This window comes from Myotis nattereri (assembly GCF_964212035.1).
Source record: "Myotis nattereri genome assembly, chromosome: 4".
Lineage (NCBI taxonomy): Eukaryota > Metazoa > Chordata > Mammalia > Chiroptera > Vespertilionidae > Myotis > Myotis nattereri.
This window is the reverse complement of record NC_138079.1, coordinates 79,464,751-79,536,839: the sequence shown is the minus strand read 5'-3', so window position 1 is coordinate 79,536,839 and position 72,089 is coordinate 79,464,751. Positions and strand designations below refer to the sequence as shown.

The following is a 72,089-nucleotide window of genomic DNA, read 5'->3' as shown; positions in this document are numbered from 1 at the left end:
AAGTATTTGTGGCTTTGTTATGTGTAAAACTGGCACTCATATGCATCTCTTTAAACCATACTTAATCTTGAAACAATGACAATACCAAGTTATCCTTCTATCTAACATGATACAACTATCCCATATACAGCCAACAACATGTTAACTTTTTCCCAAAAAGAGGAATAAAACACACCAACCCTTTCCCTATAAGAGGATATAAATCCTTTTTTTTTGGTCTTTTGGTGAAATTCATTCTATCTATTTCATACTCCCCCTTTTATATCCTGTGACCAAAAATACTGGGCTATGACATTAACTATATATATATATATATATATATATATATATATATATATATATATATAATATATTTTATTGGTTTTTTACAGAGAGGAAGGGAGAGGGATAGAGAGTAAGAAACATCGATGAGAGAGAAACATCAATCAGCTGCCTCCTGCATGCCTCCCACTGGGGATGTGCCCGCAACCAAGGTACATGCCCTTGACTGGAATCGAACCTGGGACCTTTCAGTCCTGCAGGTTGACGCTCTATCCACTGAGCCAAACCAGTTAGGGTGACATTAACTATATTTTAAAAATTAAATTTATTGGGGTGACCCAATTAAATTTATTGGGTAAGGTTATGTAGGTTTCAAATGTACACTTCTGTGATACATGATCTGAATATTCATTGGGTGCCCACCACCCAAAGTTAGATCATCTTCTGTCACCATGTATTTAACTCCCTTCACCCTTTACTATCCTCCACCCCCTCCCTCTGGTAACCACCATACTGTTGTGTCTATGAGTGGTGTTTTTTTTTCATATTTGTTATTTGTTTCTTTCAGTATTATATCCTACATATGAATGAAGTCATATAGTTCTTTTTTTTATTAGTTAAATCTTTATTGTTCAGATTATTACATTTGTTCCTCTCCCCCCCCCCATAACTCCCCTCCACCCAGTTCCCACCCCACCCTCCTCCCTCACTCCCCACCCACTGTCCTCATCCATAGGTGCACGATTTTTGTCCAGTCTCTTCCCGCATCCCCCTCAACCCTTTTCCCCCCAAGAATAGTCAGTCCATTCCCTTTCTATGTCCCTGATTCTATTATAATCACCAGTTCATTCTGTTCATCAGATTATTCACTTGATTTTCAGATTCACTTGTTAATAGATGTGTATTTGTTGTTCATAATTTGTATCTTTACCTTTTTCTTCTTCTTCCTCTTCTTAAAGGATACCTTTCAGCATTTCATATAATACTGGTTTGGTGGTGATGAACTCCTTTAGCTTTTTCTTATCTGTGAAGCTCTTTATCTGACCTTCAATTCTGAATGATAGCTTTGCTGGATAAAGTAATCTTGGTTGTAGGTTCTTAGCATTCATCACTTTGAATATTTCTTGCCACTCCCTTCTGGCCTGCAAAGTTTCTGTTGAGAAATCAGCTGACAGTTGTATGGGTACTCCCTTGTAGGTAACTGAGTTTCTTTCTCTTGCTGCTTTTAAGATTCTCTCTTTGTCTTTTGCTCTTGGCATTTTAATTATGATGTGTCTTGGTGTGGTCCTCTTTGGATTCCTTTTGTTTGGGGTTCTCTGCGCTTCCTGGACTTGTAAGTCTATTTCTTTCACCAGGTAGGGGAAGCTTTCTGTCCTTATTTCTTCAAATAGGTTTTCAATATCTTGCTCTCTCTCTTCTTCTGGCACCCCCATAATTTGGATGTTGGTACGCTTGAAGTTGTCCCAGAGGCTCCTTACACTATCTTCATATTTTTGGATTCTTTTTTCATTTTGCTTTACTGGTTGGGTGTCTTTGCTTCTTCGTATTTCAAATTTTTGACTTGATTCTTGTGATCCTCTGGTCTTCTGTTGGGAGTCTGTATAATATTCTTTATTTCAGTTAGTGTATGCTTAATTTCCAGTTGGTCCTTTATCACAACCTCGAGGGTCTCATTAGATTTCTTGTAGGTCTCATTAAGTTTATCGGCAGTTTCTAGAAAATTCTTGAAAAACCTTAAAAGTGTGGTTTTGAACTCTATATCCAGTAGTTTGCTTTCCTCCATTTCTGTCATTTGTGTCCTTTTACTTTGTCTCCGCATTTTTTATGCTTCCCTGTGTTGATAAAGTGGTTTTCTGTGCTAAGTGTCTACTAGGGCCCAGTGGTTCAGCCTCCCCAATTACCCGAGGAGGACACTCTTGGTGCACTCCCTTGTGGGATTTGTGCACAGTCTTGTTGTAGTTAAGCCTTGATTGTTGTTGGTATCACTGGGAGGAATTGACCTCTAGGCCAATTGGCTGTGAGAATCAGCTGTGTCTACAGTGGGAGAACTTCTGTGCTGGAGACACCCCTCTGGGGCAAGACTTGCTTCAATGGGGCTTTGGTGCTCACTGAGTCTGCCCCCTGAGTGTGTCCTTTATGGTTCCACGGAGCTGCAAACTGGATGGTCCCACTCTGACCTCTGGGTACATTGGCTCCTGGATCTCTAGGGAGGTTGCTAATCTAGCCTCTGCCTTAGGCTACCCAGCAAAAGCCTCCCTGCAGGGCTTGGGCGGGGCAGGTCCTACGGGATCAACAGGGCAGGGCTAGCAGTTATGGCTGCTCTCAGAGGCTCCGCTTCTCAATGTCCTGATAATCGTTGCAAGCCCCTCCGAGAGAAAGCTGCCCTCGAGTTCCGACTGATGGCAGACGGACCCGCTTCTCCCGTATGAGTTTGGGTCCCCAGAGACTCGCCCGGAACTGGAGCTCAGAGCCTGAGACTCCCTCCGGATTGAAAATGACAACCGTGCCCTCAGCTGCCAGCCCACTCCGCATGCACCTCCGCACCTTAGTATTTTACTTCCGCACTGCGCCTCCTCTAAGTCTTGGTATGCTTTTCTCTTTTCTTCTAGTTGTAGAATTTCCACTCAGCCAGCCTTCCTGTGGTTCTGGATGATGTCCGTTCCGTCTTTTAGTTGTATTTTTGAAGTGATTGTTCGAGGCAGCAAACTCCGGTGTTTACCTATGCCGCCATCTTGGTTTCTCTCTGAAGTCATATAGTTCTTAACTTTTTTTGTCTGATTTATTTTGCTTAGCATGATATTCTCAAGGTCCACCATGTTGTTACAAATGACAATATTTCATCTTTTCTATAGCTGAGTAGCATGCTATTGTATGTATGTATGTATATGCTACCTATTCTTTATCCAATCATCTATCAGAAGACACTTTGGTTGTTTCTGTGTCTTAGGCACTGTGAATAATGCTGCAATGAACATAGGGGTGCATAGATCTTTGCAAGTACATGTTTTCAATTTTTTTCAGGTAGATACCCAGAAGAGGGTTTGCTGGGTTACATGGTAACTCTATTATTAATTTTTTGAGGAACTTCCATGTTGTTATCCATAGTGGCTGTACCAGTTTACATTTCCACAGCAGTAAATGAGTGTTTCTTTTTCTCCACAACCTCTTCAACACTTGTTATTACATGTCTTACAGAAAATAGTCATTCTAACAGGTGTGAGGTGGATCTCATTGTAGTTTTGATTTGCATTTACCTAATAGCTAGTGAAGTTGAGCATCTTTTCACCTATTTCTTGGCCATTTGTATGCCTTTTTGAAATAAGTATCTGTTCAGGTCCTTTGCCCATTTTTTAACTGGATTGTCTCTTTGCTTGGTGTTGAGTTGTATGAGTTCTTTATGCTACATTTTGGACATTAATCCCTTGTCAGAGTTGTTGTTTGCGAATATCTTCTCCCATTAACCTTGGCTGGGTGGCTCAGTTAGTTGGAACATTGCCCTGTACACCAAAAGGTTGCGGGTTCAGTTCCCAGCCAGGGCACATACCTAGGTTGTAGGTTTCATCCCCAGTCGGGATGTTTACAGGAGGTAGCTGATCAATCTTTCTCTCTCTGTCTCTCCTCCCCCCTCTCTCTTCCTCTCAATAAGAACAAGAGAAATCGTGAACATGGATAACAGTATGGTGATTGTGGACATGGACAACAGTATGGGGGAGGAAAGGGGGGGTGGAGGTGGAAGAGGGCATAGAGAGGATAAATGGTAATGGAAAAATAAAATAAATTTTAAAAAATCACAAAATATATTCTCTAGTGAGGAATATATATGTAAAATCTTTTCCCATTCAGTTGGTTGCCTTTTTGTTTTGTTAGCAGTTTCTTTTGTTGTGCAGAAGCCTTTTAGTTTGATATAGATCCATTCATATACTTTTGCCTTTATTTTCATTTCCTTTGGGGTTAAATTCATAATATTCTCTAAGACCAAGGTCCGTAACTATAGTACCTATGTTTTCTTCTATGTAATTTATTGTTTCAGGTCTTATATTTAGGCCTTTGATCCATTTTGAATTAATTTTTTGTATATGCTAATGAACGGTAGTCTAGTTTCATTCTTTTTTATGTGGCTTTCCAGTTTTCCCAGCATCATTTGTTGAAGAGGCTTTCTTTTCTTCATTGTATGTTTTTGGTTCCATTGTTGAAAATTATTTCCCCATGTACATATGTGTTTATTTCTGGACTCTCAATTCTGTTCCACTGGTCTGTGTGTCTGTTTCACTACCAAATACCAAGCTATTCTTTTGTAATTTCTTTTAAAAATATTTTTATTGATTTCAGAGCGAGGAAGGGAGAATAGAGAGATAGAAACATCAATGATGAGAGAGAATCATTGATCGGCTGCCTCCTGCATGCCCCATACTGGGGATTGAGCCCCCAACCCAGGCATGTGCCCTTGACTGGAATCGAACTTGGGACCCTTCAGTCTGCAGGCCAATGCTCTATCCATTGAGCCAAACCAGCTAGGGGCTATTTTTTAATTTTTAAATTAAATTTATTTTTTAATTGAATGTATTAGGGTGACATTGGTTAATTACATTATATAGGTTTCAGGCATACAATTCTACAATACATCATCTGTATATTGTATTGTATGTTTACCACCCCAAGTCAAGTCTCCTTCCATCACCATTTATCCCTCCCATTACCCTCTTCTACCTTCTCCCACCATCCCTTCTCTCTGGCAATCACCATACTGTTGTCTGTGTTCATGAGTCTTTCTTTTTTCCCTTTGTTTAACTCCTTCACCCTTCTCACCCAGCACCAACCCCCTGTTATCTGTATCCATGAGTTTATCATTGTGTTGTAGTATAGTTTGAAGCCAGAGAATGTGATATCTCTTGCTTCATTCTTTTTGCTCAGATTGCTTTGACTAATCAGGATCTTTTGTAGTTCCATACAAATCTGATGATGTTCTATTTCTTTAAAAATGTTATTGGGATTTTGATGGGGATTGCATTAAATCTGTATATTGCTTTGGGTAATATGGTTATTTTTAACTATGTGATTCCTCCAATCCATGAACACAATATCTTTCCATTTCATTGTGTCTTTTTCAATCTCTCTTAATAATGCTTTGTAGTATATAGGTACTTTACATCCTTTGTTAAGTTTATTCCTAAGTATTTTATTCTTTTTGTTGTAATTTCAAAAGGAATTTTTTTTTCATTTCTTTTCCTGACTCTTTATTCTTAGTATACAGGAATGCAGTGCATTTTTGTACATTGATTTTGTATTTTGCAACTTTATTGTATTTGTTTATTGTTTCTAATAGTTGTTTTTTTTTTGGTGGAGTCTTTAGGGTTTCTACATACAGAATCATGTCATCTGCAAAAAGTGATACTCTTACTTCTTCGTTCCCAACTGACTTTTATATCTTTCTCTTGCATGATTGCTCTGGCTAGAACTTAAAGTACTGTGTTGAATTAAGAGTGGTAAGAGTGTATATCCTTGTCTTGTTCCTGATCCTAAAAATAAGCTTTCAGTTCTTTGCCATTGAGTATGATATTGGCTGAGGGTTTATCTTATATAACCTTTATTATGTTGTGGTAAATTCCTTCTATTCCTATATTATTGAGTGTTTTAATCATAAATGGATGTTGTATCTTATCAAATGTTTTTTCTACATATAGTGATAAGATCACACGATTTTTACCCTTTGTTTTATTAATGTGGTATATTACATTGATTGATTTGTATATTTGAACCCATCCTTCTGCCCCTGGAATAAACTCCACTTGATGTGATGTATTATTTTAAATGTATCATTGTATTTGATTTGCAAGCATTTTGTTTAGGATTTTTGTGTCTGTATTCATCAGAGATATTGCTCTGTAGTGTTCTTTATTTGTGTTATCCTCACCAGGTTTTGGTATCAGGGTTATTTTGGCCTCATAAACTGTGTTAGGAAGTATTGCCTCTTCAAATTTTTGGAAGAGTTTGAAAAGAATAGGTATCAAATCTTCTTTGAATGTTTGGTAGAATTCACTAGTGAGGTCATCTGGTCCTGGACTTCCACTTTTTGGAGGTTTTTGATGGTTGTTTCAATTTTCTCACTGTTGATTGGTCTATTTAGATTTTCCATTTCTTTGTGATTCAGTCTAGGAAGGCTATCTATTTTTAGGAATTTATCCACTTTTTCTAGGTTATTGAATTTGTTGGCATATAAGTCTTTCATAGTATTCTTTTAAAAAATACTTTTTTAAAATATGTTTTTTATTGATTTCAGAGAGAAAGGAAGAGAGAGAGAGAGAGAAACATCAATGATGAGAGAGAATTCTTGATCTCCTGCCTCCTGCACACACCACATTGGGATCAAACCTGCAACCCATGGCATATGTCCTGACCAGGAATTGAACCTTGACCTTCTGGTCCATACCAGTAGTTCAATGCTCAGCCACGCCGGCCAGCCTTTCATTGTATTCTTGTACGATTCTTTGTATTTCTGTGATGTTTGTAGTAATTTCTATACTTTCATTTCTGATTTTATTTATTCCTGTAGGAATGCTCACTGCATCTCTTTGTTCCTCCCAGTTGAAAAGAGTTCCAGTGGCAGCCTGATTCCTCCCCTCTGTAGTGAGCCCCAGGCTGTGAGAGCCAGGCTACATCTCTGGCACCCTCTCAGCTCTTCTTCCTTCCCAAATCCCCAGTTTGCTCCCATTTGCCTACCTTCGGATGTTTCAGTGCTCAGGTCTCTCGGATGTATTTGTGCACTGAGCAGGGAATTCCTTGTTGAATTGTAGCTGTTAAAATTGTTGAAACCTCAGTGGGAGAGACCAGAGAACCTATCAGGAGTTATTCCTCTGAAGTCACTCCAGAGTTGGTTATTTTCAATAGAAGCAATTAAGCCTTTACAATATTAAAGTTTCTCTCCCTTTACTGTGATTGAAAGAAGTAGGAGCCAAATGAATGGGGCATAATTACTATCTTAAAAGGTGAAATTTTATGAGCTCCAAAGGGGAATTTAAAAGGACCAACAGCAATGCTTTCAGCCAAGGTATTTGGAGTACCTCTACAAATTTTGCCAATTTAACCTTAATAATATCATTAGTACATTTGACTAAGCCTGAGGATGGTAAGCACAATGAAAATGTTGTAAGATTAGGCAAATAGCAGACACTTTTTGAAATACCTGACTAGTCAAATGTGTGCCCTGGTCAGCATGGTTCAGTGGTTAGAGAGTCAGCCTGTGCACCCAAGAGTCAGGGGTTCGATTCCCAGTCAAGGGCATGTACCTGTGTTGAATATTTGATCCCTGTGCAGGAGGCAACCAATCGATGTTTCTCTTTTGCTCTCCCTCTCTCCCCCTTCTATTCTTTCTAAAAATCAATGGAACAAATGTCCTTTGGTGAAGATTGACAAAAAAAATCTTATATGCAAAAAGTGTGATCCTCTGTCACTAAGTAGTTTGAGAGGAGTTCCCCAGGCAGAGATAATATTTTCTAATAGGGCTTTATCCACAGAAGAAGCAGTAGCTTGTCTACAAGAGAAAGCTTCAGTCCTTTGAGAAAACATACAGACTATGACTAAAACATACTTATATCCATGAAATGGGGGGAGCTGTTTGAAATCTATTGCAGAGGTGATACCTAGTTCTTCTCACTTTGTCATATCAGGTGATGCATGATCAATTCATCTCATTCTTGATGATGCTCACTCTGATCACTTGATTACGAGAGTGTCTACCAGTGTGTTCCACTGTGAAATTATACTTTCCATTTTGTAATTAATGGGTATTTTGAGCTGTAGTATTTGAAACCATAAATATCCTCATCCAGTTGCAATTTATCTATTTATTTATGTCTGTATGTACTCATCTTTTCCTACTTTATTATTTACTAGTAGCCCAGTGCACAAAAATTTGTGCACTCAGGGGTAAGGGTGAGGAGTGGGGCCAGACCCCTCAGCCCTACCTGCACCCTCTGTCATGTTCTGGGACCCCGGCCACTCCTGGCCGAGGCACAGGCCTACAGGCTTGGGGCAGCCTGGCTCCCAAGGCCCCAATTTATCAAGAGAACAAAGTCGGCATTAGTTACAGCCCTCACAGAACGCAGTACACTGCATCTGTGCATACAACTGCCTCGTTCATGTGCCTGCTTCGCCCTACTGAATTACTAACATCTTGAGGCCATAGCTCTGTCTTATCCTGCTTCAACTTCAGTGCCTGGCCTGGTGCTATGGACCTGAGTGGGTTTGCTGAGTGAGTGAATAATGAGTGAGTGAATGAGTGAATGAATGAGCGAGTAAGTGAATGAGCAAGCAGCTGCCAGCGGGGATAGTTCACACTCAGCTCTGAGCTGCCTGACTCAAACCCCGGGAAGTTCCCGCCCTGCTCCCAGCAGCCCCACTCCCCTCTCCGGGCTGCATAGTTCCTGCAGGGCAAAGGCTGCCTGGGTGTGCGTTTTGGCAAATCAGTGCATTAGCACCTGTCCACTGGGGATCCCCCTGGAGGGCCCTTTGTGGGCGTGGCCAGTGGAAATGGGTGCATTAGCACCAGTCAGCAGGAAATCCCTGTTGGAGGGCCGTTTGTGGGCGTGGCCAGTGGCAGATCGGTGCATTAGCACCAGTCAGCCTCAGATCCCTCAAGATGGAAGTTTGTGGATGTGGCTGGTGGCGGATCAGTGCCTTCAGCCAGGGATCCCGTTGGGAGGTCCGTTTGTGGGCGTGGCCAGTGGCCGATTGCTGGGGTCCCGCTGCCAGCCCTGGGTCTGTTCCCATAGGGGCCACCTGCCACCCGGGTTGCAAATAGCAGGCCCGGATGGCAGCGGGGCAGGCGGGATGGCGCTGTCCCGCCATGCCTGCAGTATGCAAATTAGCCACCATCTTGGCTGGTGATTAATTTGCATATCGCCCTGATTAGCCAATGGGAAGGGTAGCGGTTGTACACCAATTACCATCTTTCTCTTTTATTAGATAGGATTCTTACCATCATTATTTATTATGATGCTCGAATTGTCCCTGGTTTGGTCATTGAAAGCCCATCAGTCTGGCATCTTTGTCCTTTTGGCATGTCCCCCTCAGTGTCTAGCATTTTCTTGCTTTTTAGCACAACAAGATGTTCCAGGCTCATCTTGGAGTTTCTCAACCCTGGCCCCAAGTCAGCCATTTCTCTAAGGCAGTGGTTCTCAACCTTGGCTGCACATTAGAATCACCTGGGAATCTTTTTAAAATCCTGATTTCTGGGCCTCATCCTCCAGAAATTCTGTTTCTTTGTTATGGGGTGAGGCCACAACATTAGTAACAAAGAAACAGAATTTCCGGAGGATGAGGCCCGGAAATCAGGATTTTAAAAAGATTCCCAGGTGATTCTAATGTGCAGCCAAGGTTGAGAACCACTGCTCTAAGGAGCCTGGGTCCCTTGAGATGGAAAATTGTATTTATAAGTCAAGATCAGGGCACAAGGCGTGCTCATTACTATAAAGTTTCTAAACTCTGCCCGTGTGTTTTCTATACAAAACATATGAGCAAATATCTATCTATCTATCTATCTATCTATCTATCTATCTATCTATCATCTATCTCTTTGTATCTATTTATCTTCATAGCTATTCATCTATCATCTATCCTATATAATAAAAGCCTAATATGCTAAGTGTCCGGTCATCCATTAAACCAAACAAAGGAAATATGCTAATGATATGCTAAGGCCACTCAACCACTCGCTATGATGTGCACTGACCACCAGAGACCAGATGCTCTGACTGGTAGGTTAGCTTGCTGCTGGGGTCCAGCCAATCGAGACTGAACGATATGGGCTGGACATGCCCTGGATCCTTCCCACAGTCCCTCCCTGCTGGTCAACCTCCCGCATCCCTCGCCAGCCCCGATCCTGCACGGGTGGGGTACCTCAGCCTGGCCTACACACTTTCGCAATCTGGGACCCCTTGGGGGATGTCAGAGAGTTGGTTTCAGCCTGATTCCACAGGCCAGGCTGAGGGACCCCACTGGTGCACAAATTTGTGCACTGGGCCTCTAGTCTATATAGAAAAGTACACACTTACATAGTACATTCAGTTTCAATCTCTGAGTCCACAGGGTACATTCTGTTTTTCTCTCCTTCTGAATCAGTGACTCTCTTCTCTAACAGTGAGAAATGTGGATTTCATTATCTTTAATATGTTTATTTGTCTGATCAATCCTCCTTGATATAATAAATCCTTGCTCCATCCCTTTGCACTAATGGATACTTTCTTCATCCTACTCAGATTCTCCACACCGTATATAGGCTCTGGATGCTTTTGCCAGGGTACCTCTCTGCATGGACACATTTCCCACCTTGTTTGGGTTCCCACACCCATACCAGGATTCCCTCCATGTGGATACCCTTCCACCCTACTCAGTCTCCTAGTTAGAGCCACTGTGACTCCCTTCCCTGCCCCTGCCCCTTCCCCTGCCCTATAATGTGTGTCTGCCAATAACGCTATGCTGAACCTTTTGGCTTTCGGACCGAATTATCCAGAAAGGAAAAAAGTAAAGGGAAGGGGAGGCAGGGGAAGGAAACGGAAAAGAAGGAAGTAAAGTGAGGGGAAGGAAACGGCAGGAGAGATATAGAGATAGAAAAGGAAGAAACCTGTGCACTTCTGAAACTGACGAATGCTTGTAGCCTTTCTACCCAATCAATTGACCAATCAACTATCTTTTATTCAATATTCATTGTGTTAAGAGGGTTGGGACTTGAGGATAACATTCAAAGAATATAAGAAAACATGTTTTCTTACTTCTAGAGTTATCAGGGGAGATGAGATAAAACATTAAATCAAAACTAATAATAAAATAATAAGTGCCTCAGCTGAGTCTTACAAAAAATATGTGCTCCAAAAAAGGTGGAATTAAATTATGAATGTACTTTCTAAATAATGGGGGAAATCACAATGGATTTATTCTCATCTATCTTAATATATCAAATTGGAATTCTGAAAAGGTTCCATCCAACCAGTGATTGTGATGGTTAAAAACATTTAGTCACTGGCTGTGCATGAAAGCATTAGATAATACTATTGTGAAGAGATGTTTATTGAGTTGCTCAATATAATATACAATATAGAATATTCAAAATAAAACGTGACATAAATGTCATTATTGCCATTTCCATAATGATTCTTGTTTTCATTAGGTTTGTTGAGAAAATTATAGAGAAATTTGTATTCATGGTTAGTACTAAGTAAGTAGATGATACTAAGTGGGAATAGATGGAGATAGTATTATAAGAACCCAATAAATTCAGTCTACTTATTTAGTCACCTCTCTTATATTACACAATATGTAATACTCTGTATAGACACTGAGAAGATAAGTGAATGTACAGACTCCCTAGTCATCCATCAAGTGCAGTAGGTTAAGCCCATCTTCATTTCTGTTTTTTTTATTTACAAAGTACACTGAGATCTCTGGTGTCAGGGGATATGACTTCCTTGAAGAACAAAGTGTAAGTCCTTAGGGAAAGTCAGGCTCCACTTACAGTTCCATCTCTCAACTCAGCCTTTAGAACAATGGGTTTTTTTGGTTGAATAATTCCTTGAAAATCTAGTTCCACAGGGATCTGCAAATGTTAAACAGCATGTGAGAACTAGTTAACGAAGCACTGTCAACACCAAAAGCAAAGCAGATGAGATACATTGAGGACAATAATGCTTTACAATATATAGAAATTACTTTTCACATAATATATCTTTGTTTCTTTATACTTATTCAGTAAGCTGTCTCAAGACTAGTCAGTGAAAGCATTCATCAATACATTCATTCAAGAAAATGTCAATTACAGCATCTATTCTGTCCCAGGCCAGAGACAAAATCATATTGGTTTGTGCTTGTTTTTGGCTTGAATTTTAAGCAAATGAATGAATTTTTAAAATGTAAACCAGATTCTTAGGCATTATGAAAAACTATTTAGAAAAGCCATACAGAATTAATTTTGTACGTATTGGAAATTGCAAGGTAACCTGAGTACATATTATATATTTTAATTATTTGAATTATCCATCACTTCTAAGGAGTCCAGTCACTTCTCCCAGTGGAAGCCTTTTAGTTTCATGATGGGAAAAGGTATTTGTCAAGCATTGTGCCTATTTTCTAACATCTCCTGGTTCCCAGTGTAAATAGTGAACTTCTGAATAGCGTTTTGACCTAAATAGTGTTTTGAATAATTTTTTAGCTCTAATCCCACTGAGTTACACTAAAAGTGTTGGAGGAGCCACCAACACAGTAACCTTCATATCTCAGTTGACTGAAGGGCAAGAAAATTGCAATGGAGGGTGAAAAGCACAAGCCAGAGATGACTGGGAGCTTTCAGGGAGTGTCTGCAAGCCCCCCCACAAGGTGTGCAGAGGCCCATTTCCTCTCAGGGCTAAGACCCCCTTTATATGCACTTACAGGACTGCTACATAGCTGCCTAAAGCCACAAATAAGATGGAAACCATCTTCATCCTCCTCCTCTTCTCTGAGAAAGCCTACTTAAGGAAAGGAGCTGCATAATAAATATACAAGTCCTAGAAATAAGCCTTATTATAGGGCCTTGCTTGCTATCACTCAATGACAACTATTGCTTATGTTCTTCAGAGGAGAGATTCCAGATCTTCCTATTAATGTAAAACCTTCCTATTTTATAATTTCAAATGGCATGTATATATTTCCCCTGTACACAGACCAACACACGTAGAAAATGTACATTACAAATGTTATTTGTTAATTTTTTCAAATTAAATCATTTAAAATGTGGATTCATGGTCTCCAAATCAACTGCAAAATACTCTTTAAGCATTTCCTGAATGACCGCAAGGCACTATTGGGAATTTATGAAAGGAATAAAATGAGGTGCTAGACTTAAGGATATTCTTACATACAAAGAAAACACAGAGTACCAAACTGGATGGTTTAATGATAAAGTTTTCGGTTAGGAAGGATAGTGATGATACCAGCCTGCAGTAGCAATAACATGGCAGAGGAAAAATGGGCGGGAAGCCTCCTGGAAGGGCTTTGGGAGTGAACTAGGACTTGAAAGATGAGAACAGAATGGGGAAGAGAGTGAGAAAAACATCACAGAGTTCATATTAGGATCTAAAGAATCCAACTTGATTGCATCAGGTTTCAAGTAGCCAGGATGGCCATGGACTGTAGGAGTTCTTATGTCAGGCAGAAATGCTTTAATCAACCTTGGCTGCATATGAAAACCAAACCGGGTGCTTTTAAAGCCACACAGGATAGATTATTTTAGAATCTGAGATGACCTCAGCATAGGATTTTTAAAAGATCCCTGCTGATTTCATTGTATAACCAGTGGTTGAGAACCCTATCACAAGAGCTTCTGTAAGTTCTGGTGGAAAAGAGCAGTGTTCAAAAGTCATGACCCAGTTATCATTGTACTTCAGGACTGTGCACAGCACTTTCCCTTCCTTCCAGTGGACTTGAAACCAAATTTAAACTTTTCTCAAATGACTCTACCTGATCATGTCACACTAACTATATTGGCTCTAGATGGCCTTTATAGTTGGATATTTATAAAAACACAGGCTTAGCACTCCAGACTACCAGGATGTTAAAGGTTACATTTGACTCCAGATAGACTCTCTGTCCAACAGAACAAAGTATTAAACAATGAATGAGCACACTCATGCATATGTACCTCAGTTTAAGAAAAACTCTCAATCAAGTATCATTCACACAGAGTGGTAACAGGTTAAGTATCTGACCTGTGTTTCTTTGCAGGGTTTGAAGGAGAAGTTCTGCAGAACTCTGACGAGAGCAATTTTCATGTTCATGAGAGCGAACCTCATTCCCATGCAGTTTCTGGGTCCACTTCCAAAGGGTGTGTATATGTAAGGATTTATCCTGTCCTTGTTCTCCTTGCTAAACCTGGTTATATAACAGTAGATGCAAACAATTAATGAAACATAAACACCACAAGAGCTACATGTTTGGGCTTCTTAGGCTCCCGTACAAGTAGTGTACAGAATACTCCTCTGGGCTAGTCAGTGAGATCCTGCTATAGTTATGTGGCTGTAAGAATGGTAAGCTACAGATTCTTTCCATTCCCCATACCCTATATGAGCTAACAGTATCATTGAAGAGATGACATGAATGCTGTTTACAGGAAAATTTATCTTTAAACACTAAATTACATTCAGGGTATTGAGATGTTCACACTCTGAAAGGCAAGTAGGAAATGAGACTAATTGAAGAAAAAGTAGGTCCCTGCCTCCATCAAACTCATGTTGGTCACATGCTCATGGAGGAAGGAAGTAGGAATCATATCTCTCATTAGTTGCATTGTTATTTTTTCCTTCCCTTCCCTTTCCTTCCGCCCCTCCCCCCTTTCCTCTCCTCCCTTCCTCTCACCTCTTCTGTCCCTCTCCCATTGAATAGCTTAAATCAGATGACTCATATGGGCATATGATGCTGCTCTGCTCTAATATAATTTGTGATTTCCTTGTCTATCTGTTACACTAGGCTATAAATTCCTTGAAGGTTAGACTTATGTTTTATTCAAATTTGATCCCTCAATATTTGATTATATTAAGGGAAAATGCGGATTTGGGAAAGTGATCATGGCATTGTGGTTATGTATTTTTAAAAGGTTCTCGAACATTGGAATATTTAGAGATGGTATGCCTTAAAATAATATGGGAATTAGGAGGATGGTAGTAATGGTGTGTGAGTTGGGCAGCAGACATAGTTTGATGGCTGTAAACATGTGATGGGCACACATAGATGAATTAAAAGTAGACTCGTATCTGTAGAAAATGATTTTGTATATTTGTGTAAGTGTCAAGTTCTCCATAATAGGCATTTTTTAACATGGATTTCTCACTGCCTTGCCCACCTCCTGACATGGTAAGCAGTTACTCTCTGTGGAAGACTTAATGATCAAAAGAGCAGTACAGTCAGTGGTCTCTGGATTCATGTTCATGAAGCTACGGGCTGTGGGGGTGAGGGGAGAAAAAACGGTTGAGCTTGGAGGAAACACAGAGGCCCCTTGGTCCAGAAAACAGAGGATTTGGTCACGTCTAACTTCTTCTTTCACCAAATACTATGTGCAGACAATAAGCTAGAACTAAGCACACCATGGCAGATGAGAGAAGGTCCCTGCCATTAGGGATCTTATAGTTATGCTAATGAAAGCCTAGGTCCCAGCTAGTGCCCTCAATAGTTAATTCCAATTTTGCTCATCAATGCAACAAATGGGAAACATCAGCTCTTTCTAGAGTTCAAGCTGTGCCTAAAGCTAGACCTTGGCTCTGAATTTTTAGAAGAACATGCTAAAGATCCTCCTAGGGGGCGTGTCTCGGGTGTCTGGAGAGCAGGTGACTTTTCTTTGGAAGTCGCCACTTTCTTTGAGAGTAGAAGGAAGCTGACACAGGACTGTAGCCAAAGACAGACCAGTGACTTGTGTTCTCCTCTGTCCTTCAGGGGCCACTTAAATCATCAGGAATGAGGACCTCTCAGGTTCCCATAATACACTCTCCCAATAATGATAAAGATGTGGCCACCAATGTGAAAAAAAAAACCAAAAACAGAATGTGGGAACGTTGGTGGTAAATTCAGAGAGCTAATGAGAACAACACAGAAAAATTTAAAGAAGTAAAAAAGCCTACATTCCTAAAATCAGATAATGATTAAGTAATTTATGGCATAAGCATATAGTCACATCTGCATCAATATTTATATGTATGCATACCTACATATGATGGTTATATATAAAAGGACACTGTTTATAGTTTACTGGTAAATAAAGTAAGCAGTTCAAAATAAAAAATATATTACTATTTTAATTTTAAATATCTATATATGTTTAGAAAAATGTCAATAATGGCATACATTGTATTACTAATGAGGCCTATCTTAATATATTAGTACTATGGACAGATACAATTTTCTTTTAGCTAGTCTAGAGTTTGTAAAATTTTGTCAACAAACAATGATTACTCTTGTAATAAGAAAAAACAAACTTGTAAAAACAGAAAAATGTACATATAAATGATTGTACAACCACACATTCATCATCTATACTAAAAGACATCAGCTTATGTCCAACCAGCCTGGATGAGGGTGGGTTCCCTTTCCCAGGGGTCCAGTACCTTTCAGGACGGAACTCCTCCGGCTCTGGCCAGTACGTCGGGTCTAGGTGAAGAACATAGCTTGGCACCATCACCACTGTTCCTTTGGGAATGAACACCCCATTGATTTCCACATCCTTCTTACAGAGCCTCTCAAGTCTACCAGCAATTGGGAATAGTCTGAGGGATTCATTCATCACCATGTCAAGATACTCCATCTGTGCCAGGGCATCATAGGTGGGAGTTGCCTGGGAAGAAAGAAACAGATTTTGATAAACTGAGATTTGAGATCAACATTCAATTCAGTCTATGGAGTTCTATAGAAATGTTAGGAGCTCCAAAGAATAACTTATTTGGGTAAAGGACCTTAGGATTTATAGGCATTTTAATATCTGTCGTGTCCGTTGGCCTGCTTAATGCCCCATTGAGATGTGTGGACTAGTTATGACTACGGGAGGATGTTGGGGACAACTCCTTAAGCACGACCCAAAATCCCTCACATTACCATGTAGTGATTTTTTTTTAACTCATGTGAGTAATAGACTATGACCCATATTCTTAACTGAAATACGGTAAGGTCACTGTTTTCAAAAGAGAGGCCACACCTCTGTACAAAGGAAAGAGAATGTGTAAAAGAGCAAAATTCCAACTTGACAGTGTTTAGTTGAAAAATCCTGCTTACTAATCCTTTAGATTATATATATAATTTGGAGAGAAACACCATATAAGTAGAAACTCTATAAATAACAAAACTCTGTAAGTATAGCAAAAGAAGGGCGTGACTGAAAAGAATGAAATCAGGGCACACAATTTCATTCTAGCAGAAGCTATGAAGAGGTGGAACCCCACTCAGCCTCATGCTGCCTTGCTGGGACAGTCTCCTAGTTGTTGTTCAGGGTTTGACTGTAAGCTGTGAAGATCTCATACAAGCCTCGCCAGCCCCAGAGGCCAGTCTCTTCCTACCACAAAGAGTTCCAGTTTTGTCAGATATCTGAAAACAGTGTGTGCAATATGTGGGTATCACTTGGTGTTATATTGAATAGACAATACTGTAGAGGTTAAGGCTTCTTCACCACTAGCTATATGACTAGTGTATAAAAATTATTTCACCTCTCAGTTTTCTGATATGTTACATGGAGATATTTAGAGTTGACACTTCATAGGGTTGCTTGGTAGAGACATCACTGCTCACCCAATATCCATGTAGTCTTCACATCTCCCAGCCCACTTAAAGCTAGGGCAGTGGTCGGCAAACTCATTAGTCAACAGAGCCAAATATCAACAGTACAACGGTTGTAATTTTTTTTTAGAGCCAAATTTTTTTAACTTAAACTATATAGGTAGGTACATTGTTATTAACTTAATTAGGGTACTCCTAAGGCTTAGGAAGAGCCACACTCAAGGGGCCATAAAGCTGCATGTGGCTCCAGAGCAGCAGTTTGCCAACCACAGAGCTAGGGGGAACCAGCTTTGAGAATGGGCTCCAAGCTGAGGTGACATATGTCAGTTCAGAGTCAAAACACTTGAAAATCCAGTGAGCAACACCCTACTTCTTTATTCCCCAACCAACATGAAGGCCTTGTGCTTCAGAAAGTGCAGCTACAAGAAAATGGGTCCTTTTTAGCTTATATTTCCGAGTAGCTATGGAGCACAAAGTCCCATTCCCATCCTTCATTAACAATCCATGTTGGACATGTTAATGTGAGTTGGAAATAATCCTTTGTATTGTAAATCCACTGAGAATAGAGGGCTAATCTGTAGTTGTGGCAAATTTAGCCTATTCTGACTAATGTATCACTTTTTTAAATTGAATTTATCGGGGTGACATTGGTTAATAAAATTATATAGGTTTCAGTTACAATACTATAATATTCCATCTGTATATTGTATTGTATGATCACCACCCCAAGTCAAGTCTCCTTTCATCACCATTTATCCCCCCTTTCTCCCCCCATACTCTCTTCTATTTCTGCCAACGCCTATTCTCCTCTGGTAATCATCATGCTGTTGTCTGTGTCTATGAATTTCTTGTTTTTTGTTAATCCTCACCCGAGGATATTTTTCCATTGATTTTTAGAGAGAGTGGAAGGGAGGGGGAAAGACACACAGAGAGAAACATCAATGTGAGAGAGACACATGGATTGGTTGCTTCCACATCATGGCAATGGTCTAGCCTGCAACCAAGGTATGTGCCCTTGACAGGAATCAAACCCAGAACCCTTTAGTCTGAGGGCCAAATCTCTATCCACTGAGCCAAAGTGGCTAGGGCTGTGTGAATTAGGTTTTTTTGCTTAACCTCTTCACCTTTTTCACCCAGCCTCCCAAAGCCCCCTTCCCCTCTGATAGTCTGTTCTCTATCTATGAGTCTGTTTCTATTTTTAATACATAATTTTTTAAAAATTCATTTATAAATATAAGGCATTTAGCACAAATATAGTGAGAAGTATATATTAGCTATTAGTGTTGTTGTCATTGTTACTTTTATTAAGAGGGGAGGACAAAATGCTTTAGCTAGTCTGTTTCTTAGTGACCTTTCCATCTTATTGCAATAAAATGATCTTCAATATAGGCTTACCCAGAGAAGAAAAATAATCTTTAATTTAGTTGGACCCTAAAATGTATCTTTATTTTATATTTGAAGGACCTATGACACGGAGAGTTCTTAAGACCTGTCCAAAACCACAGTCTGGACTCAAACTCATGTCTTTTATTTCCTACACTATGTTCTTTTCTGTATACCAGGCTTCTCCTAGATTGCACAGTTTACCCAAGGTGGTAGATTCCAGTAATAGTGCCAGTTTTCCACACCTTCCTGTGTCCATGCCCGTAGTCATCTAACTTTGTGCCCTCCTATTATGATCCTAGGGTTGGCCATGGTGCATGCTTTAAATCAATGAAATGTTGGTTAAGTGTGATGCAAGCAGAGTTCTGAAAGGCACCCATATGTTTGGGCTTATTGGTCATTCCCTCTGTCATTGCCTGAGAAGAACATACCCAGGCTAGTTGTCTGGAGTATGGGAGATATGCGGATCCTGTGTGGAGCTGATTCACCCAGCCGCTTAGCCAAGACCAGCCTAGATCAGCCAAGAGCCAGACTAAAACAAGTCTAGTCAATAGCAGCACAGGTAATTATCTAGACACTTGAGCAATAAATTCCTATTGTTAATTGCCACTGAGGTTTTAAAATTTTTTTTCATTTGACATTATTGTGATAACAGATAACTGACACAACAGGACCAACACTTTTTCAAAGATCTTATATACCTCTAATAACGAAAATTACCTATATTCTTTTATTGTTTTTGTCTTTTTACATCCTTCCTAAATAGCACAAGTAAAATAATTGATGCTTACATTCTTTGTAAAAATTCTCCTAGGAAGTGGTGAGGAGGCATTCTTGATAAGGCTTTACTTTCTCCCTCGCTCTCCAAGTATCACCCACTCACCTTATTGGGAAACGTTGCATCAATCTCCTTGTGCAATTTCTGCTGCACATCGGGGTGAGTGGCCAGCAAATACATAAGGAAAGAAAGAGAACTGCTAGTGGTCTCATAGCCGGCAAACAGAAAGATAATAGATTGGGCAACAAGCTCCAGATCAGTCAGAGCTAAAAGGAGAAGAAAGATACTTTATAAAGCAGGTCAATGAACAACATCACAATTTAGATTATGAGGAATCCAAATGAAACTCCCAAACCCTTATAGGAAAAATTGAAAAAACAATTCAGCTCAATTGGGAGTGTTTTGCACTCTGATGTGTATGTTACAGAGCCAGAAAAAGGCAAAAATGTCTTAATTTGTCCCCCCCCCCCCAAAGTCTATTCTATTCTTCACCATCTGCTTCTGGTTGTGTCACTCTCTCCACAACATAGCTGTGCAATTTTAAGACATAGCGTTTTGTGTTACATGCACAGTGTTATCAGTCTGTCCCTTGGAGAATCCTGAAAGTACTTTAGCTACAAGTAATATGGGATAGATTTCTCCCCCAGGAAAAATTTAAATTATTCTAGATAAAATATATCTGAATAATTTTTTTTTTAAAAAAAATATATTAAAAATATATCTTCTTATTGATTTCAGAGAGGAAGGGAGAGGGAGATAGAAACATTAATGATGAGAGAATAACCAATCCACTACCTCCTGCATGCCCCGCACTGGGGATCAAGCCCGCAACCCAGGCACACACCCTTGACCAGAATCACACCCGGGACTCTTCCAGTCTACAAGCTGACACTCTATCCACTGAGCCAAACCGGCCAGGGCCCTGGATAATTTTTAAGAGACTTTGCACTAAGGCTTATGCAGGGAAAATTAAAGGATCTTCATTCAAAAATGTTTGCAGAAACTTAAGAGAATGATACTGGCTACAGATAAAATATGGTTACTCTAAGAATTGTCCATAGACCAGCATTATCAGCAGTATCTGGAAGGTTATTAGAAATGCAGAATCTTAAATCCCATACAAAAACTACTGAATCGCAGTATGAACTGTCAACAGATGAGATGATTTTCATAACTAGAACAAAAAAACCCAAAATTTATATGAAACCACAAAAGATAGCAATCTTGGGAAAGAACAAAGTTGGAGGTATCACACTACCTAATATCAAATTATACTACAGGACTATAGTGATCAAAGCAGCATAGTATTGGCATAAAAACAGATATAGATCAATAGAACAGAATAGGGAACCCAGACCGATATGGTCAATTTATATTTGACAAAGGAGACAAGAAAATACAAGGAAGTAAAAATAGTCTATTCAATAAATGTCTGAAAAATTGGGCAGATATGAGCCAAAAAAAAATGAAACTAGACCATCTTTTAAAAATATATATTTTATTGATTTTTTTACAGAGAGGAAGGGAGAGCGATAGAGAGTTAGAAACACTGATGAGAGAGAAACATCGATCAGCTGCCTCCTGCACACTCCCTACTGGGTATGTGCCCACAACTAAGGTACATGCCCTTGACCGGAATTGAACCTGGGACCTTTGAGTCTGCAGGCAGACACTCTATCCACTGAACCAAACGGGTTAGGGTGAGACCATCTACTTTTAAATCCTCATCCGAGGACATGTTTAGAGAGAGAGAGAGAGAGAGAGAGAGAGAGAGAGAGAGAGAGAGAGAGAGAGAAAGAAATAGCAATATGAAAAACATTGATCAATCCTCCCCTCCCCCTGCCTGTATGTGCCCTGAGAGGGGGCTGTGTCTGGGGATCAAACTTGCTGCCCAGACATATGCCCTACTTGGAGATTGAACCCATAACCTTTCATTGTACGGGAGGATGCTCCAACCAACTGAGCCATACTGGTCAGGGCCTAGACTATCTTTTTACACCATATATAAGAATAAACTCAAAATGAATTAAAGACTTAAATGTAAGACTTGAACCATAAAAACCCTAGAAGAAAACAGAGGCAGTAAAATCTCTGACATTTTTCTTGGCAATATTTTTTCCTGACATTACTGCTTGGGCAAGGGAAACTATAAATAAATGGGACTACATCAAACTAAAAAGTTTACACAGCAAAGGAAACCATCAACAAAACAACCTACTGAATGGGAGACAATATTCACCAATGATACATTCCATGAGGTGTTAATACTCCAAATTTACAAAGAACTTATGCAACTCAAACCAACCCCAGCCCCCCAATAATCCAATTAAAAAGTGGACAAAGGTTCTGCATAGACACTTCTTTAAAGAGGACATACAGATGACCAATAGACATATGAAAAGATGCTCAACATCACTAATTGTCAGAGAAATGTAAATTAAAATCACAATGATATATTACCTCACACTTGTCAGAATGGCTAACATCAATAAATCAACAAACAACAAGTGGTGGCAAGGATGTGGAGAAAAGGAAACACTCTTGCACTGTTGGTGGGAATGCAGATTCGGGCAACCACTGTGGAAAGCAGTATGGAGGGTCCTCAAAAAATTAAAAATGGAACTGCCTTATGACCCCATGTTCCACTTGTGGGTGTATATCCAGAGAATCCCAAAACAGTAATTTGAAAGACTATATGCACCCCTATGTTCATTGTAATGTCATTTATGATAGCCAAGGTTTGGAAGCAACCCAAGTGCCTGTCAAATGGATTATTACTTAGCCACTAAAAAGAATAAAATCTTATAATTTGCAACAGTATGAATGGACTAGAGGGTATTATGCTAAGAGAAATAAGTCAGACAGAGAAAGACAGTTACTGTATGATTTTACTTATAGGTGGAATCTAAACACCAAAATAAATGAACAAACAAAATAGAAACAGACTCATAGATACAAATAAAAGACTGATGGTTGCCAGAGGGAGTGGAGTAGTGGGACTGGATGAAAAAGGTAAAGGGATTAAGAGGTACAAATTGGTAGTTACAAAATCATGTGGATATAAAGGACAACATAAGAAATAAAGACAAGCTCTAGCTGGTTTGGCTCAGTGGAAAGTTTTGGCCTGAGGACTAAAGGGTCCCAAGTTTGATTCCAGTCAAGGGTACATGCCTGAGTTGCGGGCTCGATCCCCAGTGGGGGGTGTGCAGGAGGCAGCCAATCCATGATTCTCTCTCATCATTGATGTTTCTATATCTTTCTCCCTCTCCCTTCCTCTCTGAAATCAATAAAATAATCCTATATAATAAAGAGGTAATATGCAAATTGACCATCACTCTAACACACAAAATGGCCGCCCCCTTGTGGTCAAAGATGCCGCCCCCATGTGGACACAAGATAGCCACCACAAGATGGCTGGCAGGGGAGGGCAGTTGTGGGTGATCAGGCCAGCAGGGGAGGGCATTTAGGAGGGACCAGGCCTGAAAGGGAGGGCAATTTGGGGCAATCAGGCCCACAAGGGAGGACAGTTGGGGGGACCCAGGTCTGCAGGGGAGGGCAGATGAGGGGGACCAGGCCTGAAGGGGAGGGCAGTTGGAGGTGACCAGGCCTGCAGGGGAGGGCAGTTGGGAGGGACCAGGCCTGAAAGGGAGGGCAGTTGGAGGCAATCAGGCCTACAAGGGAGGACAGTTTTGGGGACCCAGGCCTGCTGGGGAGGGCAGTTGGGGGTGATCAGGCTGGCAGGTGAGGGCAGTTAGGGGCAATCAAGCCAGCAGGGGAGGGCAGTTAGGGGAAACCAGGCTGGCAAGGGAGGGAAGTTAGGGGTGACTGGGCCAGCAGTGGAGGGCGGTTGGGGGCAACCAGGTAGGCAGGGGAGGACAGTTAGAGGTTATCAGGCCTGCAGGGGAGGGTGGTTGGGGGCGACCAGGCTGGCAAGGGAGGGCAGTTAGGGGTGACCAGGCTGACAGGGGAGGGCAGTTAGGGGCAATCGGGCCGGCAGTGGAGCAGTTAGGCATCAATCAGTCTGGCAGGGGAGTGGTTAGAGGGTGATCAGGCTGGCAGGCAGGTAAGCGGTTGGGAGCCAGCAGTCCCTGATTGTGAGAGGGATGTCCGACTGCCCATTTAGACCCAATCCCAGTGGGCCTAAATTGGGATCAGGTGGGGATCCAGTGGGATCGGGCCTAAATGGGCAGTCAGACATCCCTCAAGGGGTCCCAGATTGGAGAGGGTGCAGGCTGGACTGAGGGATACACACCCCGGCCCCCGTGCACCAATTTCGTGCACCAGGCCTCTAGTACATATATAAAAGAAATACAGTCAATAATGTAATAACTCTGTATGGTATCAGATGGGTGCTTGAAATATTAGGAGGATCACTTTGTAAAATATGTGATTGTCTAACCACTAAAATGTACATCTGAAACTAATACAAAATAATATTGAATGAAAACTCTAATTTAAAAATAGTATTTATTTATTTTTATTATTATTTTGGGGGGTTTACAGTCATTGATGAACTTTATTTCAACCTACTGCCTGAATACCCTTTTCAGGATTATCCATTTTATCTAGTGTTTTGATTTTTTTTTAAAATAACACCAATGATGGAAAGCTCACTACCTCTTCAGGGAAATCATTCCACTTTTATACAATGTTAATAGTTGTAAATATCTTCCTTATATTGGGCCCAAATAGGCCTTCCTGACAATTATTGCTGCATTAGTTCTGCCCTTGGAAGTCACCTAATATAAAGAAAGCACTCTTTTGTAAGATGGCCCTTGAAAAATGAAAAGACTGCATCATATTATTGCAAAAGAGAGATGTAATTTGTGTGCACAACCCAGCTTGGGAAGCACGGATTAAACCTTTAAGAGGTATTAGGTAATAAAAGACTTGGGACACATGCCTTCAAAATTGATGATCTGAGATATGGACAAAAACTGCAGAGATTTAAAAAAAGGTGGAAGATTGGTGATTGATCTTAGTCTAATCAATGGCATTAAAATAGCAGAAAAAAGAATGTGCCAATAGAAGGGCATTGGACAGCATGAAATACAGAAATGTAGGGTCCAGTAAGTGGAATTAGCAATGTTCATTCAATCATGACCTGAATGTCATCTTTCTCAGCACCTGCCCCCTCTCTTTGCTCTATTTTATGCTCAGCAAATAGCCCTTGTGATCAAATTGGTCTCTTTTTATATTTTCTCCTGAGAGAAACTAAGCATGGTCAGGCTCTAATCTATTTGTTTGAAGTATACTATAACTTTTAGATACTTAGAGCATGAAATAAATATGGGCTTACCCCAACCATGTAATTGACAACTAAAAACAATTAAAAAAAGTGTACAAAAGCTCTACAGAGTTCTGACTTTTCAATGAGGATTTGAAAATGACTTTTCAATGAGGATTTTTGTGATGCTTTTGGAGGATAAATTCAGCTATGAAATTCTTTCCCCCAGTTAGCATATACCACATAATATTCAAAGTTTAGAACTGTGCTGTCCAATATGGTAGTCACAAGCCACAAGTGATAATTTAACTTTAGATCTTAATTAATTAAAATTAAATACAATTTAAGATTGTTTTCAGTTGCACTGGCCACAACACAAATGTTCAATAGTCACATGTGTCTAGTAATTACTGTATTGAATAATGAATATCTATACTAATAAAAGGGTAATGTGCTAATTAGACTGGGTGGACCGGACATCTTCCAGATGTTCGACTTCCTTCTGGACAAAGCCACAGTGGTGGGGGCTGAGGCAGAGGCGATTAGGGGCGATCAGGCCAGCAAGGGAGCAAGCAGTTTAGGGGCCATCAGGCTGGCAGGGGAGGACAGTTGGGGGCAATCAGTCCAGAGGGGAGGGCAGTTAGGGGGATCAGGCCAGCAGGGGAGTGCATTTGGGGGTGATCAGGCCTGCAGGGGAGTGGTTAGGCCAGCAGGCAGGGAGCCATCAGGCCAGCAGGCAGGGGAGCAGTTAGGGGCTGTCAGGCTGGCAGGCAGAGGTCTTTAGGGGCGATAAGGCAGGCAGGCAGAGGCGGTTAGGGGCATCAGGCCAGCAGTCAGAGGCAGTTAGGGGCAATCAAGCAGGCAAGCGGTTAGGAGCCAGTGATCCCAGATTGCCAGAGGGATGTCTGACTGCCAGCTTAGGATATCCCCTGAGGGGTCCCAGATTGGAAAGGGTGCAGGCCGGGCTGAGGGACCCCCCCCCCCCCCGCAAGAATTTCATGCACTGGACCTCTAGTGTATTTATAATGGTGTATTAGAGTCATCTCATCCCTGCTCTGTAGAACTGAACGTTAAATATTCAGACATTTTGTAAGATGGTTGTCAGACTATTGGTAGTTTAAAATTAACCATAATGGGATTATTTATATTATGGAAATAAGTTATTAATCAGATTTTTGAGAGAGAGATGGGGAATCCTTTGTCTAGTTACGAGTATATATAGGAATACTTACATTTATCAGATCTGTATAGATATATTTGATATTACTAGGTTTGTCCACTAAGGAGATCTAGAAGAAAAAAAGCCCTAGTAGGAATGAGCGTTCCCAGATCGTAGATATTGGTTTCTAAATATCACTTCTTACTAAAGTGACCAAAGCTCCTTGAGAAATGACTGATTCAAGCCTTGATCAGGGTAAATAAGGAGAAACCTAGAATTTTCTCATGCCAGGAAGCAAGGAAGTGCACACAAAAGCAATGATAGGCAAAGCCCAGCTGGTGTGGCTCAATGGTTGAGTATTGACCTGTGAACCAGGAGATCATGGTTCAATTTTTGGTCAGGGCACATGCCTGGGTTGCAACCTTGATCCCCAGTAGGGGGTGTGCAGGAAGCAGCCAATAGATGATTCTCATCATTGATGTTTTTATTTCTCTCTCCCTCTCCCTTCTCTCTGAAATCAATAAGAACATATTTTTTAAAAATGATAGGTAAAAATGATACTGGACACTCTGTATACTAGTATATGCCATTATACATTTGTCAAAACCCTAGAATGTATAATACCAAGAGTGACTCCTTATGTAAACTATGAAATTTGTGTGGTAATCATGTTTTATTATATGTTCACTAGTTATAACAAATGATCCACACCTGTGTGGGATTTTGATAGTTGAGGAATCTGTGTATAGGTAGAGGGAGGTGGCATATTAAGTCTCTGTACCTTCTGTAGAATTTTGATGTGAATCTAAAATTACCCTAAAAAACTATATTGGAAAAATAAAATATTAAAATGAAAGAGGGAAGAAACCCAGAGCCCACTTAAAGGAACTCCAGTGAACAAACCTAAAAGAATTTGATCACCAAAAAAAAGATGTAAGAGAGTAAATTTATAATATATAAGCTCATATTGACATAAATAAATAAATAAATAATAAATGAGAGAGAACAGAACACTTTACAATGAAACATCTTATATAATAAAAGGCTAGGAGAAACCAAGATGGCGGCATAGGTAAACAGCGGAAATTGCTGCCTCCCACAACAAATTCAAAAATACAACTAAAAGACAAAACGGACATCATCCAGAACCACAGGAAGGCTGGCTGAGTGGAAATTCTACAACTAGAAGGAAAGAGAAAAGCACACTGAGACTCAGATGAGGTGCGGAAGTGCAGAGGTATGGAGGCGCACACGGCAAGGGCTGGCAACTGAGGACGCGGCTGTCTTTCTGAATCGGGAGGGAGTCACAAGCCCCCGACTGCTCTGAACTCCAGTTCCAGGTGAGTCTCTGGGGACCCAGACTCATACAGGGAGAAACTGGACTATCTGGCAGTGGGCAGAACTCGGAACTCAAGGGCAGCTTTCTTTCAAAGGTGCTTGCAGCGATTACTGGGACACTGAGATGCGGGGCCCCTTAGGGCAGGGCTGAGGATCAGCCATAGCTGTTTGCTCCACCCTGTTGACTCCCTGAGACCCCGCCCCACCCAAGCTGCAGCAAAGGCTTTTGCATATGAATGCCCTGGCCCTTTGCAATCTGAAAATTACCCAACAAACTGCAGCTGGGCCAGACAGACCCAGAACTTCCAAGAGAAGGCCCAAGGCCCCACAGCAGCTTGCATTGCTTCACAGCTGGGCCTCATTTGGGCACCTCCAAACCCCAAACAAGAAAGGGGGATCTGCAGATCTCTTCGTAGCTCCTGCTGGGTAGCCTCAGGAAGAGGCTAAATTAGCACCTCCTTAGATCCAAGAGCCAGTGTACCCAGTGGTCAGAGTGGGACCATCCAACTACAACTCCTCAGATCCATAAGGGACACACTCAGGGTGCAGTCTCAGTGAGCACCAAAGCCCCACTAAAGCAAGTCTTGCCTCATAAGGGTGTCTTCAGCATGGAAGTTCTCCCACTGTAGACACAGCTGATTCTCACAGCCAATTGGCCTGGAGGTCAATTCCTCCCAGTGTTACCTACAACAATCAAGGCTTAACTACAGTAAGACTGTGCACAAAGCCCACAAAGGGGGTGCACCAAGAGTGTCCACCTCAAGTAATTGGGGAGGCTGAACCACTGGGCCCTATAGGACACCTAGCACACAAAGCCACTCTACAACACAAGGAACCATAAAAAATGCGGAGACAAAGAAACAGGACACAAATGACAGAAATGGAGGAAAGCAAATGACTGGATATAGAGTTCAAAACCACACTAGTAAGGTTTTTCAAGAACTTTCTAGAAACCGCCGATAAATTTAGTAAGACCCTCAAAAAGTCTGGTGAGACCACCGATAAATGTAGTGAGACCCTCAAGAAATCTAGTGAGACCCTCGAGGTTATGAAAAAAGACCAACTAGAAATTAAGCATACACTGACTGAAATAAAGGATATTATGCAGAGTTCCAACAGCAGACTAGAGGATCACAAGAATCAAGTCAAAAATTTGAAATACGAAGAAGCAAAAAACACCCAACTGGAAAAGCAAAATGAAAAAAGAATCCAAAAATACGAAGATAGTGTAAGGAGCCTCTGGGACAACTTCAAGCGTACCAACATCCGAATTATAGGGGTGCCAGAAGAAGAGAGAGAGCAAGATATTGAAAACCTATTTGAAGAAATAAGGGCAGAAAACTTCCCCTACCTGGTGAAAGAAATAGACTTACAAGTCCAGGAAGCGCAGAGAACCCCAAACAAAAGGAATCCAAAGAGGACCACACCAAGACACCTCATAATTAAAATGCCAAGAGCAAAAGACAAAGAGAGAATCTTAAAAGCAGCAAGAGAAAGAAACTCAGTTACCTACAAGGGAGTACCCATACAACTGTCAGCTGATTTCTCAACAGAAACTTTGCAGGCCAGAAGGGAGTGGCAAGAAATATTCAAAGTGATGAATGCCAAGAACCTACAACCAAGATTACTTTATCCAGCAAAGCTATCATTCAGAATTGAAGGTCAGATAAAGAGCTTCACAGATAAGGAAAAGCTAAAGGAGTTCATCACCACCAAACCAGTATTACATGAAATGCTGAAGGTATCCTTTAAGAAGAGGAAGAAGAAGAAAAAGGTAAAGATACAAATTATGAACAACAAATACACATCTATCAACAAGTGAATCTGAAAATCAAGTGAATAAAGAATCTGATGAACAGAATGAACTGGTGATTATAATAGAATCAGGGGCATAGAAAGGGAGTGGACTGACTATTCTTGGGGGGGAAAGGGGTGTTGGAGATGCAGGAAGAGACTGGACAAAAATCGTGCACCTATGGATAAGGACAGTGGGGGGGTGAGGGTATAGGGGGGGTGGGAACCAGGTAGAGGGGAGCTATGGGGGGGGGGGGGGGAAGAGGAACAACGGTAATAATCTGAACAATAAAGATTTAAAAAAAATATAATAAAAGGCTAAAATGCAAATTGTCCCCTCGGGAATTCGACTGACCCGGAGTTCACCCTCTTGCTATGATATGCTGACCACCAGGGGGCAGCGTGGAACGAAGGAATGTCCTGGCCAACAGCCGGGAAAGTAAGGCCCCAATCTGCCCTGATCACTGGCCAGGCCTAGGGACCCTACCCATGCATGAATTTTGTGCACCAGGCCTCTAGTCAATTCATAAATGTAGAAGAAATGATAGAATTAGAAAGTCATAATTTTGCAACCATCATAGTAATAATGACTAGTCAAAAACCATCCATAGATGATAAAACTAGTAGGTGAAAGTTTGAAGAGGAACAGAATATTTACTTAGTCTCAAAGGTTTCCCCACAAGTTCCTTATTAATTACAAATGAAAAATAAAACTTTATAGTAGATTAAGCTAGTGAACACAATTTTAACCAAGTGTTCCAAGTTAAGGTCATCAACTACCTCTGAGCCTCCCATCACTGGCTCACTGAAGCATGCCTTGTTTACCTTTATGGGAGTCTGTTTCTTTGGAATTCTGAGAGTTAATCATCAGCTGAAGTAAATCCACTCGGTGCTGGAAGCAGAAGGAAAAAATTCAATGTTAGAAATAAATCATGAGTGCAATACTAGCCCTAGCCGGTTTGGCTCAGTACATGGAGTGTCGGCCTGCAGATCAAAGGGTCCTGAGTTTGATTCTGGCCAAGGGCACATAACTTGGTTGCAGGCTCTACCCCGGCTCAGGCCCTGGTCCAGGCTTGTGCAAGAGGCAACCAATCAATGTGTTTTTCTCACATCGAATGTTTCTCTGTCTTTCCCTCTCCTTTCCTTTCTCCCTAAAAATCAATGGAAAAATATCCTCAGGTGAGGATTAACAACAACAAAAAAGTGCAATACTAAATTTCTTTCCTGATAAGATGGCCCCTTTAAATCCAGAAGGGTGCCTAGTGTTGCTTGAGTTATCAATGAATAAAAACATCCAGCTATAAATCTTGGAGAGCACGGTGTTTGCCTGAGAAAGATCCAGCCATCATGCCCAGCTGCTCTTTGGTCCTCACTCTCTCTGATCTTCAGCTTCTCTTACTCTTGAACATAGCCAAAGAATTGCCTGCTCCCTCTCCTGTCATGCTTACATGCTCACAAAAATGTCCCTGACCTCAAACCTTTCTTTCTCTCTAGACTTAATTCTTAATGAATGGCCACATAGATGAATCTCCTGATATTTCAAGAGTTCATTGGCAGTTTTTCTGTGAGCAGCTTCAAGTGCCACCATCTCAGAACTCTCCACAACGTTCAGTACCATTCCGGGGTACCTAATCGTATCCCCATGGCCTGTAGACACATTCTTGTGCTGGCCTCCAGGCCCATGAAGGCAAAGCTGGGTTAGCTAGCTTGCAACCTCAATGCCCAGAGAAGACTACTGCCCTCTCCAGTCCCTGAGCAGGCTTCAGTTTAACATAGAGCCCTCCGCCAGGGGCCTGCTGGGAACTCCCACTGCAGAATGTGTAAAATAAGAGGCTTGGAATTGATGTGATTCTTTGCCAATTTTAACTCTGGGGAATTATACCAGGAAAACAAATTTTAAACAGCAACTTTTATACTTTGATAATTTACTGAAGGGAAGTGGAAAACTTTTCATCTCAATAATATTCATGCAGTGATATACTGACCTTTGTGCCTATTATTATATTACATTTTAGACAAGTCTCTCTGACTCATTTTTTATTTCCTTTCCTAACCTCCACCTTCTTCATTCCCCACAAAATGTTAGAACTTTCCTCCTGTAAACCTAGAGTTCTCTATCTACCTAAAAGAGAGGTGCACAAATCATAAGTATCCAGCTCAATAAATTTACAAAGCGTAAACGCACTCACGTAACCACCACCAGATTTTACCTTTTGTTTATCTTGGAGGCGATTTTCTTTCATTCTTTTTACAGATTTTTTGAAAAAATCAGTCACACTTTTTGGGAACATGAAAATATTAAATGCTTCAAAAACTGGGCCAAGGAATGGAAAGAGTGCTGCAAGAAAAAAGAAAGCACAATGAAAATATGAAATGTACCAGGAGCACTTAAAATTTTCTCTACCAATGAGGAGAGTAAAAGACACCAGGCTTCTCAACCAGGAGCCAGTCCCTCTCTGCCCTGTGCTCAGACTTCCAAGCCCGTGGCTGTGCAACGGCAAGTCCACACAGACGGGCCATCACTATAGCAGTGAGATCATGGCCCCTTCCCCATCTTCTGGATGACTAAAGAAACAGGATTACATCCCTGAATGGCTTTGTCTTTTATCTAAATCGGAGCAGAGTCTGATTTATTTAATTAATCACCCTGTTCTTGAAATAGTAGTCAGATACACATGCATGGACACAGTGGAACACTAGACACTAAAATGTCAACAATGATTGTATCTGAGAGTTTAATTATAGGTGATTCTTGTTCCTTCTTTGTCTTTTAAAACAATTCTGAAAATTCTATGGGAAATGTGCATTGTATAATAATATAAATATTAACAAAAGTATATTTTGAAAAAATGAATTTGTAGCTAGGATAGAAATAATACAGTGTATGTCATTCAACCATAATGGAATGAAATTAGAAATTAATAATAAAGAAAATTGGGAAACTCACTGCTATGTGGAAATTTAAAAATACCCTTCTAAATAATCCATGGGTCCTACAAAAATCAAAGGGGCAATTAGGAAATACTTTGAGATAAATAAAAATTAAGAGAAAGCATGCCAAAATTTATGGATGCAGCAAAAGCAGCACTCAGAGAGAAATTTATGGCTATAAATGTCTACATTTAAAGAGAACAATGATCTCAAATCAATAATCAAACTTTTCTCCTTAACACACTGAAAAAAAGAGCAAACAAAACCAAAAGCAAGCAGGAGGAAGCAATGATACAGATAAGAAAGAAACTAATACAATAAAGAATAAAAAACAATAGGGAAGATTAATGAAATCAAAAGATTCTTTGAACACATTTAGGTAAATTGACCAAGAAAAAAAAAAGATCCAAACTTCTGGCATCAGAAATGAAAAAGGGGAGATTATTACTGACATTAAAAAATTAAAAAACTATAAGGGGATATTATTAACAACTGTATGCCAATAAATAAGTTAAATAAAATGGACAAATTTCTAGAAAGACACAACTACAGAAACTGACACAAAAAGAAATAGATATGCCCTGGCCAGTTTTTCTCAGTGGTTAGTGCGTGGGCCCTTGGACCAAAGGCTTATGGGTTTGATTCCTGGTCAAGGGCATGTACCTCGATTGCAGGTTCAATCCTTGGCCCAAGTGATAACTATTTATGACATATTTCATAATGGATCTTTTTTTTTGACAATGGATTTTATACATGACACCCAAACCTCAGGCAATAAAAGAAAAAATACATAAATTATAGATCAGCAAAATGAAAAATGTTGTGCTTCAAAGGCACAAAGAAAAAGAAAAGACATCTACAGAATAGGAGAAAAATTCTGAACTCATATCTGATAAGGAATTTTTATCTAGAATATATAAAGAATTCTCACAGCTCAACAACAAAAAGACAAACAACTCAAATGTAAATGCTCAAAGCATTTGAATAGAAATTTATCTAAAGAAGATACAAAGATGGCCAACAAATACATCAAAAGTTGCTCAACATCGTTAGTCATTAGAGAAATGTAAATAAAAACCACAATGATATACTACTTCATATCTACTAGAATGGTCATAATAAAAAAGATAGAAAAATGTCAACCAAGTATTGGTGAGGGTGTGGAGAAATTCAAACCTTCATACATTACTGATGGGGATGTAAAATGGTGTCACTACTGTAGAATAAAGTTTAGCAGGTCCTTGATAAGGTAAACACAGATTAATATAGTATTTAGCAATTCCACCCCTGAATTAAAACCAAATGAAACCCCCCAAAATTGAAATAGGTAATCACAAAAAAGTGTATAGAATGTTTACAGCAACATTATTCACAAGAGCCAAAAGGTAGAAACAACCAAAATGCTCATTAACTGATGAATGAATAAACATAATGTTCATACAATGGAATATTATTGGGTCATAATAAATATAAAATACTGATACATACTACAACATGGATGAACCTTGAAGACATTATACTAAATTTTTAAAAGCCAGCAACAAAAATACACTTATGTGATTTTATTTATATGAAGTGTCCAGCATAGGCAAATTTACAGAGACAGAAAGTAGGTTAGAGGTTGCTTAGAGCTAAAGGGAGTGGAATGTTAATGTTAAAAAGTACCATATATCTAAGTTGACAAAAATCCTATATAATAAAACCCTAATGCAGACAGTCCTTGGGTTATGTTGGACTAGACATATGTTGTTTTGTGGTTACATTGCCCTCTCCCATTTATTTACTTTAAAAGAAGTTCCATCATTTTGACATATGTGCATATGTGCTTTATGTTTTTTTATTATTTATTTACCACAAGTAAAGGTCAGGAATTGTTATCTTTCTTTTAAATTTTTTTTACTGTTTCACTTCATTACTGCTGGGTATGTGAGTGACATAGGTGCTTATGTAGGTGGGTTCCAACTTAGAGCAAAAATCACGTTACTTCACGCCGTTGGAACAGATCTCCGATGTAACCCAAGGACCTACTGTATGCAAATTGACTGAATGGTGGAATGACCAGTCACTATGACGTGCACTGACCACCAAGGGGCAGACACTCAATGCAGGAGCTGCCCCCCTGGTGGTCAGTGTGCTCCCACAGGGGGAGCACCGTTCAGCCAGAAGCCGGGCTCACGGCTGGCGAGTGCAGCGGTGGTGGTGGGAGCCTCTCCCACCTCTGTGGCAGCATACATCTCCCTAGGGGTCCCGGACTGTGAGAGGGCACAGGCCGGGCTGAGGGACTCCCCCCAGTGCACAAACGTCGTGCACTGGGCCTCTATTGTTCTAGGTAATATAATGATGGCTGCACATATCTCTGAATGTACTAAAAACAATTTTTCCACTTCATTGAGTTATAATTGACATAGTTTAAGGTATACAGCATAATGACTAGATATACATATATTGTGGAATAATGACCATAATAAGTTTAGTTAACATAAATCACTGTACATAGTTAAAAATATTTTTCTTTCTGTGTGATTAGAACGTTAAGAATCTAGACTCTTGTTTATCTTATAACTGAGAGTTAGTATCTTTTGAGCACTTTCAACTAAAACTCCCACCCTCAAACTCTGCCTCTGATAAACACAAATCATTTCTTATTTTTCTATGAGTTTGGGTATTTTTTTAGATCCCACATATAAGTGAGATCCTACAGTATTTGTCTTTCTCTGTCTGACTTATTTCACTTAGCATAATGCCCTCAAAGTCCATCCATCTTGTTGCATATGGCAAGATTTTCTTCCTTTTTATGACTGAATAATATCCATTCTATCTATTATCTATCTATCTATCTATCTATCTATCTATCTATCTATCTATCTATCTATCATTTATGTATATATGCCAGATTTTGTATTCATTTATCTGTTGACAGACACTAGGTTGTAAAAATGATAGAATTGTACATTTTAACTGGCTGAATTATATAGTATGTGAATGATATCTCAAATGAGCTGAGAGGGAGGGAGAGAGAGAGAGAGAGAGAGAGAGAGAGAGAGAGAGAGAGAGAAGAGGTGGTGGAAAGAGGGAGGACATGAGGGAGAAAGAAAAAAAATACAGTAGTCCACATACTTAGGCAGAAAAAGAATGGGTCGAGGAAATCAAATTTTAAGAGCCTCTTGATATTTTCCACAAAGGGATCTTGTGGGTTGTTCAGGGAATCGATGTTCACTCCAAATGATGTGCCAGTAATCACATCCATGCTGTAGGCCCCAAACATGCTGAGTAGAGAAATAAAGACATACAAAATTAAAGTCAGCATCTCTTTACTATCCTTACCAACACATACAATAGGAAGGACACGTAAATTCATATGCCCAGGCAAAGACAGGTAAAGAGCCACACAACTGTCAAAACCATCGGCTGGATCACCTAAAGAATCTATGCTCCTGTCACAGTCCATCATGAGGTGTTTATCAGATGCCAGTGATACAGCTGGCCCTGTGCTGGGTTATGGGGACACCAAGGCAAGTTAGACCCACCTGTGAGCAATAGGAGGTCAGTCAGAGGGAAGGAGACCCATAATCAGGCAAAGTACAGTAGTGTGTTTTGAGTCTGGACAATAGTAGCCATACTGTGCTTGAGCAGGACCAAGGGTAGGTAATGACTCCTCCCAGTGGCGTCAAGAAAGGTGACATTGACAAGGGTCTTGCCTCACCCCAGTGTCTATACTCAGAGCTGATTCCGCTTCAGCACCTGACAGAACAGCAGCACCCTGGTCTGAGTGGCCAGGAATGCCATCGCTCCTTCTCTGCACTCCTGCTAAAGCTCCTGAAAGACCCACTGTCTTCAAGTCCAGTGATCTCAGGGGCACATTCATTTCTGTAAAATGTAAGAACTAAGAATGTTTCTGGTTTAAGAAATAATTTTAAAAATCACCCCAAAATCAATTTGGGGGAATCCCATAGGTAACTGATCAGATGTCCCCAGTTTCCCCAGATGAGTCCCACTTTACCTGTGCTGTTCCTGCATAGTTAAACATATCTTAATTTAGACAATAAATGACATGCTCACCCTACCAATAGTCTATACAGGACATTCTTTAATTTGAGACTAAAGAAAGGAGAAGTGGTGGGAAGGTTTAATATTTCATATTTTGCTGGTATCCTCACCAAAATCATGAAGTTATTCCAAGTTCTCCATTGTAACTTCCCTGCTCCACCCACTGCTCACTAATACATACCAGTGCCTTCCCCTGCCAGTATTTCACATCCTCTATACTGAAAACTTTGGTACAATCATGTTTCTACTTTCTAAACTATGTATTTTTGTCTTCAAGAATATCCAGGGTGACAACTAAGCAGACAAATTATTCCTGGTTCATGTACACAGCAGAAGATCTTTCTTTCCTGGCTGCCCTGCTTCTTGGAGGAGCCACATCCTCTTGGATAGCCCATTGGAGTTCTAACACCACACACCTCTTTCTGGTCATTACAGTAATTCAGTGGGAATTGGGTTCTGTCAGGCGGCTGGGGGGGGGGGGGCAGGGCGGGGAGGGGGTGTCTTGGAGCAGAGCTCCAAATTCCAGCAGCTGGCCTCCTACTTACTCTTTCAAGGTGATGGGCTTGCCTTTCTCTGCTTCCTTCCTCAGGTTGCTGACCAACCCATCTGCATACTGGCCAATGATGGGGAACATCTAGACACAAAATACAACAACACCCGCAGTTAGTGGGAAGACTCGAGTACTAGAAGACCTGGCTTTCTCAAGCATGGAGCAGTAAGTGTTATCTTATAATGAATCTTATATTGTCACTTCTAGGATATAAAGATGAAAGACCATTATTAGAAAGTTCAAATTCAGCAGGCTACCCTGGGAAAGAAACAATCTTACTTTCTACCTGTCCCCAGATGCATTCTTTAAATATCAAATTAAATATCCTCTTATACCCTTACCTCCTTGAGCTTTCCACTGGTGAAGGTTGGAGATAGCAATGTTCGGATTCTCTTCCAAGTTTCATCCTCAGATATAGAGATGGCACTTTTCATAAATCCCACTGCAGGCATAGGCTAGAGTTAAAATAAAAAGACATTTTGCCCTGCATAAGTTTTGAAGTTCTCAGCAGTTGAAGAAAATTTGTTAAATGGGCATCAATTATTCAACAAATATTTAGTGACGGTCTACTTAGTAGCAAGCCCTGTGCTAGATACTCAGTGCATACTTCTCCCAAATGTCTAGCATCTCATGAAGGTGCAGGAGACATCCAGCCACCTGATGTGGTTTCCAGCCTTTATTTTAATCATGTTTTTCAGTGCAAATGACCCATGTGTTAGGGAAACTGCTTTTTCAGGGGAATACATAGGAATAAGTCCTAGTATATCCTCCAGGGCTGTGCAGAATAGAAAGGGATTCTTGACTGATAGCCAGATAGCTTTGGTAAATTGTATATTGCCTCAGACCAGTTGTTTTTTTTACTTATATATACAACATAAGCAACCTGAAAAAAAGAATGTCTTGATATGGTGATTTTTTTTTACAAAAAAGTAGTTACTACTTAAAAGATTAGGAATCTATTTGTTATCATTAAAAAATAACAAAATCACGTGGAAATTTGTATATTTTTCCACCAGTGATAGAAGGACAAGGAAGAGATAATTCTATTTCTCAGGCTGGGACTGGCCTATCAAGCCACCCTACTTGAGACTTATTTTCATCTTTTAACACTATGTTTTGTTTTAAAATGTATATCTCCATTATGCATTCATGATAAAAAAAAACAAAACAAAACACAAAACACCTCACCAACTAGGAAGAGAGAGAGAGTTTCTAAGTTGATAAAGAGCATCTACAGCTAACATCACATTTACTAATGAAAGCTTGGAGTAACATCACTAAGATGGCAACGTCAGAGACTCCAGCTTCTGTTGCCCCACAAAGAACAATTGGACAGCTATCCACACACAAAAATAGGTCTAGGAGAGTTCAGTAGTTCACTCAAGAATCTTCAGCCACAGAGTGGAGAAAAAAACACACAAACAACCCTGAGAATAACTGAACAGAATGGGTAGGGAGAATAGTTTCCTTTTGCCTGCATCATGTCACCCCCCAGGCCAGCACCGCTCGGTGCCAGGAGGGACTCCGCAGCCTGAGAGACTTGCTCTTGCTGCAGAAGGAACAACAGGGTAAGTGCCAATTTTCTCTACCCTTTCAGGGCGCTGTACAAATGGCCTGCTTCAGTTTCACTATGCCCACTCTGCTGGCTTAGATGAACAATCTAGTGACAGCAAAGAACAAAGAAGAAGAGAAGGAACTGCTAGTCATGATTTCCCACGTCCTGCTCTGCAGAAGACCCCACCAGCCCTCAACAGCTGCTGAGGAAACCAAGAGCCAGCACAGCCTCTGTGAACACCCTGCTGGTTTTGCTGCTGATAGTTCCACAGGTTTTCACACTTGCAGATTCTAGCATCCTGAGCCCTGCCTTCCCGCCCTCCACGCTCACTAGAGCTGCCCCGAGTTGTGCTACCACCCTGAGTCCTGGGATCCACTCCAGCAGCCAACACCGGCGTATGTGGCTGGGCTTGTGCATAGTACCAGCCCAGTTCCCTGCAGCTGTTCGGTGAGTGCTTAGTATCAGGGTGGCTGCCTGAAGGTCCAAACCATGCACCTTTGGAGAGATGAACAAACCCAAACTCCCTTGTAATCTGCTCCAGCCCAGCGCCTCCTAAATAGGACCTGCCCTTGTTTCCAACAAGTCCTACAGTCCACTTCTTCTCAAGATAAATATTGCTAGGGGACTTGGCAGGTCAGAACCTGTCCCTCCCACCTGCTAGCACATGACACCAAGCTCAGACAACAGTCTTTTTGGCCAGTTCAAGCCTCCACCAGAAACATTAACCTTGTTCCACAGATAAACGAGCCTCATAAGCAAGTGAGGTATGTGCCCGAGGATCTGGAGTCCAGGTGGGTGTACAGGTGGGGCTGCTTTAGTCTAACTGTAATGAGACATGCACAGATATAATGGTTTAGGAAGACAAGACGAGGGCCATTCAGAGAGGAGGCCTGTATTTTTGTGCTGGCCTTCTCTCCCTGCTTTCCTTCCCGCTGTGCCGGGGTCCAACCCCAGCAGGTCCAGGGGTTCCCAAAGGCGTAGACGGAGTCGGTGAAGAAGGAAGGACATGGAGACAGTGTTCAGTTGATCAGCAGCCTAGCCAGGATCTTCAGCCAAGTTCTGGTCTGGATCTCCAGAGAGGTTCTGTGTCCATGTTCCCTCGCTAGGTTCTCCAGCCAGGTTCTGTCCAGGTTCTCCAGCCAGGTTCAGTCACCAGGTTCTAGTCAGGTTCTCTTGCCAATTTCTGTAGTCAGGTTCAGTCCAGGATCTTTTGCCATGTTCTCTCGCTAGGTTCTGTCTCTAGGTTCTGAGGCCAGTTTCTGTCCAGGATCTTTTGCCATGTTCTCTCCAGCGAAGTTCTTCTGTCCCTAGAGAACGTTCTGTGTAGGTTCTGTGCCTAGGTTCTGTCTCCTTAGTTCTGTCTCCTGCTGTCTTGTTACATCTGTATTTATACCAGTTGATTCAATCCTATCAATCTCTATTACAAAGGTTAGGGCGTTTCTTATCTCCATTCCAGGGAGTAAAGATTATGTAGCTTAGGCATGATTGTTCGTAGTTAAAGTGATTAATTACCCGCCTGGCACTTAGTTGAGGGGTTTTATTCCCTCCCTAACTTCAGGGGAAAATCCCTACCTGGGGAAACAATCTTTCTCAGAGAGGAGACCTTGGTTAAAACACATAGTGCCAAGAAGGTGAGCAAACATTTTAAGAACAGTATGCCATATATGCCAGGTCCTTTGAAACAGCAAGGATGGACCGGCTCCCGGCACCGCTGCCATTTCCCGCTCTGCAGCCCAAGACAGTCATCTTCTAGGCAAGTCTGCCACACACTCCCCCAAGCTGGGCATGAGCTGGTTCGTGGATCCTTCCCTTAGGAGGAGTTGTGTGCGTGTGTGTGTGTGTGTGTGTGTGTGTGTGTGTGTGTGTGTGAGGGCGGGGGTGATGGATGAAGGATAGCCTTTTCACAAATGGTGTTGCAGCAAATAGACATTCATAGGGAAAAAAAGAACCTCGACCTACAGTTCACACCTTATGCAAAAATTAGAAAAAGATGGATCATATACTTAAATGTACAACATAAACCTACATAATATTTAGAGAAATAGAAGAAAATCTTTGGGGCCTAGGTCTATGAGAAGAGTTTTTGGACTTGGGCACAAAAAGCCCAACTCATAAAAGGAAAAATTGATAAATTGGCTTCATCAATTTAAAAAACTGTTTGCACTGCTAAGGACTCTCATAAAGGAAAAGGCAAGCTACACACTGTGACGATAAAAGAATAAGAAGAAGACTTATGGTGATGGAACAGTTCTGTCTTCATTGTGGTGGTAGTTACACAAATCTATATGTATGATAAAATTTTATAAGCAACACACACACAAATGAGTGCAGATAAAACTATCGAAATCTGAATAAGCTCTGGATAGCACCAATGTGAAATATCTGCTCTGATGTTGTACTATAGTTATATAGGACATCACTATTGGGAGAAACAGAATGAAGGGTACATGACATGGGACCTACATGGATATATTTTCTGACAACTTCCTGTTTATTATTTTTTCTTTTTTTAAAATTAAATCTTTATTGTTCAGATTATTACATTTGTTCCTCTTTTTTCCCCCCATAACTCCCCTCTACCCAGTTCCCACCCACCCTCTGCCCTCACTCCCCACCCACTGTCCTCTTCCATAGATGCACGGTTTTTGTCCAGTCTCTTCCCACATCCCCCACCCCAAGAATAGTCAGTCCACTCCCTTTCTATGCCCCTGATTCTATTATAATCACCAGTTCATTCTGTTCATCAGATTCTTTATTCACTTGATTTTTAGATTCACTTGTTGATAGATGTGTATTTGTTGTTCATAATTTGTATCTTTACCTTTTTCTTCTTCTTCCTCTTCTTAAAGGATACCTTTCAGCATTTCATATAATACTGGTTTGGTGGTGATGAACTCCTTTAGCTTTTTCTTATCTGTGAAGCTCTTTATCTGACCTTCAATTCTGAATGATAGCTTTGCTGGATAAAGTAATCTTGGTTGTAGGTTCTTGGCTTTCATCACTTTGAATATTTCTTGCCACTCCCTTCTGGCCTGCAAAGTTTCTGTTGAGAAATCAGCTGACAGTTGTATGGGTACTCCCTTGTAGGTAACTGAGTTTCTTTCTCTTGCTGCTTTTAAGATTCTCTCTTTGTCTTTTGCTCTTGGCATTTTAATTATGATGTGTCTTGGTGTGGTCCTCTTTGGGTTCCTTTTGTTTGGGGTTCTCTGCGCTTCCTGGACTTGTAAGTCTATTTCTTTCACCAGGTAGGGGAAGTTTTCTGTCCTTATTTCTTCAAATAGGTTTTCAATATCTTGCTCTCTCTCTTCTTCTGGCATCCCTATAATTCAGATGTTGGTACACTTGAAGCTGTCCCAGAGGCTTCTTACACTATCTTCATATTTTTGATTCTTTTTTCATTTTGCTTTTCCAGTTGGGTGTTTTTTGCTTCTTTGTATTTAACATCTTTGACTTGATTCTTGCGATCCTCTAGTCTGCTGTTGGGAGTCTGCATAATATCCGTTATTTCAGTTAGTGTATGCTTAATTTCCAGTTTGTCCTTTATCATAACCTCGAGGGTTTGACTAGATTTCTCGAGGATCTCACTACATTTATCAGTGGTCTCACCAGTCTTTTCGAGTGTCTTACTAAATTTATTGGTGGCTTCAAGAAAGTTCTTGAAAAAACTTACTAGTGTGGTTTTGAACTCTATATCCAGTCGTTTGCTTTCCTCCATTTCTGTCATTTGTGTCCTTTTTCTTTGTCTCCACATTTTTTTATGCTTCCCTGTGTTGATAAAGTGGTTTTCTGTGCTAAGTGTCCTCTAGGGCCCAGTGGTTCAGCCTCCCCAATTACCTGAGGAGCACACTCGTGGTGCACCACCTTGTGGTCTTTGTGCACAGTCTTGTTGTAGTTAAGCCTTGATTGTTGTAGGTATCACTGGGAGGAATTGACCTCCAGGCAAATTGGCTGTGAGAATCAGCTGTGTCTGCAGTGGGAGAACTTCTGTGCTGGAGACACCCCTCTGGGGCAAGACTTGCTTCAATGAGGCTTTGGTGCTCCCTGAGTCTGCCCCCTGAGTGTGTCCTTTATGGGTTTGAGGAGGTGAAAACTGGATGGTCCCATTCTGAACATTGGGCACACCTGCTCCTGGTTCTCTAGGGAGGTGCTAATCTAGCCTTTGCCTGAGGCTACCCAGCAAAAGCCTCCCTGCAGGGATTGGGCTGTGTGGGTCTCTCGGGATCAACAGGGCGGGGCTAGCAGTTATGGCTGCTCTCAGTCCTGCCCTCAGAGGCTCCACTTCTCAATGTCCTGGTAATTGCTGCAAGCACCTCTGAGAGATTGCTGCCCTAGAGTTTGGACCGATGCCAGACAGTCCAGTTTCTCCCGTATGGGTCTGGGGCCCCAAAGACTCACCCAGAACTGGAGCTCAGAGCCTGAGACTCCCTCCCAATTGCAAAAGACAACCGCACCCTCAGCCGACAGCCCGCTCCCCGTGCACCTCTGTACCTTAGTATTTTACTTCCGCAACGCTCCTCCTCTGAGTCTCCATAAGCTTTTCTCTTTCCTTCTAGTTGTCGAATTTCCATTCAGCCAGCCTTCCTGTGGTTCTGGATGATGTCTGTTCCATCTTTTAGTTGTATTTTTGAGTTGTTTTGCGAGGCAGCAAACTCTGGTGTTTACCTATGCCGCCATCTTGGTTTCTTATTTTTTCAATATTAAATATAAATAACAATTTAGTTTTAAAAGGAATGAATACCTACCCGCCGATTTGTGAAGACTGAATAACATTCTTTCACTAGGATTGCTTTGATCATGTCTGGATCCGTGATCGCCAACACAGGCTGCCGACCATCATAGAACCTAAATTGGGGAAAAAGAGCTGATTAAAATGAACAGGACAGCCCAGGTGGTGTGGCTCAGTGGTTGAGCGTCAACCTCTGATTCATGAGGTCACTGTTCAATTCCTGGTTAGAGCACATGCCCGGGTTGCGGACTCAATACCCAGAAGGGTGTGTGCAGGGGCCTATGTTCAATGATTCTCATCATTGATATTTCTACCTCTCTCTCCCTCCAACTTTGTTCTTCTTTCTCAGGATTGCTGTGGCTCTTTGGTGTCTTTTTTTAGATGAATTTTTGGAGAGTTTGTTCTAGGTCTTTGAAATATACTGTTGGTATTTTAATGGGGATTGCATTGAATCTGTTGATTGCCTTCGGTAGTATGGACATTTTAATGATGTTGATTCTGCCAATCCATGAATATGGTATGTTCTTCCAGTTGTTTATGTCTTCTTCTATCTCTTTTTTCAATGTCCTGTAGTTTTCCAAGTACAAGTATTTTACCTACTTAGTTAAGTTTATTCCTAGATATCTTAATTTTTATGGTGTAATGGTAAATGGGATTGTTTTTTTAGTTTCTCTTTGAGTTCATTATTGGTTTATAAAAAGGTCATAGATTTTTGGATATTAATTTTGTATCCTGCTTCATTGCCGAATTTATTTATTCAGATGGTGTTTTTGTGGGAATTTCCTATACCAATCTTTATAAGTTTTTGTATGTTTCAAATATTTCATTATCAAGTTATCAAAAAGAAAGTTAAGTTAGTAAATAGAAGAAGGCCAGTAAATTATCTGAGAACAGAAAAAAAGAACATACACACCCACCCACTTACTTAAAAAAATACTTTTAAAGATATATAAAAACATTAAAAATGCATATGACATAGTATTAGATGAAAAGTGTAGACATAGTGATCACAAATACATGAAAATATGTCTGTAAATACAAAAGACTTGGGATGTAAAAAAAAAATAGAGTAGAAATATGAGTGATTTCTTTGCCCTATTTTCTAAAGTGTGTTTACTGGTTTACAATTGCTTAAAGGAAGTATTTTAACTATTAGAGAGAAGTCCTTGGTTGGTAGAATCAAGTTTAGAAATATTTAAAACAAAGGACAAAGAGAATAAAACATACAAAGGAGCGTGCACTATTCATTTAAAAATCTTTTCTTTTCATTATATTTATTCTATCTGTGGGTCCTAAGTGGACCTCGGGCCCCATGTAGGAGACATCAGCCAGCAGCCGGGCCACTTTTAACACACACACCACACAAGCTGACTCTTTCTGGGATACATCCCAACCTGGCCATCTCCTGGCTGGTTTACTATAAGTTGAATTACATGAGGTTTGCTATAAGTTTAGTAACACTGTCCTCTAGCATTTTATTTTTTACTATAAATCATTTCATTAACTAGAATATAATGGGAAATTTTCCACAAGTCTTATCTATTCTTTCTTTGGCTCCTCAGAGGACTTTCTAATCGTTTTGTGATCCATATAAAAATGGATGAGGACCCCTGCACTTAATGCTGCCCATTTCCAAAAAATCTTCTGAAGCTCAGAAGGTGTAAGGGGGTGTCAAGTACATTTAGGGTTGAAGCAGTGATATAAGTAATTGCGGTGGCACTTAGATTGGTCAGACTGATTGACTATATTTCTTGGATGATTCCCTTCTCCCCATTGTGTTTTTCAAAAACACCTGGGTGGAGAGACACACGGTTTTGGGTAACCCACTACATTAATGACCTCACACCAGCCTTAGAGTTTGTTACAATACCAGGCAACATTCATATTCTTGGGCCCCAGCCCTGATACTATGGATTCGGTGCTGCTGGGGACTAAACCCCAAGAATCTGCATGTTTAACACACTCTCCAAGCTGGTGCTTATACACACCCAAGCGCGAGAACCACTTTCTAAAGAATGAAAGTGACTCCATGCTGAGCTCACAAGTGGTCAATGTTGGGAGGGCAGTTGGAGCTGGGCCAGTGGTGACCCAGTGCTGTGTGTTCCCTCTACTCCATCACGTAGCCTTTCTGGACCCTGCCAGCTCAGTAGAACCTTATGGTTTCTGAGGATTTGAAGAGTATGAGAAAGTACTGAGAAGCAAAGCCTTTCCCCCTTTGCTTCTAGGACAGAACACCACGTTACACCCCTCCTGCGGCTCTCACCACACCTCCAGCAGCTCCGAGTGGGAACAGCCGCTGCAACTGGCCAAGGCCACTTTGCAAAATCCTACATCTCTTCAAAGTCAGTAGAATAGGGTAGGTAACGCAATACTTGTATAAACTAAACCTCTATTGAGAAGTCTTGGCTTAAACATTTTTTAAAACCCAAACTCCACATGTGTGGAGGAGGTAAAAACAAAGCCAAGCAGACATGGTTTCCCATTCTGTTTACCTAGACCCATGGTCAGAAAACCGCGGCTCGCGAGCCACATGCGGCTCTTTGGCCCCTTGAGTGTGGCCACGAAGTTTCAATCCCACTTTACGTGCAGGCCCACACGTGGTATTTTGTGGAAGAGCCACACTCAGGGGGCTGCAGTTTGCCGACCACTGACCTAGACCCACAGCCTGTTTTCAAAAGGATATAACAAATCAAATTTAAAATGAAGAATTTTGGATTTTAATTAATAGTCAATCATGTGGGTAAGAGATTATGATAGACATTTATGAGGATAGTTCAGGGGTGGGCAAACTTTTTGACTCGAGGGCCACAGTGGGTTCTTAAACTGGACCGGAGGGCCGGAACAAAAGCATGGATGGAGTGTTTGTGTGAACTAATATAAATTCAAAGTAAACATCATTACATAAAAGGGTACGGTCTTTTTTTCCAATAGTTTTATTCATTTCAAACGGGCCTGATCCGGCCCGCGGGACGTAGTTTGCCCACGGCTGGTTTAGAAGGATCTGCCCTGGCCAGGTGGCTCAGTTGGTTGGAGTGTTGTCCTCTACAACAAAAGGTTGTGGGTTTGATTTCTGGTCAGGACATGTGCAGGAGACAACCAATCAATGTTTCTCTCTAACATTTCTCTCTCTCTCTCTCTCTCTCTCTCTCTCTCTCTCTCTCTCTCTCTCTGCCTCCCTCTTTCCCTTTCTCCTTTAAAATCAATAAAAACATAGCCTCAGGTTAGGATTTTATTAAAAGTTTGAAAGAAGAAGGGTCTGAAATAATGCATTTCATTCAATCAAAAGAGACCTAAGGGAAGGAAAGTGGAGACGAGGGGAATAATGAGACACTGGACAGAAAGTGCTGCCAGGAGTCCCTAGGCCATCAAAGTCTTGAGAGAATGATAACCTGCAACTCCCCATCCTGATTCCGAATGCAGCCTGGACACCTGGTGACATCTGGGGTCCTAGAGGACAAGCCTCCAAAAGCTTCACAGTAGGTGCTTTATTCCAGAGGCTCTGGGCTGAGATTGTCCTGCATGCCATGGGGTCCCCAATCAAAACCGTGTCTATCCAAGGAGAGTTTCCCGAATACTCACCCCCACATGTTTCCATACTTTTTAAAACAGTCCATGTCAAAAGTCCCAAAACCCTGCAAGGAGAAACAAAATTAGATTATTAACCTAAATGTACTGAACTCTACTTCTAACTGGGACCAATATTACTCAAATCCCTTAAAATTAGGCTTACTGTCTTTCACGGGCAGATAGAAGGAAGCTCTTATGCAGAGGTGTCTTGGGGAACAGAGAGAAAATGGAGATGTTTGAAACACAGAATAAAATCACTCTTGAATTTTCTCCAAGTAGTGTTGACACTCGACTTACCCTTGTCTATGATACTAAGTAACTCCTTGTCTTTTTAAAGGGTTTTTGTTGTGCATGTGTTGTCTCTAGAATCTCATAACCCCAGAATTATTACCTCCATAGACTCCAGAAGTGAAGCTGAGGGAGAGTAAGAGTGACCTGCACACTCTTTGACCTCCTGGTCAAGCATCCTTTTCATTTATCTCATGAGCCCCAGCAGCATTAGGAAGTTTAAGACACCAGGGACCACTTTTAGTCTAGCAGGTTTAAACACGTCTAAGGCATCTTTGTTGAGTGGGAAGTGAGTGAGTGAGTGACTCGCTTTCCAGTTTTCTACCTCAACACAGAAAAGATTGGTAAATGTCATCACTCCAGAAGGACAGAGCAAATTAAAACAGTTTCTCTGTGTTTTCACTTCTGTAATTAAAAAAACACATCTTCCTGTTGCTAAGTTTCAGATATTTGATATTTTAATTATGCAAAGGAAGGTCCCAGAAATGTGTGTCTGGGGTACATCCATAAGGAGTTGGTCTGGGGAAGGTAGACAGGAAATTATTGTCTTTTCAGTAGGGAGAGTTCTTAGACTAATTAAGGCATTGAGACCTCACCTGGGAGAATGAGCATCTGAGAATCAAGCCTCTCTCTTTCAGGAAAGAAAATCTGAGGCAGAGAGCAGCCTGCACAGAAGACTGCCCGCTGGCCTAATAAACATGAGCTCATAGCTTTCTGTCTAAGGATCAGGCCCTGGGCGAAGCATTAGGGCAGCATTAATCACAAAGGCGCTGCCAAAATTAACAGTCCATGTGTCACCTAGGACATTCCATTCAGTTAATTTTTTAAAATATATATTTTTATTGATTTCAGAAAGGAAGAGAGAGGGAGAGAGAGAAATATCAATGATGAGAGAGAATCATTGATTAGCTGCCTCCTGCACGCCCCCTACTGGGGATAGAGCTCACAACTCAGGCATGTGCCCTTGACCAGAATCGAACCCGGGACACTTCAGTCCACAGGCCAACGCCCTATCCACAGAGCCAAACCGGCTAGGGCAGCCGTGGGCAAACTACGGCCCGCGGGCCGGATCAGGCCCGTTTGAAATGAATAAAACTATTGAGATAAAAGACCGTACCCTTTTATGTAATGATGTTTACTTTGAATTTATATTAGTTTACACAAACATCCTTTCCATGCTTTTGTTCCGGCCCTCCGGTCCAGTTTAAGAACCCACTGTGGCCCTCGAGTCAAAAAGTTTGGCCCCCCCTGGGCTAGGGCCATTCAGTTAATTTAATTTTAAAATAATTTTGTCAAATCATCTCCTCTCTAGTAATTTCATATAACTCTGCTTTTGGTTTAGGTTTGTTTGTTTTTTAAACCCCAACTTGGGCTGCCTAATACGCTGACGTTCCAAAGCTGTCCAAGAGGAGTCAAGAGAAGGCTACCTAGAGCCATGGTTGGCAAACTGCGGCTCGGGAGCCACATGCGGCTCTTTGGCCCCTTGAGTGCGGCTCTTCCTAAGCCTTAGGGGTACCCTAATTAAGTTAATAGCAATGTACCTACCTATATAGTTTAAGTTTAAAAAATTTGGCTCTCAAAAGAAATTTCAATCCTTGTACTGTTGATATGTGGCTCTGTTGACTAATGAGTTTGCCGACACTGAGAGCTTATCCTGTGAGCAGGACAGTCTGACTCTGGCACATCCGACTTCATGGGGCACTCCCAGGCGTCCCTCATGCTTCTCTCCTAATCCTAAGTGTGAGTCTGTCTTCCTGGGAACCTGCACCTCGCAGAAAGAAAATGCTCCTCACGATGCTCACAAATAGGGACAAGGTGCGAGCTGGATCAGCTGAGAGCTCTGCTGCCCCAATGAGCCAACCCCTGAGGCTCCTGACAGCTGCCACTGAGCCTGGGGTAAACCTGGCCTGCGCAGGGCGGGGCCTATGGTGCCCTTCTGGAAAGTGTGAGACCTCAGAACTTCCTCCTGAGCAAGGCCCTTTTACTAGGGAACTCAGCTGCGATTTGGAACCATAAGAAGCAGAAGAAGAAGGCCAAATAGCACTCACCTTGCGGTAGGACAGGGCAGTGCCCACAAAAGGTAGGGGTGTCGGCCCAGGGATTCCCAGTTTCTTAAAAAGTCCATGTGTATAGGTCCCATATCTATTAAATGAAAGAGAAAGCCTGGTTACAGATTATGGATCAGGTCCTGGGGCTGGCCAGTCACTGACTCAGAACTGCAAGAATCAAGCTAGGGAATGAACATGTCGGTGATCAGTAGTAACAACAACTCCCATAGCAATATTTGCCAGGGCAAATCAATTAAACCCACTTCTGCTTCTGAACTTTCAACATGTTACATAAACTCCCAAGGGAGGCCAAGCAATTGAGTGAATGTGTCAGCAACATTGATCCCACCTAGTGATCTGGTTTAGTGTCTAAACTCACATAGTTCCATATCAAGGCAGAAGGTGGGCTAAATTAACTTTTCTTTCCAGCTTCCTCTTTTTGGTAAAGAAATGCTGCTTTTGGTGCAAATAAAGGGGCTAACACAGGGGTGGGCAAACTTTTTGACTCGAGGGCCACAATGGGTTCTTAAACTGGACCGGAGAGCCGGAACAAAAGCATGGATGGAGTGTTTGTGTGAACTAATATAAATTCAAAGTAAACATCATTACATAAAAGCGTACAGTCTTTTTTTTTTTTAGTTTTATCCATTTCAAACGGGCCGGATCCGGCCCGTGGGCCGTAGTTTGCCCATGGCTGGGCTAACAGGAAAGCCAATCATTTTTATTGCACTTACATTGTGTTGCCAACAGAGGGCATTGTCTACTCTACAGCTACTCACTCGTGGTGCAGCTACTGTACCAGTGTCTTCTAAGACTACAATGTTGTTTAGTCAGTGGTGCCAGTGTCTAGTGACAGACCCAGACCACACAGTATGACTTTGATGGTGTCCCTATCCCCAGGCTTCAAGCAGATGAGATGCCTTCACTGTTGCCCTCTTATTGACCTCCTGTGAGACCAGGACCAGGAGTATCTCCCAACCCATCCAGACTGCTACCTGGATGCCTCTCTTGTCATCACTGGCTCACAATCTCGCTTACTCACCTGCACTGTGACATTAAGATAACTGGCTGGGCAGGTATATTTAAAAACATATGTACAATCTATGTCATAGAAGTATATATTTGTACAATGGACTCATATTCCTGATATTATTCTAGAAGTATGAGGCTAATTACACACTTTTGCAGCCAAAAATTCTGAACCAACAGCGCTTTTTTTTATCCTTCAGAGAGAACATGCTAGAAAGAGTGTTATCTCACTAAAAAAATCTAGGATTACATAGAATGAAATTAAACACTACCAATTAAATTTAAAATGTCATCAGACAGTATATATGCTGCCACAATAAACTCTTTCATAGAATTGAAACAAAGTATATATTTCCTCTATTCATGTCATCATGATTTCCTACTTTTAATGAAAGTGAAGTTGAGATAGAGATCAAATGGGACTTGGAGGGAGCCTTCCCTACCCATATATACAAAATGACTCCTCCCCCAACCTGTTTCATGATGCCAGGAATCTCACGCTTGAAAGGATGCTAGATGGTTTGATTCATCCTCCTGTACTGTAACTTAATGGAAAAATATTTAAATCCAAATTGGCTTGGAGCTCATGCCTGTGTAGGGAGTTAGCAGATTTCATATTGGGGGAAAATAAATCTCTATAATGATGCCAACCCTCCCCAAAGACTAGAAGAAAAAGGTGAAAGAAAAGAATATAATTTCAAGATTTCTGCTTAGTTTCTTCTGCTCTAATGTTTTCTCACTTAGGGGTAACAGTTCTGCCTTTTTTCGGAGTGTGGGAACTAATTCTTAGGAGGAGAGTGTCAGGGGAGAGACAGAATAGAGGAAAGAGCTAGTGTGAAGCGAAAGTGGGACAGTCTCCAGGCCTCCCACCCTGCCCCCTCCCCCGAAGTCTGGGGTGCACCCTCGTACATGCTGCCAATTATGCCAGGCAGTGGGAGGGAGGAAGCAGGAACAAGCCTAGTGACACAAGGGCCATTCCTTGTACATATCTGTAGCAGCAGACACCGAACTGGAAAGTGAAGATAATGAGACAAAACCCCAGGACACTCCCTCCTGCCTCCAGGACCCCTGGAGCTGGGAAAGGGGCAAGGACCCCACTGCACAAAACTGAGCTGAATTTGATCTGCCTCTGTGAATTCTGGTTGATTAGCCTTGGCCTCCCCAAACTGTCAGTCAATCAGAAAATCATCCCCAGGAGCAAGTAATGTCAGCAAACCCTCCAGACTACAGAAGCTGGGAGTTGGGTGAACATGAGATGTCTCTCCTTCGAGAGATCAGGGTAAGATCAGTAATACCTCCTTTGGTGTGTGTGCACCCAACACTTAAGCAATTACCGCTCTGTTAACTGTTGGGTCTCCAAAATAGATAAGGGGAAGGGAGGCCCGATGAGCTGCCCAGTCCAAGATTAAGAGGCCATGAGCCTGGACAGTAACTCACAGATAGAGGAGCACCAGGCTGGTAGCCAGGAGAACCCAGGTTTCTGTGGAAAAGCTTGGGATCAGGTCCATGGCCACTTTCCTTCCAAGATTTTCTCCTCTGAGTTTTCCTTGTGTTGGTGTGTGCTCTTCTTAGCAGGTCTGTGTGTTGAGAGTTTCCCTTCCCAATTCATGGATAGTCTGTGAGACTGGATGTTTATATACTGGAAGAGGGGGTGGGGCTTGAGCTTCAGCCAATAGGGCCATCTGTGCACGAACTGGTATGACCTCTCCAACTTGACAGTTGGCAAACCATCATGGACACTCCCACTTTTGTTTCCCCTGAGTTCATATTCTGTGGGAAATCAATAAACAACTCCATTTTATCGGTAAGCCCAAAGGTTACAGAAACTCAAGCAGAGCCACTGGCATTGTATCTTTCAACTGCCCTTGACTCCATGGCTGCTTGCACTAAAAAAATACTTGAAATCCTTTAAACCAGCTTCAGCAGTTCTCAACCTGTGGGTCACGACCCCTTTGGCGGTCGAACGACCCTTTCACAGGGTCGCCTAAGACCATCCTGCATATCAGATATTTACATTACGATTCACAACAGTAGCAACATTACAGTTATGAAGTAGCAACGAAAATAACTTTATGGTTGGGTCACAACATGAGGAACTGTATTTAAAGGGCCAGGAGGTTGAGAACCACTGAGCTAGGTCTACAGATCTTTACCCATGACGTTTCCTTTGCTAAGAAATGTCTCTGTGCACCTAGAAGGCTCCTACTCATCCTTCAAAATTCAGCTCAGACAGAACCCCTTCTATTGGAGTCTTTCCTAAGCAACTTCCCTGAACAGATACAACTTCTTCCTCCTCTGGACAATTCTATTCTTTGCAGAGAATTTTTTTATTGTCCTTATAACATACCCCACCATTCTTTTAACATTGTTTCTGGCACAAGTCGGTTTGCCTAAGTGATTAGAGCATCAGCCCGCAGAATAAGGGCCTCCAGTCAATTCTGGGTTGGATTCTGGTCAAGGGCACGTACCTCAGTTTGCAGGCTTGATCCCTGGCCCCAAATGGGGTGTGTGCGGGAGGCAAATAATGGATATGTCTCTCTCACATTGATGTTTCTCTTTGTATCTCTCCACCTCCCTTTCATTCTCCCTAAAAATCAATGGGAAAAATATCCTCTGGTGAGGATTAACAATAACAAGACAAACAAACAAACAAAAAACTCATTGTTTCTGTAAATGATTGACTTGTAAATTTACATGTAGCTACATAAACAGCCTGTTTGCTTAAAGGATTCTAGGAGGACAGGAAGCCTTGAGGCATTTCAGTTCCAGATTTGCTCACTTTGGACCCTAAAATCAGGATAACAAAAACCAGACCATCACTTGACTGGCTCCAAGATGGTTATTGAGAAGACTGTGTTGACTCCCTCAACAGAGAGCCCACAGCTCACTCCTTCTCTCCCTCTGGTTTCCTTTGATCTGCTTTCCCCTTTCCTGCTCATAGAAACCCCTGCCTGCACTGAGATGTGGAGGTGGTCTTTGTGACATTAGTCCATTGTCTTCTCAGGCTGGCAGCTCTTGAATAAATCAACTTTCCTTGCACCAGCCCTTGTCTCTTCATTCTTGGCTTTCAGGAGGCAGGCAGGTGAACCTGGATTCAATATCCACCTCTCTACTGTCCAGCATCACTGTTAGTCTCTATACAAAGTTCCCTTACCAGACAAGAGCTTCTCAAGGGCACATCCTGGGTACTATTTTTTAAAAAAAACATATTTTACTGATTTTTTTACAGAGAGGAAGGGAAATGGATAGAGTTAGAAACATCGATCAGCTGCCTCTTGCAACCAAGGTACATGCCCTTGACCGGAATCGAACCTGGGACCCTTCAGTCTGCAGGCCGACACTCTATTCACTGAGACAAACCGGTTAGGGCCTGGGTATTATTTACCATTATGTCCCTAGTGCCTAGCAGAGCACTTTATGTATAGTGTGTATTGAGAAATGTTGGCAGAGTTGAGCTGGTGGAAGTAATATTGCTGGGCTCCCTGCATGTCCTTTCCTTGCGGCTCTTTGGTGACCACTCATATGGTTAATACAACAAGAGGGCCTGGCTATGCCTCAGCCATCATTGCTGCACATTCAGGCTGATCCCTGCCCCCGAAGGAGAGGCAGGACATGGTCAAGATGGTGATGGCTACACCAAGCTTATCAATTCATCCTGCTTCCTGTCCCACCCCTCAGAGGGTCCTGCAGTAGACAGAGGGTTAGACAGATTCATGACGAAAGAATGGCTCCCACCCTCTGGAAAGACTGCAAGTCCAAGACCAATGGGTGTGAAGAGGAGAACAGCAGCTGGATGGCCAAGGGAATCCTGAACACCATAGCCACCACTGACACTGCAAATGTCCCTCTGGGCAGCACGCACTGCACAAGGACTCCAGAAACAGCATGTGTTTTTCTCTGAGGCAAGGGGGGTTAGAGAAGATGGCTTCCTTGTTTTTTGACTATTGGGGGTTTTTCTAATGGGTTGTGAAGAGCTGGTAGGTGTAGGGCTGCAATATTGTCAGTGTCACCTGTGAATTTTCTGCCACATTCCTGATGCAAGAAATCCAAATACAGAGGGTCTGGAAATTCTACAAGCTCATTATCATCCCTCAGACCCAAGTTCTGTGTCTGCTTGGCTGGAGAAACCATGGATTATGTACAAAGGAAACCTTAAATGTTCTTAAAACTGAAAGAAACAGGAGACATTTAAGCTGTTTGTGTACTTCTTTCTCTTTTTATCCTTTCTCACTTTCAGCCCTTCTGCAGAAAGTGATACTCATCTGTCACCAATTCTTTAGATCCTTCTGGCCAGAAATTCTCCAGGGCTGCAAGTTGGAGTGGGTGGATGTCTCATTGGCAAAATGTAGAAAGTCCAACTATCTCACCCACTTCCCTTTATTTATTTGGAAGCTTGTTATGAAGTTTGAAATTTCTACCATCATAGTTTGTCTTCTCTGGTTAAGGTTTTCTCCCAGAGGTACCTGTTAAATTCCATAGCTCCACTGGAAAGTGCAATGCAGGAATACATTTACTCATCTGTGCATTGACTTAAGGCCAAGTGCATGAATGTTATGTGGAGTTGTCATGCCAGGCTATGGGCTACAAACCATACAGTCCCCATCCTCAAGGGCAAGGATCCCGAGTCTTATATTCAGTCTTGGCACATGGACTGAACACAGTGGGCATAGAAACTAATCCTAATTGACTGAGCCCAATCAACTTGCCCACCTCCTCCACATCTTTTTGCCACATCTCCACCAACCACAAGCCCAGCCACCAAAACTTAGATACCAACTTGTTGCTGGGAATTGGCAAGATCAAGTTTTACTTTACTGCGAGTTGAGTTACAGACACATCATCTTGCTTTCATTTGTATCCTGTGAAATTTGAATCTAATGCAAAAATAATTTCAGAATAACTCTGCCTCCTCATGCTCTGAGCAATTCTCTCGGCCAGTGGATGTCAGGACGGGCTTCCCAGAAGAGGTGCCACTGGAGCTAACATTATAAAAGGACAGGAGTATCAGCCTAATGGTGCTCCTCACGTTCCTGGGTCCCTGACAGCCTGTCCTATTATACTGATATCTGAGCCTCATGCTTCCTTGAATGTTATTTGAGATTCAACTTTGACCATTTGCTAAGGAGACCAAGAAAGCAGATAAGCCATTCTCTGTTGATGAGGACATTATGTTTCTCAGACCTGTATAATTACTTTAACTTTGTTATACTAAAATTATCTGCTAATTATTCAACTTGAATAATATCTGGATCTTAGTCATATTTGTACTGTAAGCATTTAGAGCTGAGTTCTGAAAGAAGGTGATGAGCTCATAAGTACACGCACGAGTAGATGAGAGGCGTGGGTTATGTGGGTGTGCTTCCAACATATAAGGCATTTTTTTTACACTTCAATGCAAATCTTCGTATGTAAGTCTTTTCTTGTTAGATGTTTCCTTCTGTGGGATGTTTCCCCTTGAGGAGCAAGACCATTTGCATTGTTTAGGACACGGTGCTAGCTACATTTTAGTCCTAAGGAATGACTAGCCTATGAGTCTTGGGATATATTCCAACCTGCTGGACCAGTCCCTAAGGTGAATAGGGCCAGGGAGTGGTTATATTAGGATTAGTTATGAAATCAAGGCAGTTACGTTTGATTTTAGAGAAAGAATAAAGCATATTAGTTTCCACAGAAGTTTTGTTTCCAAAAAGAATAATAAAGGCTTTGTGTTTGGGGGAGTGAATTAATAGTCAATAAATATCAGATGAACCCGACTTTTTCCTTGTTTGGATTTATCCTGCAGTAGTGGTTGAAACCAAACAAGTAGCCAAAGGCCAGGATAGGTACACTAGTTATTAATGCACTCTAACATATTATCCCAAAATGCAACAGCTAAAAACAACAAATAGCCAGATGGGTATGGCTCAGTGGTTGAACATCGGCCCATGAACCAAGAAGTCATGTTCGATTCCCAGTCAGAGTACATGCCTAGGTTGCAGGCCCGATCCCCAGTAGGGAGCATGCATGAGGCAGCTGATCAATGATTCTGTCTCATCATTGATGATTCTAACTCTCTTTCCCTCTCCCTTCCTCTGTCTGAAATCAATAAAAACATATTTTAAAAAATAAAACAACAAACATTAATTCTGTCAGTTTCTTGGTTAGGAATCCAGGTATGGCTTAGCTAGAAACTTCTAGCTCCAGCTCTCTCATGAGTTTACAGTCCTCCTGTCAGGCCGGGCTACACTCCCATCCTAAGACTTGAGTGAGGGATGATTTACTTTCAGATCAATCTAGGTGGTTATTCACAGGTGTTAGTTCCTCACAAGCTCATGGCCTGAGTTCATCATTGGCTCTTGGACATAGGCCTCCCTCAGTTCTTTCATACCTGGGTTTCTTCATAGGGCAGGTCGAAACATGGCAACTGGCTTCTTTCAGAATGAGTGAGTGAGAGCAGGTGCCCAAAACGGAAGCCATAGATGTTTAAAAAAAATTTTTTTATGAGTTTATTTGAGCCAAACTGACAACTTATGCTGGGGTGCAAGATCTCAAGTGCTTCAATGAATAACGGTTTTGCACTTTCTTTTGTGCATTTGAAATTAAGGAGGAAATGTAAGGAAGATTACATGAAGGTGAGAGAAAACAAGGCAGGGATTGGATTATAGGATAGTTAAAATCATTTGCTCTCTTGAAGGTGGGTAAATCTTAGAAGGGGGGATCTGAAAGGATAGTTCATTCATTAGAAGGAGGGGTCTAAATTGAGGCAGTTTAAACAATGGACATGGCTTGCTTAGGAAAACGATAAACCTCTTACTAAAAAGCTATATGACATGAGTACTGAACGTTACCTGCCCAGTTAGGAATTTATGGTCAGATCATCCTGTGAGGTTACTTCCCATAGAACCTCTTTTTAAATTCACAATTCCGCCTTTTGGTCATAAATCAAACCAAAGGATGCGTTACTGACCAACTTTTTAGTCAAAGCCAAAGATTAGACTTTTTGTAACCTTATCTCAGAAGAGGCATACCATATCTTTTGCCATATACTGTGTTTTAGAACCAAGTTGTGTGTTCCAGCCCAAACCAAGGAGATGGGATAACACAGGTGTGTAACTAACAGGAGGCAGGGGCCATTGGTGACCATCTTAGAGGATACTCCCACAGATGTGAAACCAAAAGAATGTAAAGTGTCACATAAAATCAATCCAGAGAATTATAAAAGAATGCTTCACGTCTAGCTCATTCTATGAGGACAGTACCAACTTGACCCAAATCAGATAAGACAGGACAGGAAATGAATATTGCATGCCAGTTACACTCAGGACTTCAATGTAAAAACCCTAAAAAAGAAATCACACTCCAAACCCATCAGTGATAATACACCATTGCCAAGTTTGATTTGGCCCTGGAACTCAAGGGTTGTTAACAGAAAAAATATAAATATCAGTGATCACATTAACTGATTAAAAGAGAAAAGTCATATCATCTCAGTACATTTTTAAAAATATATTTTATTGATTTTTTACAGAGAGGAAGGGAGAGGGATAGAGAGTTAGAAAAATCGATGAGAGAGAAACATTGATCAGCTGCTTCCTGCACACCCCCTACTGGGGATGTGCCCCGCAACCAAGGTAATGCCCTTGACCGAATTGAACCTGGGACCCTTCAGTCCGCAGGCCGATGCTCTATCAACTGAGCATAACTGGCCAGGGTTGAATACTTTTATATGATGATACTAAACTCACATTTATGATATGAAAAATCTTAAATTACTCATACTAGGGATTCCTTTAATCTGATAAAAAACATTTACCAAAAACCCTAAAGAAAACATTATCATAGTATAAAAACATTATTTTTATATCATTTTATTTATTTGTTTTAATATAGTGTTTATTGCTGATTGTATTACAGATATCTCCCATTTACACCTCCCCCCACAACACACACACACTTTACTCCTCTCCTCCCAGGCCCTACTCCGCCCTGTGTCTTCACTGCCCTATTGCCCATATCCGTGGGCTATGCATAGAAGTATATAAGTTCTTTGCTTTATCTCTACTGGTCCCCCCAACCCCACATCGAGGTATGTCAGTCTGTTCCATGCCTCCATGCTTCATTTGTTCATTAGATTCCACAAATAAGTGAGATCATGTGATATTTGTTTTTCTCAGATTGGCTTATTTCACTTAGCATGATATTTTCCAGGTCCATCCATGCTGTTCCAAAGGGTAAGAGATCCCTCTTTTTTACAGCTGCATAGTATTCCATTGTGTAAATGTCCCACAGCTTTTTAAAATATATTTTTTATTGATTTAAGAGAGGAAGGGAAAGGGAGAGAGAGATAGAAACATCAATGATGAGAGAGAATAATCAATTGGCTGCCTCCTGCATGCCCCCTAATGGGGATCAATCCCACAACCCAGGCCTGTGACCATAATGGAACCCAAGACCCTCAGTCCATAGTCCGACGCCCTATCCACTGAGCCAAACCAGCTAGGAATCCCACAATTTTTTTATGCATTCATCTACTGATAGACACTTCATCTGTTTCCAAATCTTAGTGTTGTAAATAATGCTGCTATGAACATAGGGGTGCATATATTCCTTCTGATTGGTGTTTTGTTTTTTAGGATATATTCCCAGAAGTGGGATCACTGAGTCAAATAGAAATTCCATTTTTAATTGTTTGAGGACACTCTATACTGTTTTCCATAGTAGCTGCACCAATCTGCATTCCCACCAGCAGTGAACTAGGGTTCCCTTTTCTCCACATCCTTACCAGCACTTGTTGATTTTTTTGATGATAGCCATTCTGACAGGTGTGAGATGTTACCTCATTGTGGTTTTAATTTGCATTTCTCTGATGATTATTGACTTTGAGCATTTTTTTCATATGTCTCTTGGCCATTTGTATGTCCCCTTTGAAGAAATGTCTATTTAGGTCTTCTGCCCATTTAAAAAAATTTTTTTAATTTAATTTTTTTTATCTTTATTGTTGAGAGTATTACAGATGTCCCCTTTTCCCCCCACCCAGTTCCTGCCCCATCTCAGGCCTTCATCACCCTATGACTCGGTCCTTAGGTAAGATCTTTGGTTAATCTCTTCCCACCCACCCCATTTCCCTCTGAGATTTATCTCTGTTCCATGCTGGTGCCGGGTCTTGGGCCTTTTATTGAAAGGTGTGGGTCTCCCTGACCCAGCTGCAGTTTGTTTGACAGATTTTTAGCCTGAGAAAGGTCAGGCCATTTATATGCAAAAGTCTCTGTGCACAGCTTGGGTGGGTTTGTAAATTGCGTGGGACGGGGTCTCAGGGAATCCCAGGGCAGAGCAAACAGTGTGGGCTGCCATGATGGGAACTCAGATCTGACTGCAAGGCAGTCCTGAAACAGGGGAGGTCCCAGTACAAGACCCTGACCCCTGGGAGCACCTCCACCTGGGAGAAAGCCCCAGAGTTCCTGCCCCATGCCGGACAATCCAGTCCCTCCATGTATGTGTCTGGGACCCCTGGCGCTGGAGCTCAGAAGCAGCAGACTGGGTAAGTTTGTGCACAGGTCCTTTAAGAGAAACACTTGTGATTCCAGCAGCGTCTGTGTCACTGAGCCCCAATCCCTGCTAGTTTTTACAACCCATCGTTATGGGGGCTTCTCTTCCCAGCTCCGGAACCCTGGGCTGGGGGTCTGGAGCAGCTGTGGGCAAACTACGGCCCGCGGGCCGGATCCGGCCAGTTTGAAATGAATAAAACTAAAAAAAAAAAAGACCGTACCCTTTTATCTAATGATGTTTACTTTGAATTTATATTATTTCACACAAACACTCCATCTTTGCTTTTGTTCCGGCCCTCCGGTCCAGTTTAAGAATCCATTGTGGCCCTCGAGTCAAAAAGTTTGCCCACCCCTGGCTCTGGAGTCTTGCTCCTCATGGGCGGTCTCCACAGAGACCATCTCCCTCCGGATTAAAAAAACTCCCACATGGGTGTCGGACCAGCTGGTTCAGCGGCTCCACTCCTCTGCTAGTCTCAATGTGCTTTTTTCTTCTCTAATTGTAGGACTTCCATTCAGGTGGTTCTGAATGATGGTTGTTCTGTATTTTAGTTGTAATTTTGATGTGGTTGTGGGAGGCAGCAAGTATAGGCATTTAACTACACCACCATCTTGGTTCTCCCTCTCTTCATATCAGTTTAATATTTTATTTTGAGTACATATAATCTTTTTAAAAACAGTAATTTCTTTTTTTTTTTGCTTAGTAATTTCTTTTTTAACAGTTGCTTTTAATTTCATATTGGTTTCAGGTGTACAGCTTAGTAGTTAGATAATCATGTACTTTACAAAGTGTTCCCCTTGATATTTCCAGTGCCCAACTGGCATCATATGTAGTTATCTCAATATTATTGATTATATTCCCTATGCTTTATTTTTTTTAAATATATTTTTATTGATTTCAGAGAGGAAGGGAGAGGGAAAGAGAGATAGAAACATCAATGATGAGAGAGAATCATTGATCAACTGCCTCCTGCATGCCCCCCAGTGGGGACTGGGCTGCAACCCAGGCATATGCCCTTGACTGGTAATGGAGGGAATTGAACCATGACCTCCTGGTTCATAGGTCAATGCTCAACCACTGAGCAACACCAGCCAGGCCCTATGCTTTACATCCCTGTGACTATTTTGTAACTACAAATTTGTATTTCTTTTTTTTTAATTGCTTAAAGTATTACAAAGGGTATTACATATGTGTCCATTCCCCCCCACACCCCGCGCTTGACAATCCCCTGCCTCCCTACCCCCGAGTATCTTATGTCCATTGGTTATGATTATATGCATGCATACAAGCCCTTTGGTTGATCTCTTACCCCTCTCCCTCCTGCCCCCCAACCCTCCCCGGCCTTCCCGCTGTAGTTTGACAATCTGTTTGAAGCAGTTCTGCCTCTGTATCTATTATTGTTCAAAAGTTTATAATGGTCTCTATTATCCATGAATGAGTGAGATCATGTGGTATTTTTCCTTCATTGACTGGCTTATTTCACTTAGCATAATGCTCTCCAGTTCCATCCATGCTGTTGCAAATGGTAAGAGTTCCTTCTTTTTTTACAGCAGCATAGTATTCCATTGTGTAGATATACCACAGTTTTCTAATCCATTCATCTACTGATGGGCACTTAGGCTGTTTCCAGATCTTAGCTATGGTGAATTGTGCTGCTATGAACATATGGGTGCATATATCCTTTCTGACTGGTGTTTCTGGTTTCTTGGGATATATTCCTAGAAGTGGGATCACGGGGTCAAATGGGAGTTCCATTTTTAGTTTTTTGAGGAAACTCCATACTGTCTTCCATAGTGGCTGCACCAGTCTGCATTCCCACCAGCAGTGCACAAGTGTTCCTTTTTCTCCACATCCTCTCCAGCACTTGTCGTTTGTTGATTTGTTGATGATAGCCAGTCTGACAGGTGTGAGATGGTACCTCATTGTTGTTTTGATTTGCATCTCTCAGATGATTAGTGACGTTGAGCATGTTTTCATATGTCTCTTGGCTTTCTGAATGTCCTCTTTTGAAAGGTGTCTATTTAGATTCTTTGCCCATTTTTTTGATTGGATTGTTTATCTTCCTTTTGTTAAGTTGTATGAGTTCCCTATAAATTTTGGAGATTAGGCCCTTATCAGATATGACTTTGGCAAATATGTTTTCCAATGCAGTGGGTTTTCTTGTTGTTTTGTTGATGGTTTCTTTTGCTGTGCAGAAGCTTTTTATTTTGATGTAGTCCCATTTGTTCATTTTCTCTTTAGTTTCAAGTGCCCTAGAAACTGTATCAGTGAAGAAATTGCTTCGGCATATGTCTGAGATTTTGTTGCCTTTGGATTCTTCTAGTATTTTTATGGTTTCCTGTCGTACATTTAAGTCCTTTATCCATTTTGAGTTTATTTTTGTGTATGGTGTAAGTTGGTGGTCTAGTTTCATTTTCTTACATATATCTGTCCAATTTTCATAACACCATTTATTGAAGAGACTATCTTGGCTCCATTGTATGTTCTTGCCTCCTTTGTCAAATATTAATTGAGCATATTGGTTCGGGCCAATTTCTGTGCTCTCTATTCTATTCCATTGATCTATATGCCTGTTCTTGTGCCAGTACCAGGCAGTTTTGAGAACAGTGGCTTTGTAATACAGCTTGATATCTGGTATTGAGATCCCACTTACTTTGTTCTTTCTCAGGATTGCTGCAGCTATTCGGGGTCTTTTTTTATTCCAGATGAATTTTTGGAGAGTTCGTTCTAGATCTGTGAAGTATGCCGTTGGTATTTTAATGGGAAGTGCGTTGAATTTATAGATTGCTTTGGGTAGTATGGACATTTTGATGATGTTGATTCTACCAATCCATGAACACGGTATGTCCTTCCATCTGTTTATGTCTTCCTCTATCTCTTTTTTCAGCATCCTATAGTTTTCTGGGTAGAGGTCTTTTACCTCTTTAGTTAAGTTTATTCCTAGGTAGCTTAATTTTTTTTGATGCGATGGTAAATGGGATTGTTTTTTTAGTCTCTCTTTCTGAAAGTTCACTATTGGTGTATAGAAATGCCTCAGATTTCTTGGGGTTAATTTTGTATCCTGCTACATTGCCAAATTCATGTATTAAGTCCAGTAGTTTTTTGATGGAGTCTCTAGGGTTTTGTATGTATAATATCATGTCGCCTGCAAATAAGGACAGTTTTACTTCCTTTTTTCCTATTTGGATGCCTTTTATTTCTTCTTCTTATCAAATTGCAATGGCTAATACTTCCAGTACTATGTTGAACAGGAGTGGTGAGAGTGGGCATCCCTGTCTTGTTCCTGTTCTTAGGGGAAATGGTGTTAGTTTTTGTCCATTGAGTATGATGTTGGCTGTGGGCCTGTCATATATGGCTTTTATTATGTTGAGGTATGATCCTTCTACTCCCGCCTTGCTGAGAGTTTTTATCAAAAATGGGTGTTGGATTTTGTCCAATGCTTTTTCTGCATCAATTGATATGACCATGTGGTTTTTTTCTCTCGATTTGTTTATGTGATGCATCACGTTTATTGATTTGCAGATATTGTACCATCCTTGCATCCCTGGTGTGTGATCTTTCTGATGTACTGCTGGATCCGATTTGCTAAGATTTTGTTGAAGATTTTGGCATCTATGTTCATGATGGATATTGGCCTATAATTCTCTTTTATTGTGTTGTCTTTCCCTGGTTTTGGTATTAGGGTGATGCTGGCTTCATAGAATGAGCTTGGAAGTGTTCCTTCCTCTTGAATTTTTTGTAGTAGTCTGAGGAGGACAGGTTTTAGTTCTTCCTTGAATGTTTGGTAAAACTCCCCTGTGAAGCCATCTGGTCCTGGGCTTTTGTTTGCTGGAAGCTTTTGATGACTGCTTCAATTTCTTCCATAGTTATTGGCCTATTGAGATTTTTAGATTCTTCCTGATTGAATTTTGGAATGTTGTATTTTTCTAGGAATTTGTCCATTTCCTCCACGTTGTCTAGTTTGTTGGAGTAGAGCTGTCCATAGTATTTTTTAACAATCATTTGTATTTCTGTGGGGTCTGTTGTTATTTCACCTCTATCGTTTCTGATTTTGTTTATTTGGGTCCTCTCTCTTTGCTTCTTGGTGAGCCTGGCTAGACGTTTGTCAATCTTGTTTATCCTTATGAAGAACCAGCTCTTGGTTTCATTGATTTTCTGTATTGTTTTTTTTGGTCTCTATGTCATTTATTTCTGCTCTAATCTTTATTATCTCCTTCCTTCTGCTCACTCTGGGGTTTTCTTGTTGCTCTCTTTCTAATTCTTTGAGTTGTAGAGTTAGATGATTTATTACCACTTTTTCTTGTTTTTTGAGATAGGCCTGTAGAGCTATACACTTCCCTCTCAGGACTGCTTTCATTGCGTCCCAAAGGTTTTGGATTGTTGTGTTTTCATTGTCATTAGTTTCCAGGATGTTTTTGATTTCTTCTTTGATCTCATTGTTAACCCAATCAATATTTAATAACATGCTATTCAGCTTCCAGGTGTTTGAGTATTTTGGGTTGTTTTTATTGTACTTTATTTCTAATATTATGCCCTTGTGGTCTGAGAAGATGCTTGGTATAATTTCAATCTTCTTGAATCTGGGGAGACTTTGTTTGTGACCCAATATGTGGTCTATTTTTGAATCTGTCCCATGAGCCTTTGAGTAGAATGTGTATTCCGTGGCATTGGGTGAAGTGTTCTGAAGATGTCAATTAAGTCCATCTGATCTAGTGAGTCATTTCGGATTGCTGTTTCTTTGCTGATTGTTTGTCTAGAGGATTTATCTAGTGATGTCAGTGGTGTATTAAAGTCCCCTACTATGATTGTATTGTTGTCGATCTCTCCTTTGATATCTTCCAGGAGTTTTTTTATGTATTTGGGTGCTCCTGCATTGGGTGCATATATGTTTACCAGGGTTATATCTTCTTGTTGTATTGATCCCTTTAGTATTATGAAGTGGCCTTCCTTATCTCTTGTTATGGCCTTCACTTTGAGGTCTATTTTGTCCAATATAAGTATTGCCATCCCAGCTTTCTTTTCCTTTCCATTTGCCTGAAAGATATTTTTCCATCCCTTCACTTTCAGTCTGTGTGAGTCTCTTCTAATGAGGTAGGTCTCTTGTAGACAGCAGATGTATGGGCCATGTTTTTTTATCCATTTACCCACTCGATGTCTTTTGGTTGGAGCATTTAGTCGTTTACGTTTAAAGTTATTATTGAAAGGTACTTGTTTGTAGCCATTTCTTTTTTTGTGTGGTTTTTTTCTTTCTGGGCTTTTTATTTCTTCTTTTTGCACCAGTTCCTTTAGCATTTCTTGCATTGCTGGCTTGGTGGTGATAAACTCCCTTAGCCTTTATTTGTCTGTGAAGCTTCTTATTTCCCCTTCAATTTTGAATGAAAGCCTTGCTGGATAGAGTATTCTTGGATTCAGTCCTTTGCTTTGCATCACTTTGTAAATTTCCGTCCATTCTTTTCTGGCCTGATGTGTTTCTGTTGAGAAATCATTTGATAATCTAATAGGAGATCCCTTGTATGTAACTTTCTGTCTCTCTCTTGCAGCCTGTAAGATTCTCTCTTTGTCCTGAACATTGGCCATGGTAATTATGATGTGTCTTGGTGTGGGTCTTTTCGGGTTCACCTTGTTTGGGACTCTCTGTGCTTGTGTGACTTTTTTCTTCCCCACCTCAGGGAAGTTTTCTGATATTATTTCTTCCAATAGGTTTTCTAATCCTTGTTCATCTTTCTGTTGTTCTGGCACCCCTATTATTCGTATGTTGTTTCATTTCATGTTGTCCCAAAGCTCCCTTAGGCTCTCCTCCTGTTTTTTAAGTTTTTTCTCCAATTGCAGAACAGTTTTGGTGTGTTTTGCTTCCTTGTCTTCTAATTCACTAATTCGGTCCTCCGCTTCTCCTAGTCTGCTGTTGATACTTTCAATGGTGTTTTTTATTGCAGCTATATCGCTCTTCATTTCATCTTGGGTCTTGCTTAAGTTGTTGATTTTTTCATCTGTTTCTTCTAGCTTCTTGCATATGTTATTGATTTTTTCCTCCGTCCAGTTTATACACTCTAGGACCCTTATTCTGAATTCTTTTTCTGTCATGTTGCATGCCTCGGTATCAGTTAGCTGCTTTTCTGGCAAGTCCTCTTTTTCTTTCCTTTGTGGGTTTCTTTGTCTATCCATGTTTGATTTCACTGACATATCTAGATGTTGAGTCGTTCAGTGGCTGCTCCCTGGGTGGCAGTGACTCCTTGAGCTGTGGTTGCTCCTCGGGCGGTTGCAGTAGCAGCTGCTCCTCAGTTGGCAGCAGCTCCTCTGGTGGGTGCTGTTCACAGCTATGGTGGCTCTTCTGGCTGGTTGGGGGAGGTTTCACGTACAGCTGCTGTTCCTCAGACAGAGGGTGTGGTGCTCACGAGGCTGCTGTTGCTTGGATCTGCTGCGTTGATTTTTTTAAAAATATATTTTATTGATTTTTTACAGCGCGGAAAGGAGAGGGATAGAGAGTTAGAAACATCGATGAAAGAGGAACATCGATCAGCTGCCTCCTGCATACCCCTCACTGGGGATATGCCCGCAACCAAGGCACATGCCCTTGACCGGAATCGAACCCGGGACCCTTCGGTCCGCAGGCCGACACTCTATCCACTGAGCCAAACTGGTCAGGGTTGCTGCGTTGATTTAAAGGCACAAAATACACCACAATAAGGCACCACATACCAGGCACTAAACACAAATATATTCACGATATTAATAACCCCAAATAAAGGTGACCACCTGAGTTAACAGAATTAGGGGATAAGGAAGAAAGAAGAGAAAAAGAGAAAAGAGAAAAAAGAAAAGAAAAGAAAAGTAGGGACCAAAAAAAGGAGTGCAAAAATGAAATTGGGAAAAAGGAGGGGGGAAAATAAAAGAGAGAAAAGAAAAGAAAAAAAAAGAGCGAAAAGAGAGAATGAAGTGGAAGAGGGGAAGAGACTATTTTTATGAGGAGAAAACTCCTATAGAACCGCCACTAATTCCAACAAATTCCAGCAACAGCTCCCTGGAGATGAATGCAAACTAGAAACAACCAATAATATCAAGAGAGGCAAGGGAAAACAGAAGCACAAAAATAACCAGGGGGGATGGGTGGAGGGAGGGGAAAAACCAGCAGAAAAAAAGCAAAAAAAAGCAAAACAGCCTCACAACCAGTCCGAAAACACACACACACACACACACACAGACACACACAGACACACACAAAAAAACAAGCAACAACAACAACAAAACAATATACTCAACAATCAAGCAAACAGCAACAAAACAATAGAAAGATAAAAGAAGAAAAAAATTTTTTGGATAGTGAAGAAAGATAAGGGGTATGTGTATAAAGATTTGGAGCAGTGGATTGGAAATAGGATATATAAGTAGGGTGAAATTTTGACAGGAGGTAAACAGAAGGAATAGGGAAAATCTAAAGCAGGAATAGGGTAAGAGAAACAGGACAACAAAAGGGGAAAAGTGAGGGAGAGGGTTTTAGCATAGAGGTAAAATTGAGGTAGGGAAAATTGTTGCTAAAGGAACGATGAAAATAGAATGGAGAACACTAATCCCAAAATAAAATAAAGAGAAAATAAAATGGCACTTAAAAAAATGGTAAAATGGTAGCAGTAATAATACTGGTTAAAAATAAGAATGCAGTAATTAAAAGGGTAAAATCAGGTGATGGAAAACGAAGGAAAAAAAATTGGTTTCTTAGTTAAAAGGTGAAAAAAGAAAAAAAATTTGCAGTAGTGAAGGTCCTTCGGTTCTTCTACTCATCAGTCTGGCTCGCCTTAGTCCTGCCAGGTATTCAGGAGAGTGTTGAATTTCCCTGCGATACACTGTTCCTCTGTGTTGTAAACCACAGTCCTTATTTTAAAGCAAGCCATATTTGTTTCCCAGACTGCCTTATTTTGTGTTTAGCAAAGAGTCAGTTTGTGGCGCAGCCTCTGGGTGGCAGTGTTCTGGGGTTGGCCTGTGAGGCTATACGGCTTCTCTATCGCACTTAAAACTGGTTTGGGGAGGTCAACTATCCAGAGCTGTTTCTTTAATCGTTACCCTGCTCTGTGTTGTTGCTGGGATTCGAAGTGTTTCTGTTGAGAAATCAGCAGACGGTCTTATGGGAGATTCTTTGTAGGTAACTAATTGTCTTTCTCTTGCTGCTGTTAAGATTCTCTTTTTGGCCTTAGCAGTTTGGCTCAGTGCATAGAGCGCCAGCCTGTGACTGAAGGGTCCCAGGTTTGATTCCGGTCAAGGGCACATGCCTGGGCTGTGGGCTCAATCCGCAGTAGGGGGAGTGCAGGAGGCAGCCAATCAATTATTCTCTCTCATTATTGATGTTTCTATCTCTTTCTCCCTCTACCTTCCTCTTTGAATTCAATAAAAAAATTTTTTTTTAAAAGATTCTCTTTTTGTCTTTAACTTTTGCCATTTAATTATATCTTGGTGTTGGTCTCTTTGGGTTCATTTTGTTTGGGACTCTGTGCCTCCTGGACATGTGTGGTTTTGTGTTTCACCAGATTAGGGAAGTTTTCAGCCATTTTTTTTTTTTCGGACAGGATCAAGATTCCTTGCATTTCTTCTTCTCCTTCTAGCAGCCCTATGATGTGGATGTAATTATGGTCCATGTTGTCCCAGAGGTCCTTTATATTCTCATTTTCAAAAATTCTCTTTACTTTTTGCTGCTCTGATTGGGTCTTCCTGCTACCTTATATTTTAAATCGTTGATTCTATCCTCTGCTTCATCTGGCCTGTCTTTGACTCCTCCTAGTGTGTTCTTCATTTCTGACTGGTTCTTTTATGATTTCTATGTATTTTTTTAATGCTTTCTATCTCTTTGTTTAAGTTCTCATTAAGTTCCTTATAACCATTGTTTGGTACTCTGTACCTAATACCTGACTTGCCTACATTTCATTTCATTATTTTTCGGGGGATTTCTCCTAATCTTTCATTTGGGGCATCTTTCTTTTTCTCTTCAGTTTAGCTGCCTCTCTCTATTTATTTCTTTGTATTAGATTGACCTACTATGACTTGACATAGTGGCCTTATGTAGTAGGTGTCTTGTTGGGCTCAGTGTTGCAATCTCCCTGATTGCTTGACCTAGGTGCTCTAGGAATTTCCCTTGTGTGGGTTATATGCACCTTCCTGTTGTAATTGAGTCTTTATTGCTGTTGGCCCATCAATGGGTGGGGTTGCCCCTCTGACTGGCTATAAGGATCGACCCCAAGTGCAATGTATGATCGGCTATACAAGGGCTGACTCCACAAAGCTTAATTTGCCCCAACAAGGTCTTTTGTCTGCCAAGATCTCCCTTTTTGTGTGCTTCTTGTGGAGCTAATTGGGTTGTGCTTTAATGTGGTCTGAACCACTGGGTGTGTAGATTCTGGGGCTACATTGGAGGAGATCCAGTGCTTGTCAATGGCAGGTGCTTCCTGTCACCAGCCTTGGGCTACCTATTTGGAGCTATAAAGTGATCCACAGTTTGTGATTGCCTCTCCTGGGCCTGGGTGTGTGGGAGGAGTACAGCTGCATACCAAGGCTGGTTTCTACCAGCTCTGAGCCTGGGGTAGGTCAGTAAAAGACACAAGGATCCCCAAGATCCACCCTCACCTGTTAGCTGCCTGTTAGGCTCATTCACTGAAAGAGCCTCTAGTGGTACTCAAGTTGCATGAGGGAGGATGTTGGTGAGTCACCAGGTAGGTGTGAGTGGTGTTCACCAGATTAACACAGATTCAAACTTGGTTTCAGTGCTGGATCTGAGACCAATCAGCAATAGTCTTAGGGTATCACAAGATCAGCTGCTACCCATCAGGTGCCTGTGAACATTTGCAGTGGAGCGGGGTCTCAGGTATTTATCAGGGTGAAGCTAGGAGTGCTCATCAGGCCACACATACCAATATTTGGCCATGTGAAAGGAGAGCCCTGTACAGAAATGATAGCACCAGTCTGGCATGTAAGAGAAAAATGGCCCCACCTAAGAGCCCCACAACTCAGTTTTTCCTAGAGTCTGCCCTAACCTCCTGGAGAGTCTTCTGCACCAGGGACTAGGCTAGCCACAGCCCACTGACAATATTGCCATGTGCAATCTCAGCAAAATGAAGCCATCAGGATTCAGGAGGGTAGAGCTGAAGGCTCTCCCCTGGTGGGGCTAGTGGAGCTCCGGGAGGGTGCAGAGGTGCCACTACTTCTGTGCACGTGTGCAGCAGGTCTGGGCTGTGGTGGATGGGGTGCAGCTTCTCTGGCACTTTGGGTGCCTGTGATACAGCTACTCTGGCCCGGGCAGGGGGTGCTAAGATTGGTGTCACTGTTCTAGCATGGTATAGGGAAGAAGGAAAGAAATGTCCTCCACCCCAGAGCCACTCTGTCTTTGATTCTCCCTGAGATCACTCTCAAGATCCCTTCAGGATAACCTTGGGCTCTGGCAGCAGACTCATCTTCAGGGCATGAGCTTAGCTAGGCGAGGGCATGGGAAGGTAGGGCTTGTATAGTCCCTCCTGGCGAATGCAGTTTGGAGGGCAGTACTTGACTCAGGAAAGATGGCATTTGTGTACATCACAATAGAAAGACTCAGCATAGGGACCCTGGTGGCTGTCTCTTCAGCTCTCTCCTCAGAGTCATGCAACCCAGTCTGTCCTCACAGGACTCTAGTCCACTCCCACGCAACCTTCTTTTGCTGGAGCGTAGGGTGGGTGTCTGCAAATGAGATTTTGTGCACTGGCCCTTTAATAGGGCACTTGGGTTTGCAGCAGACCCCTATCTCTCCCTGGCACACAAAATCCCTGCTGATTTTCACAGCCAGATGTTATGTGGGCTTCTTTTCCTGGCTCTGTTGTTCTGGGCTGGACCCTGGCAAGGAGTTGAGATCCCATATCCCTCAGTATTCTCTCCCACAGCATGTGGGTACAGGGCCAGCCCTTTTCACATCTTGGCTCTTCCTACCAGTCTGGATGGGATTGCTTCTGAAAATTCTTGGTTATGAGGCTTCTGTTCAAGTAGTTTTAGTTGGTTATTTAGATTGATTGCTCTATAATTTAGTTTTAATTCTAGTTTGGGCCTGGGAAGTAAATGTATCCATCTTTTTCCCCAAAAATAGTAATTTCTTTAATAAGTAAAATCCCATTAATTAATATATTTTTGCTTTTAGTGAGAAGAACTTTACTTGTTTTTTTGTTTTGTTTTGTCAGGAATCCTGCTTGCAGAATCTAGGGTGAACAGTATGAAAATTACTCAAAAATTTAAATAAATAATTTTCTCCTTATGAAGCTGTATGAACTGACCAGATTTAGGGGCAGCAAGGGGAAGAAGGGGGCAGGGGGAAGGCTGGCAATTCATTCAGTTGAGATCACCGGAGTTCACAAGTTGGAGTTTTGACTTTTAGTCAGAACATGGGCTCCTTTGATAATCAGATTAAAGTAATGAACAATCTCCCCAGAGAATAAACAAACACTCATCATTTGCCATGCAGTTCCAAGCAGTTCCCAAGCAGACATGTCACCATGGTGGCTGTCCTGTGACTTTTTCCAGGAACCCTGCCCAGCCAAGTTCAGCCCTCTCCTGAACTCCAGCACAAGATGCCCTGTTGCAATCAGTCACAGGGTTATCCCCAGGGCCATGGAGCCCTGCCTATCAGTCTGAATTAGGTCTTTGCTGTGTCTGGTACTAAGATGTACATGAGAACATAGTGTGAACAAGAACATCACCCCTGCTTCTAGGGGTGCTCCGTTGCAGGCAGACACCTCCAAAGGCATGGGGAGCTTGGGAAAGGCAGACATAAGTGGGATATGGAGCTACCTGGGCGGGGGGTTTCCAAGAGGAGGTGACACTCCACTTGCACTACCGTGGACAGAGGAGTGTTTAAACATAAGAAGAGGAGAGAGGGCATCTAAGGCTGTGAGAATGGCTTAGCCTACCACTATTATCATTGTTGAGTGTGTTTACCATTTCTTTTTTTTATATATATTTTTATTCATTTCAGAGAGGAAGAGAGAGGGAGAGAGAGACGGAAACATCAAAGATGAGAGAGAATCATTAATTGGCTGCCTACTGCACACTCCCAGCTGGAGATCGAGCTTGCAACCTGGGCATGTGCCTGATCGGGAATTGAACCATGACCTCCTGGTTCATCGGTCAACACTCAACCACTGAACCATACCTGCTGGACAAGTGTTTACCATTTCTTGGTTGCAAAGTAAACAGTGTCTGAATCATGCCAACTTTTATTACTGCTAAGAAGGAAGAAATCAGTTCACAGGCAAAACTGGGGATCTTCTGCTTCCATGGTCAAGGCTCCGCCCTGCACCAATCAGCAGGGGGCTGAAGGCTGGGCAGGTCCTCTGGACATAGCCACTGGGCGGGGCAGGGCCCATGGTGGTCTGTATTGTACTTAGTAGGGTACATATTTGGGATTTTTTTTAAAAAAAATTGAGTGCGGTAAAATTCACATACATAAAATTAGTCATTTTAGAATAAACAATTCAGTGTCTTTTAGTACATGTACAATGTTGCACAACCACTACCTCTATCTAGTTTCAAAACATTTCCATTGCACCAAAAGTAAAATCCTGTGTCCATTGAGCAATGTCTTCTTGTTTTCGGCTCTCCCAAACCTCTGGC

The 72,089-nt window shown here is 41.5% G+C and overlaps 1 protein-coding gene across 1 annotated transcript; it reads right to left on the bottom strand.

Moving 5' to 3' along the window:
• Positions 1-11,752: 11,752 nt before the first annotated feature.
• Positions 11,753-51,490, bottom strand: LOC308517930 (cytochrome P450 3A12-like; the record flags this gene model as incomplete). The annotated part of the gene is made up of 13 exons (XM_081089479.1): positions 51,396-51,490; positions 48,930-49,023; positions 46,606-46,658; positions 43,043-43,142; positions 37,087-37,200; positions 36,741-36,829; positions 35,266-35,414; positions 31,428-31,555; positions 30,043-30,109; positions 19,805-19,965; positions 16,380-16,606; positions 13,995-14,157; positions 11,753-11,848 (listed from the first exon to the last, which is right to left on the bottom strand). Exons 1-13 carry the CDS (start codon positions 51,464-51,466, stop codon positions 11,753-11,755), a joined length of 1,512 nt encoding a protein of 503 aa, XP_080945605.1. The 5' UTR covers positions 51,467-51,490.
• Between the last annotated feature and the right edge of the window lie 20,599 nt (positions 51,491-72,089).